Here is a 71,648-nt window from a genome sequence, read left to right as displayed (position 1 = left end):
CTAGCACCACCAGGGAAACATCCCCTCACCCCCAAGGGCAGTAACTATTATGATAACGATCTACCTCAGACCCAGTGAGGCAAGGAAGGCAGTAGACAGGACAAAGAGTGTTTGGTCCAGGGAGCGGGGAAGCAGGGAGAGAAGTGAAAGTTCTTTCTCACTACGACTCAAAGCCTCCTGCGATGTCCCAATCTGTCTCCACTTCCTCCTCTTCAAAGCAGACCTGATGGTGAGGTGGGGATGTGGTGGGGAGGGGGTGGGAAGGAATCGAAGGGGGAGGAGGTGCTATTTCAACAGAAGGACAGTCCGGACGTTCACATCTCTGCCTGCGGTGATCAGTGCGGGGCATGTGGACACGGTCCTCCCGGGTATAGAAACACCCTCCAGCCTCTCTCCCAGAGGGCCCACGGCACGCCCATGTCCCCAACCCCGCTCAGGAGTGACCTGGGTCGCCTCTGCACCTACTTGGAGGAACTGGAGGCCACAGAGCTGAAGAAGTTCAAGTTATACCTGGGGACTGCGACAGAAATGGGGGAGGGCAAGATCCCCTGGGGGCGGATGGAACCGGCGGGTCCCCTGGAAATGGCTCAGCTGCTGGCGGCTCATTTCGGGCCGCGGGAGGCCTGGCTGCTGACCCTCGGCGTCTTTCATCGGATCAACAGGAAGGACCTGTGGGAAAGAGGCCAGAGAGAGGACCTAGGGAGGGGTAAGGATGATGGCCTGGGCTGAGGCTGCCACCCACCAATTCCCTTCTTTTGTGTTTTTGTTTTGCTGTGCTTTTTTCAAGATTTTTCTGCTGCTTCCTGTTTTAAAATTAATTAATTGATTTGGCTGCACCTGGTCTTAATTGTGGCATGTGGGGTCCTTCTTGTAGCATGTCAGTTTCTCACTCTAGTTGCCTGGAGGCCTGTGAAATCTTAGTTCCCCCACCGGGGGTTGAACCTGTGCCCCTTGCATTGGAAGGCAGATTCTTAATCACTGGACCACTGGGGAAGATCCCCCCTTCTCCTTCCTGATGATCGCTGGGCTCCCAAGAACCACCTCTAGCCCATCCCCCTGGCCTTTGTTCGCGCTGCCTGCAGTACCTCCCTCTATCTTCTGCTCCTGGGAAACTCCTATTCGTCCGTCAGAACCCTGAAGGCACTATCTTTTCTGTGATTCCTCTACTCATTTTTTCCCTCCCCCTGCTCGTCATCCTCAATCACCCTGGCTGGCTTGGAAACCCCACTTTTCATACTAAGTGCTTAACACATATATATTTTGGAGTCCATGAAAGAATAGATGTTCAATAAATAAGTATTGAATCAAAAAATATGCTAGATATGCATGTATATAAGACATTTCAAAGAATGCTAGTTTGTGGTCTGGAGCTGAAGGGGAGGAGGAATCCAAGCTGACTCAGAACTCCCTGGCTGAGGGGTTAATCAGATGGATGGAGGTGCCAATCACTCTGATCGATACCCACGTGGGCAGTGAGTTATTATCATGTAGACAGTTTGATGTAATGGAAGTTAATGTCGTGGAGGGCTAGTCAGATACATGCCAGCTGATCTGGTGAAATTTCTCTTCCAGACGCTCCACCTGGCGGCCCACCCTCACTGGGCAGCGAGTCAGCATGTTCTCTGGAAGTCTTACCTGCCGCTCCAAGAAAAGGTGAGCCCCGAGCCATGTAAGCTGGTGCAGCCACTATGGAAAACAGCAAGGGGGGTCCTCAGAAAACTAGAATTACCGTACGATCCAGCAATCCCACTGTGGGGCATATACCCAAACAAAACTCTAATTCAAAAAGATACATGCACTCCTTTGCCCACAGCAGCACTATTCACAATAGCCAAGACATGGGAATGAGCTAAATGTCCATCGACAGTTGAATGGATAAAGATATATATATATATATATCACGTCTTCTTTATCCATTCCAGCCTGAAGGAGCTGGAATGCCATTCAGCCATGAGAAAAAATGAAATCATGCCATTTGCAACAACATAATGCAACTAGAGATTATCGTACTAGGTGAAGTCAGAAAGACAAATACCATGTAATATCACTTACGTGTAGAATCTAAAATATGGCGCAAGTGAACCTATCCACAAAGCAGACTCATAGACCTAGAGAACAGACTCCTAATTTCCAACGGGGAGGAGGGAGGGGGGAGGGAAGGACTAGTTTTGGATTAGCTGATACAGACTATTCTATATAGGATGGATAAACAACAAGGTCTTACTGTACCACAGTGAAGTATATTCAATATCCTGTGATAAATCATAATGGAAAAGAATATTTAGAAAAAGAATGTCTATATGTGCATAAGTGAGTCTTGTCACTGCACAGCAGAGATTGGTACCACATTGTAAAATAAATCAACTATCCGTGCAGGTGTGCCCAGTCATGTCTGACTCTTTCCAGACCCCATGGCCTGCAGCCCCCCAGTGTCCTCTGCCCCTTATCCTATTTCCCAGGCAAGAATACTGGAGTGGGTTACCATTTCCTTCTCCAGGGAATCTTCCCAAGCCAGAGAGTGAACCCGCATCTCCTGCACTGGCAGGCAGATTCTTTACCGCTGGGCCACCTATTAACAGTGAAGTGTGAAAGTCGCTCAGGTGTGTCTGACTCTTTGTGACCCTATGAACTGTACCCCACCAGGCTCCTCTGTCCATGGAATTCTCCAGGCCAGAATACTGGAGTGGATAGCTGTCCCCTTCTCCAGGGGATCTCCCCAACCCAAGGATCAAACCCAGGTCTCCCGAATTTCAGGCGGATTCTTTACCATCTGAGCCACCTGGGAAGTTTAAAAAAAAAAAAAAAAAAGTTCCCATGTTGATGCTTCTGCTTCCCACAACAAGGAGGCAAGATCTGTGTTGTTGTACCAAAGTACCAAAGTTCCCAGGCTCCATCTAGAAAAGACTTCCAAGGTCATCTCAAAGCAGATAGTTCACTAGACCACGGTTTGCATTGATGCATGCATTCATTAAAGGCTGCTGACCAATCTATCTTTCACGGTCCTTCATTCCTCTCGGTTAGATCCCCAGGAAACCTACCGGGACTACGTCCGCAGGAAATTCCGGCTCATGGAAGATCGCAACGCGCGCCTGGGGGAGTGCGTCAACCTCAGCCACCGGTACACGCGGCTCCTCCTGGCGAAGGAACACTCCAGCCCCAGGGGGGCCCAGCAGAAGCTCTTAGACACGGGCCGGGGACATGCGGGGACTGCCAGCCAGCCGGCCAGCCTCATCCAGATCGAGGCCCTCTTCGAGCCGGATGAAGAGCGCCCAGAGCCCCCGCGCACCGTGGTTCTGCAGGGCGCGGCGGGCATGGGCAAATCCATGCTGGCCCACAAAGTGATGCTGGACTGGGCCGACGGGAAGCTCTTCCAAGACAGATTCGACTACGTCTGCTACATCAACTGCCGGGAGATGAACCTGGGCACCGCGGAGCGCAGCGCGCGAGACCTCCTGGCCGGCTGCTGGCCCGAGCCCTGCGCGCCTCTCCATGAGCTCGTCCGCCTTCCCGAGCGTCTCCTCGTCATCATGGACGGCTTTGACGAGCTCAGACCCTCCTTCCACTACCCGCAGGGCACCTGGTGCCTCTGCTGGGAGAAGAAAGTGCCCGCGGAGGTCCTCCTGGGCAGCCTGATTCGTAAGAAGCTCCTGCCCGAGCTGTCTCTGCTCATCACCACGCGGCCCACCACTCTGGCCAAGCTCCAGCGTTCGCTCGAGCATCCCAGGCATGTGGCGATCCTGGGCTTCTCCGAGGCCGAGCGCAAGGAGTACTTCCACAGGTATTTCCACGACGGGGAGCAGGCCGGCCAGGTCTTCAGCTTCGTGAGAGACAACGAGCCCCTCTTCACTCTATGCTTTGTCCCCATGGTGTGCTGGGTGGTCTGCACCTGCCTCAAGCAGCAGCTGGAGGGCGGGGGGCTCTTAAGACGGAGGTCGAGGACCACGACGGCCGTGTACCTGCTCTACCTCCTGAGTCTGATGCAACCCAAGCCGGGGACCCCCACCCTGCCGTCCCCGCCCAACCGGAGGGGGCTGTGTGCCCTGGCGGCCCACGGCCTCTGGGAACAGAAGATCCTTTTTGCGGAGCGCGACCTCCGGGAGCACGGCCTGGACGCGGCCGACGTCTCTTCCTTCCTCAATATGAACATCTTCCAGAAGGACATCAACTGTGAGACACTCTACAGTTTCATCCACCTGAGTTTCCAGGAGTTCTTCGCGGCCATGCACTACGTCTTGGATGATGGAGCGAGCGGGTCCGGCCCCGAGCGGGACCTCAGCAGGTTGCTGACCGAGTACGCCTTCTCCGAGAGGAGCTTCTTAGCCCTCACGGTCCGTTTCCTGTTTGGACTCCTGAACGAGGAGACCAGGAGCTACCTGGAGAAGACGCTGGGCTGGAAGGTCTCGCCTGGCGTCAAGACCGAGCTGCTCGAGTGGATCCGCCGCAAGGCTCTGAGCGAGGGGTCCACCCTGAAGCGGGGCGCCCTGGAGGTCTTCGGCTGCCTGTACGAGCTTCAGGAGGAGGAATTCATCCAACAAGCCCTCAGCCCCTTCCAGGTGGTCGTGGTCAACAACATCACCACCAAGATGGAGCACATGGTGTCCTCCTTTTGTGTGAAGAGCTGCAGGAACGCCGAGGTGCTGCAGCTCTTCGGGGCTGCCTACCAAGCCGATGGAGAGGACGGGGTGAGGTGGCCCCTGGCAACGTCGTAAGTATTTGCTGGGGTTCACTCCCAGAGTTCATGCCCTTAGCCACGTTCATGTTCTCAAAGCTGGTGACTTTTTCCTCCATCCTAGGAGATACTTGGCAAAATGCAGAGAAGGATTTCGCTGTCACAGTTAGGGGAGATCGGACAGATGCTAGGGTCTAGTGGGTGGAGGTCAGGGATGCTGCAAAAATATCCTACAATGCACAGGACAGCCTCCATCACTAAGAATGATTTGGCTCCAAAGTGTCAACAGTGCCCAGGTCGTTTTCTTGTTCTTAAACAACAAGAACAAAAACACTAATGGTTGCTCAGTTGTGTCCAACTCTTTGCAACCCCATGGATTGTAGCCTGCCAGGCTCCTTGGTCCATGGGATTCTCCAGGCAAGAATACTGGAGTGGGTTGCCATGCCCTTCTCCAGGGGATCTTCCTGACCCATGGACAGAAGCCAGGTCTCATGCATTGGCAGGTGGATTCTTTACCACTGAGCCACCAGGGAAGCCCTAAGCAATACTTATCGGAACTAAATAGCGGCCCATGTCAAGGAGAATGTATCCACTCAACATATATTATCCAGGGCCTTATATCTGTGGACTGCACACTCCCTTTTTTTCCAGGTTTTTTTTTTTTTTCCTTGTCCTTGCCCTGACAGGCTTAGGAGATCTTAGTTCCCTGACCAGGGATGGAACCTGGGCCCCTGGCAGTGATGGCACACAGTCCTAAGCACTAGACCTCCAGAGAATTCCCAGTGATTTTCTAAACTTACTATATGGTCTTTTTTTTCTTAAAATTTTTTTCACATTGAGGTGTAGCTGATTGACAATGCTATGTTAGTTTCAGATGTACAGCAAAGTGACTCAGTCCCTCAGTATATTCATACAATGTATGAAACATACATATAAATGTATATTCTTTTTCAGACTCTTTTCCATTATAAGTTATTACAAGATATTGAGTATAGTTCCCTGTGCTATACAGTAAGTAGGTCCTTGTTGCTGGGCATTTTTTTTTTATATATATATAGATTGAAGACAGTATGAATAAGCCAGCCAGTGCCCCTAATAGAGCAAACATCCAATGGAGAAGGAAAATAGACAAAGAATAGTAAATAAAGAAATAGACAAATGAAATGAAATTGATGATTAAGTAGTTGCAAACAGAGTTAACTATTATGAGGAAAGTAAAACCAGGTAATATTATATAACAGTGACTTGGAGGGGGAAAGGCAACATGAAAGGAAGTGGTCAGTGAAGGAAACTCCGAGCAAGTGCCATTCTTTGTGTGTTTGGCTAAGACTTTGTTTTGATTTGGGTTCCCTGAAGAGTCACCTTAGAAGCAAGGATTTCAACGTAAGTGGAGTGGAAAGGAAACATTCTTTTTCCTTCTTCTCTCTTAGGTTGTGAAACTGGGGGCTTATAAATTAGACTTACAAAAGACAGATTCACAAGCTAAAAAAAAAGAAGTTTACTGGCAGGTTCGTTCCCACTTCCATGTGGATGGACCCAGAAGTAACTAACCCAAAGGGCTCCTTAGAATTTGGGCTTATGCATATATATATATGGAATCTAGAGAGATGGGATTGATGAACCTATTTGCAGAGCAGCAATGGAGACACAGGCAGGCAAAGAGAACTTGCCATATGTAAATTATACCTTGCCATATGTAAATTACCTTGCCATATGTAAATTAGACAGCCGGTGGGAGTTTGTGCTTGACTCAGGGAGCTCAGCCTGGTGCTCTGTGACCACCTAGAGGGGTGGGTGGGGGGAGACGGGAGAGAGGCTCCAGGGGGAGGGGACACACCTATACCTATGGCTGATTCATGTTGGTGTGCGGCAGAAAGTAACGCAATGTTGCAAGCAATTATCCTCCAATTAAAAGTAAATTTTAAGCAAAATGAATTTGGATTTATGTACTGTCTTAACAAAAGAACAATAGGTCTTTAGGGCTGTGACAAGACAAAAGAAAAGGGTTTTGACTGTCCGGGGTGGCAAGCTGTGGAAAGTAAAATATGTGGGAAAACTGATGAAATAATAGTTTGTGCAGTCTCACAATGATTTCATCAGGTTTGGAACTGCAGGGGAAGAATTGTCTTCCTTCTTAGGGTCTCTGGCTGGGCCTAAGAATTAAATCGACATAAGAGCCTCCAACTAATAAAAATAAATGGAAAAAAAAAAAAAAGAAGAATGCCAAAAAAAAAAAAAAGACAGCGTAGCAGGGGAAACACCCGAACTTTACTGAAAGACAATGAAGACCGGAAGAGCAAGTGATGCTGCTGGCCTGGGGACCACACTTGAGAACCACAAGTAGATGAAAGGCTTTAAAGAGCTCCCTGGGGCTTCCCCTGGTGGTCCAGTGGTTAAGACTCCCTGCTTCTGCTGCAGGGGGCGCAGTTTCAGTCCTTGGTTGGAACTTAGATCTCCCATGCTGCATGGCACAGCCAAAATAAATAAACCAATAAATTTAAAGAGCTCCGTGATAGTAACTCAATCAACAAGGAGCAGAGCTGTATGGTTTTCTGCCCTCTCTGAGTTGCTTGCTAATGCTTTTCAAAAAAAAAAAAGTTATAATGGAATATTTCAAATATACACAGTATATATAGGTAGATGAATATATATACATGACCAGTTAGCAACATTTTGCCAAATGTGCTTCATCTATTGTTACCTGTCTTGCTTTTTTTTTCCCCTCAAAAAATTTTATAGGGGGATTGTTCCTGCTAGGCTTGTGGGATCCTATTTCCCCAACCAGGGATTGAACCTGTGCCCCCTTCCCTCACCATGGCATCATCATTCGTAACAAAATTAATAATTCCTGGGAATTTCCTGGTGGTCCAGTGGTTAGGGGACTTCCCTAGGGGCTCAGGCAGTAAAGTGTCTGCCTACAATGCGGGAGACCCAGGTTCAATCCCTGGGTCGGGAAGATCCCCTGGAGAAGGAAATGGCAACCCACTCCAGTACTCTTGCCTGGAAAATCCCATGGACGGAGGAACCTGGTGGGCTACAGTCCATGGAGTCGCAAAGAGTCAGATATGAATGAGCGACTTCACATTCACTTTCACTTTCCAGTGGTTAGGGCTTCTCGCTGTCACTGCGAAGGGCCTGGGTTCAATACAGGAATCAATCAGCATAGCAAAAAACAACAACCAAAAAACACAATTCCTTAATATCTTCTAATACTCAGTCCATATTCAAATATAGAGCTTCCCTGGTGCGTGCGTATGTCCTAGGTCACTTCAGTCGTGTCCGACTCTTTGCGTGCCCTCCTCCAGGGGATCTTCCCGACCCAGGGATCGAACCCACGTCTCCTGTGTCTCCTGTATTGGCAAGTGGGTGCCTTACCACTAGCACCACCTGGGAAGCCCTCGGGCTCAGTGGTAAAGAATCCACCTGCCAATGCAGGAGACACAGGAGACGTGGGTTCGAGCCTTGGGCTGGGAAAATGCCCGGGAGAAGGAAATGCTAACCCACTCCAGTCTTCTCACTGGGAAATTCCATGGACAGAGGAACTTGGCTGGCAAAGAGTGGGAGATGACTGAGGGATGAGCACACATGCAAAGGCCAAACATCTCCGTAAATCGATGGTCCCGTCTGTCCTTCCTGCAGCCCCGAGAGGCACGTTTTACCCGACATCTACAGCGAGCAGCTGGCTGCTGCCCTCAGCACCAACCCCAGCCTGGTGGAGCTGGCTTTGCACAGCAACGCCCTGGGAAGCCGGGGGGTGAAGCTGCTATGTCAAGGTCTCAGACACCCCAGCTGCAGACTGCAGAACCTGAGGTGAGTCCAGGCTGGTCTGTGAGCTTCTGGGGACCCTATCGTTCCATCTCAAGGGGCTCCGTCAGAAAGAGCATAGGGTGGGACTTCCCTGGTGGTCCAGTGGTTAAGACTTCCAGCTTCTACTGCTGGGGGCACGGGTTTAATCCCTGGTTGGGGAGCTAAAATCCTGCAAGCCACGAGGTGTGGCCAAAAAAACCCAAAAAATCATAGGATGATGTTTGCTTGGGCTCCCGTAACAAAGCCCCACAGGCTAGATGACTGAAATGATGGACTTTGATTTTCTCAAAGTTGTGGAGGCTGGAAGTTCCGGATCAACATGTCAGCAGGCTTGGTTTCCTCTGAGGCCTCTCTCCTTGCCTTGCAGATGGCCACCTTCTCCCTGTGTCCTCACATGGTCTTTCCTCTGTGTCTCTGTTCTAATCTCCTTTCCATATAAGGACACCAGTCATATTGGACTAGGGTCCACCTTAACGACCTCACTTTAACTTAATTACCTTCTTGTAGTGATGGAGAAAAGAAGAAAGAATGGGGAGAGGAGGAATAAATTAGAGGGTTGAGATTAAAATATACACACTTTGTTGTTGTCATTTAGTCGCTGAGTCGGGTCCCACTCTCTGCGATCCCATGGACTGAAGTCTTGGCAAGAATACTGGAGTGGGTGGCCATTGCCTTCTCCAGGGGATCTTCCCAACGCAGGGATTGAACCCGCATCTCCTGCATTGGCAGGTGGGTTCTTTACCTCTGAGCTACCAGGAAAGCTCATATATAAAATAGATAACCAACAAGGATCTATGGTAGAGAACAAGGAACTCTACTCAATATTTTGTAATAACCTATAAAGGAAAAGAATCTGAAATATATATATATGTATACATAGATGTATTCATATATATTTTATATATGTATATATTCAGTATAGCTGAATCACCTTGCCTTGATGTATACCTGAAACTAACACAACATTGTAAATCAACTGTGCGTGCTTAATCGCTCAGTTGTGTCTGACTCTTTGTGACCCCGCGGACTACAGCCCACCAGGCTCCTCTGCCCGTGGGATTCTCCAGGCAGGAATACTGGAGTGGGTTGCCATGCCCTCCTCCGGGGGATCTTCCCGACCCAGGGATCGAATCTGCATCTCTTACGTCTCCTACGTTGGCAGGCGGGTTCTTTACCACTAGTGCCACTTGAGAAGCCCCTTTACAAAACAACCCCAAATGAAATCACCAGACTCTTTTCTTCTTTCCATCCCAGGTTGAAGAGATGCCGAGTTTCCAGCTCCATCTGTGGGGACCTGACGACCGCGCTGATCGCCAACAAGCACTTACTGAGGATGGACCTCAGTGGCAATGACCTGGGGCTGCCGGGCGTGCAGCTGCTTTGCCAGGGGCTCCGACACCCCAAATGCAGGCTGCAGGTGGTGCAGTGAGTGTCCCCCCCGGGAACATGTCCTTCAGCTGTGTGACCTCCTGGGACAAGCTGGTCGTGTCCTGGAGCTTGAAGCATCTCCCCAAATGCTGACCCCCAAACCCCTACCTCACATCACGGCTGCCCTTAGACCCGTGAGCTGAGATGCCACCCCTCCCCAGACTTTGCACTTTGTGCAAGTGTGCTGAGTCACTTCAGTCGTGTCTGACTCTTTGCCACCCCGTGGACTGTAGCCCGCCAGGCTCCTCTCTTTGTGGAATTCTCCTGACAAGAATACTGGAGTGGGCTGCCATTTCCTCCTCCAGGGGGTCTTCCCCACCCAGGGTTCAAACCCGCATCTCCCGCTTGGCAGGCACATTCTTTACCACTGAGCTCAAATTAGAACTGCCCTTAGACCTTTGACCTGAGACGTCCCGCCCTGGACTTTTTGCATTTTGGAGAACCTGTTTCTGGCCTCTTCTGACCCCACTCACTTCCACATGGTGAGGAGTCCCTGGGGCCACCTGCCCACCCAGAACCCACACCCTATTTATTGACCACATCCTGAGTAGTCAGAACCCTATGGGTCTCTGCGCAAAGATCCTTTTCTTGTGCAACTTCCTTTTTCTGCAGTTCCACTGTTTTTAAAAAATCACCCTGCCTTCCCCCTCTATGTCTTCATTACTACTCATAAGAACACTCCGTTTTTTTCCCCATATTTTAAAAACTTTCTTTTTTTTTTTTTAATGTGGACCATTTCTAAACTCTTTATTGAATTAGTTACAATATTGCTTTTACTTTGTATTTTTGGTTTTTTGGCCACAAGGCCTGTGGGATCTTAGTTCCCCGACCAGGGATCAAACCCAAACCCCGCTAGTTGGAAGGTAAACTCTTAACCATTGGACCTTCAGGGAAGTCCCCCAACACTCTACTTCTGACACTTTTATGTGTGGAGTTATCCCCACACCAAGGCATGTGACGCCAACTGGGTGTCCTGGAGTTTAACTTGGTTCTAGCACTTTCTACCTGGAGATGGCATCAGAGTAAGGCTTCATTGCCTGGAACCTGTGTCTCCTGCACTGCAAGGCAGATCCTTAACCACTGGACCACCAGGGAAGTCCCATGTGTTTGTTTTTGTTATATCACTTAGGAAATTAGAGATTTAGGAACTCTGTGCCAGGAGCCAGTGCAGAGATCTGTGTGTGTGTGTGTGTGTGTGTGTATTTTTTACTATTATCTCACTGCCCCTCATCTTACTCCTCCAAATCAACTTCTACTTACCCTTCGAGAACCAGCTCAAATCCTCCCAGAGAGCCTTCCCTCACTGCACACCATTTGCCAATGCTGGCTGAGGAGGTCCCTCCACCAGGATGCTCAACAAACAGTAACTCACACTGACGGAGCACTGACCATGTGTCAGGCTAGTTCTACACCCACTGCTTTTAATAAATTATGTAATCCTCACAACAACCCTCTGAGGCCAGCACAGTTATTATCCTTATTTTAGTCAGTGACTTGAGACATGGTGGCACATGTAACAGAAAGCTGAGACCTGATGAAAACGCGCTAGAGGGAATTCCCTGGTGGTTCAGTGGTTAGGACTCCGTCCTCTCGCTGCCAAGGGTCAGGGTTCAATCCCTGGTGTGAGAACTAAGGTCCCACAAGCCACAATGAGGTGCAGCTAAACAAACAAACAAACAAGCAAAAAACCCAAAAATCAAAACAAAAAAACTCCCTTGAGGTCAAAGTATGGGGGGTGGGGAACAGATTGTTGAACCCTAGAGACCCTGCTCTGAGCTATTACTCTGTGTACACTGCCCCCATGAGACCTCCTATGTGTGTGTGTGTGTGTTAGTTTCTTAGGCGTGTCCGACTCTCTGAAACCCCATAGACCACCAGGCCCCTCTGTCCATGGGATTCTCCAGGCAAGAACAGTGGAGTGGGTTGCCATTTCCTTCTCCAAGAAGAACTATAGAAAGAAAGAAAGTGAAGTCGCTCAGTCGTGTCCAACTCTTTGCGACCCCATGGACTGTAGCCTACCAGGCTCCCCCATCCATGGAATTTTCCAGGCAAGAGTACCCGAGTGGGTTGCCACTTCCTTCTCCAGAGACCACCTATACTGGATCATACTTTCTCATTTGTCTTAATAGACAGGATTCTCCTTTCTGGAAATGACAAAATCCTGTTTGTCTCTGTAACTTTAGCGACAATTGTAGGTTTGTGTCCAGCTCTTTTGAAACCCCATGGACTGTAGCCCGTCAGGTTCCTCTGTCATGGGGTTTCCTAGGACCCAAGAAAGAATACTGGAGTGGGTCACCATTTCCTCCTCCAGGGGTTCTTCCTGACCCAGGGATCAAACCCACGTCCCTTGCATTGGCAGGCAGGTTCTTTTCCATTGAGCCGCCAGGGAAGCATGTCGGCTGATTCAATGGGCCAGGGCAGGAACCGTCAGGATACAGAAAAGCAAGATGGCGCCCTTTTCAACTCTTCTCTTTCCTCCCAAGGTTGAGGAAGTGTCAGCTGGAGGCCGGGGCCTGCCGGGAGCTGGCCTCTGTGCTCAGCATCAGTCGCCATCTGCTGGAGCTGGACCTGACAGGAAATGCACTGGAAGACGCGGGCCTGAGGCTCCTGTGTCAAGGTTTGAGGCACCCAGTCTGTAGGCTGTGGATTTTGTGGTGAGTTCTCCCGGTGTCTCTGTGAATCTGACTCCTCTAGGGACCTCATATGGGCTTCCCTGTGGCTCAGAGGGTAAAGAATCTGCCTGCAATGCAGGAGACCCAGGTTCATACCCCGGGTGGGAAATATCCCCAGAAGAAGGGAATGGCAACCTATTCCAGTATTCTTGTCTGAGAAATCCCATGCACAGAGGACAGAGGAGCTTGGCAGGCTACAGTTCATGGGTTTGCAAAGAGTCAATCACAACTGAACACACACACACACAGTTATTTTTAATTTTTTGAGGAACCACCATACTATTTTCCGTAGCCACTGCACCATTTTACATTTCCACCAACAGTTCAGAGAGGTTCCAATTTCTCCACGTCCTCACTAACACCTGTTGTTTTCTGTTTTTTGGATAATGTCTATCCAAACAGGTATGAGGTGATATCTCACTGTGCTTTTGACTTGCATTTTCCTAATGATTAATAATGTTGAACTTTTTTTTTTTCACGTGATTTGTGTCCATTTATATGTATTCTTTGGAGAAATGTCTATTTAGGCCTTTGGCCGTATTTCGAACAAGTTGTTTATTTGAAAACATTAGTTTTAAGATTGGGGGCAGGAATTTGCAGCAATATGGATGGACCTAGAGATTATCATACTAAGCAAAGTCAGTCAGAAAGAGAAAGACAAATGGTATCACTTACACGTGGACTGTAAAATACGACCCAAGTGAACTTATCTATGAAACAGAAACATTCACTGTTACAGAGAACAGACTTGTGGTTGCTAATGGGAAGGCATGGTGGAGGAGGGAAAGGCTGGGAGTTTGGGGTTAGCAGATGCTAACTATTATAAATGGAATGGATAAAAAATAAGGTCCTACTGTACAGCTCAGGGAACTATACCCAATATCCTGTGATAAACCCTAATGGAAAAGAATATGAAGATGAATCATTTTGCTACACAGCAGGAATTAACAGAACATTGTAAATCAAGTCTCCTGTAATAGAATTTTTTAAAAAGACTGGGGGCAGGGAGTATAGCATCAGCATTGTACAGGAAACCCTCCCGAGCACATGCTGAACTGGATTTTCTGCAGGTTGAAGATCTGCCTCCTCACCGGTGCTGCATGTGAAGACCTGGCGTCCACCCTCCACGTGAACCAGAGCCTGGTGGAGCTGGACCTAAGCCTGAATGACCTGGGGGACCCCGGGGTGCTGCTGCTCTGTGAGGGCCTCAGGCACCCCCAGTGCAAACTCCAGACCCTCCGGTGAGTCCCCGCTTTCCTCACTGTCCTAGGAGTCCAAAGTCACGATTCCCGCCCTCCTGCCTAGGCTCAGTGGGGCCGTCTCCCTCCCCTCCTCTCTAACCTCTAGTTCTATCAGCCTCCTGTCAAAGGCTTTTCTGCCACAGGGCCTTTGCACAAGCGGTTCCTTCTTCCTGGAATGCACTCCTTTTTTTTCTTTTAATATTTATTTTATTTATTATTTATTTATTTAGCTGCCCCCAGGGTCTTACTTGCAGCATGCAGGATTTTTAGTTGTGGCATGCAAACTCTTAGCTGTAGCATGTGGAATCTAGTTTCCTGACTAGGGATAAAACCCAGGCCCCCTGCTTTGGTAGCCTGGAGTCTTAGCCACTGGACCACCAGGGAAGTCCCCCTGAGATGCACTTCTGCTCTGATTTCTCCTTTTTTCCACCCTGATAATACCTGTTTCATCTGTTAGGATCCAAAGCAAATGCTGCTTCTTCATGCACACCTTCTCCAACCCCTAGATAAGATTACTTTTAGGGTCCTATTTGACCTTATTTTTCTCCTCAGTGTCACTTATCAAAATTTGTGTGTGTGTGTTGTATTCCAGAAGTGCATGAACAACACATTGTGGCAACGTGTTCCAATGACTAACATAAGATCTGGCTCAGAGATTATATTTTGAAGTGATGGAACAGATGAAAAAGCAAATTAAAAAAATAAATAAAATGGGGAATTCCCTGGCAGTCCAGTGGTTAGGACTTTGCACTTTCACTGCTGGGGGCTGGGGTTCAATCCTTGGTTGGGGAACTAAGATCCCAGAAGCTGCTGGGTGGGGTGGAAAAAAAAAAAAAGCAGCAGGACCGTCAATTCCATCTCGCCCCTCCCCCATCCCCTCTCCCCACCTGTAAACACTAGTTTGTTCCTGTATCTGTGAGTCTGCTTCTTTTGCATAATATTCATTAGTTAATACAGTAACATTTTAAACCCCATTAAACTGAAGATATCTGGGAATTCCGTGGTGGTCCAGTGGTTAGGACTCCCTGCTTTCACTGCCAAGGACCAGGGTTCAATCCCTGGTAGAGGAACTAAGATCCAAGCCCTCTCTTTCCCCAAAAAAATTTCAGAAGGAATGAGCCAGCTGTCTCCTGTGCTTAATGTCTTCCCAGGCTCGGCATTTGCCGGCTCAGCTCTGCGGCCTGTGAGGGTCTCTCTGCTGTGCTGGGGCTCAGCCCCCACCTTCGGGAGCTGGACCTGAGCTTTAATGACCTGGGGGACCGCGGCATGTCCTTGCTGTGTGAGGGGCTACGACACCCCTCCTGCAGACTCCAGAAACTCTGGTGAGTGGCTGGGAGGCAGGGCTGCTGGGTGTGATGCTGGTCCCTGGCAGGGGCGGGGTGGGGGGCACCGAGTGTTTTCCTGTCCTTGTCTTTTTTCTATTGGATCGTTATCCTTCCATCCTTCCATCTCTCTGGAAGATACGAGATGCTCAGAGGTGGAAAGAAAAGCTGTGTAAACGAGTCGCAGAGTAATCCACTCCTCTGGAATACAAACAGAAGAGGCTAAATTTTTCCATCCAGTCATTGCTTCTAAACACATTCTGTAAAACTCCCCTTTTCTCTAGGCATTTACTTGGGCAGATTTATAGCTTTCTGGTAACCTTTATGTAGTAAAAATTCAATCTGGGGCTTCCCAGGTGGTCCAGTGTCTAAGGCTCCTCACTCCCAATGCAGGGGGCCTGAGTTCAATGCCCTGTCAGGGAACTAGATCCCACATGCCTCAACTAAGACCGGATGCAGTCAAATAAATAATAAATAAATAATTTTTTAAAAATTCAGTCTGGTCCAGAATAAACTTCAGTCAAGTGTTAATAAATGTTTCTTCCTTCCTCTTTCTCCCAACACCAGCCCATCCCTTCCTCCCAAAAGACTTAGAATGAGAGGAGGCTGTGTCTATTTTTTTAATTAATTATATTAATTAACTTATTTTTGGCTGTGATGGGTCTTCAGTGCTTTTCTCTGGTTGCAGCGAGCGGAGGCTACTCTTTGTTGCGGGGCAAGGGCTTCTCACTGCCTTGGCTTCTCTTCTTGTGAGTCTATGCTGGTGGCTCAGATGGTCAAGAATCTCTTAGAGGCTCTAGGCAGGCAGGCTTCAGTAGCTGTGACTCACCAGCTCTAGAGTGCTGACTCAGTAATTGTGGTTGCTCCCTGGTATGTGTGATCTTCCTGGACCAGGGATCGAACCTGTGCTCCCTCCATGGGCAAGCAGATTCTTAACCACTGGAACACACCAGGGAAGTCCAGGGCTTATCTATTTTTAATTTTTTTCCCTTCATGACTCTCTTGCTTATCTGGGGCCCTGGGTAACTGGAAACGAAGATGAGGGCTTAGGGACAGCATGTCTTCCTTTTATTTATTTATTTTTGGCCACACTGGGTCTTGGTTGCTGCGAGAGGGCTTTCTCTAGTTGAAGTGCACGGGCTTCTCATTGCGGTAGCTTCTTTTTTTTGCAGAGCACAGGCTCTACAGCATGGACTCAGTAGTTGTGGCTCATGGGCTTACTTGCTCCTCAGCATGTGGGGTCTTCCCGGACCAGGAGTCTAACCCATGTGTCTTGAATTGGCAGGTGGATTCTTAACCACTGGACCACCAAGGAAGCCCCATCTCTCCCTTCATTGGTGCGGCTAGGTTCCCTCTGGGATGTCAGTACCACGCCCTCCCAGTCTGGCAGGTGTCCAAATGATACCTCTCTCGTGGGGATTGTATGTATGTTCTCATGGGGACCCCAGAGGAGGTGCTCCTGACATGGAATGATCTGGGTCAAGCTCTTTCCACAATCCCCTCCCCATATGTCCTACTCATGACCCTTCTGTGGCTGTGAGGTGGACAATTATACATCACCCACCTGGGTCTTTCTCTTCCATTTCAAGTCCTGAACTGTTGCCTTATACCTTGTTTGGAGGCACATATTGCCTCACAGCCTCAGTCAAAGATGAAAACATTTCCATCTAACATCCCAACTACAGCAACACTTCAATAATGCTACCTATTTTTACTGTAACAGCATGGAATACAGGAAAGAAACACAATTGGACAGAATAGAAACCAGAGAAAATCAGATGGCATGGTGTTGGGTGGGACAGGAAGCAGCCCAAATCATGCTGGCTTCTTAAAAAAAAAAAAAAAATGGTGGGGGAGAGCATTGATCAAGTTGTGTAACTGGAAGTGTAGATTTCAAGTATGGCTTGATCTAGGCATTCAGATATTTGATCTCCATTATCTTCTCTACTTATTGCTGTATTGACTCCATTCTGCGTTAAGGTTAACCTTGATCCAATACATGGTGGCAAAATGCCTGCAGCTCTATAGATGACTTCTTTTCAGGTGTAAGTTCTGAACAAAAAATCTCTAGGGAAAGTGTGATTCTGATTCACTCAGTTTGGATGGATCCTGTGCCCAGAAGGGACCACTCATGGTGGCTGGGGACAAGGAAACCAACCAGCTTAGGCCTGGACCCTATATCTACTGCTAGAGCTTGTAGACATTAATCCCTGAGATGGGGGTGTCAATGAGAAATTGGGATAGAATGACTAGAAGGAGATATTCTTGGCTGCAGAATCAGGATATCCATTACAGATGGAGCTGTGAATTGAGAAGTCTTTTTTTTTTTTTTTTCCTTTCTTCTTTTGTTTTAAAAAATTAATTTGGGGGCTTCCGTGGTGGCTCAGTGGTAAAGAGTCTGCCTGCCAGTGCAGGAGACACGGGTTCGATTCCCGGTCCAGGAAGTCCTCACATGTCAGGGACCAACTAAGCCCGAGTGCCACAGCTACTGAGCCCATGAGCTGAACCTGCTGAAGCCCAAGCTCTGCAACAAGAGAAGCCACCACAATGAGAAGCCCGAGCACCACAACTAGGGAATAGCCCCCACTCACCACAACCAAGGCCCACACAGCAACGAAGACACAGCACAACCAAAAATTAAAAATAAATAAGATTAAAACCTTAAATTTTTAGCAGAGTATAGTTGCTTTACAACATCGTGTTAGTTCCTACTGTACAGCAAAGGGAAGTGTCTTTAAATGCCTTGATGAAATGCTTTCCCTCACCACATCGGCCTTAACCTGGACTGCTTTGGTTCTAGTCTACTTTTCTCTTAAACTGATCCCTAAAAACATCACCCTGATTCCCTGCGAAGCTGACACTTTCCAACAGGAACTGCCCACATTGCTTCAACCACTTCTCGTCTTCCACAGGCTCGACAGCTGCAGCCTCACAGGCAAAGCGTGTGAGGACATTTCCTCCGCCCTGGGCGTCAACCAGACCCTCACAGACCTTTATCTGACCAACAACGCCCTGGGGAACACAGGTGTCAGGCTGCTATGCGAGAGGCTGAGCCACCCAGGCTGCAAGCTCCGAGTCCTCTGGTGAGAGATGGTCCCTGCCTCTGGAGGAGACGGGACCCGGGGCTTGGGGTCGGGAGAGTCAGTGTGCTCAGTCGTGTCTGACTCAGTGACCTCATGGACTGTAGCCCGCCAGGCTCCTCTGTCCATGGGATTCTCCAGGCAAGAATACTGGAGTGGATTGCCATTTCCTCCTCCAGGGGTCTTCCCCACCCGGGGATCGAACACGGGTCTCCCGCACTGTGGGCATATTCTTTACTGTTTGAGCCACCAGAAGCCCTCTTGTAAGATGATTACAAATTTGTTAACACAGGCTAGGCTCTTAAAAATGGGGTGTAACTTAGAGCAAGCTTATCTCCCAATAGGATTTGATTTACAATGAAGAACTACTTAATGGAATTAACATATTTTAACCAAGCAGGATGAGACTGAATGCCACCAGAGTGGCCTGGAATATTTCCCATCTTGTGTCCTCAGGCTGTTTGGCATGGACCTGAATAAAATGACCCACCGAAGTCTGGCGGCACTTCGAGTGACAAAACCTTACTTGGACATTGGCTGCTGAGTGGCTGAAGCTGCTGGTTCTTCACTTAAAGTCAGGACAGAAGAGGACCATCCAGGACCCATGAATCAACGATGATCTCTGTCTCTTTACTTCCTCAAGAGACAAGATCCTCTGCAGGATAATCTTTGCTGCTTGGGGTCTGTGCGATCCCTGTGCAAGAGGGTGGAATTTTAGTTTGGAGAGTTGGTGCTATGGAGAGAATCCAGGGCAGGGTCCCAGATGATTCTAGAACAGAAGCTCTCAACTGAGGGTGATTTTTGCCAGCCCCCCCCCCAACCTCCCCCTTCCCAGGACACCCAGCATTGTCACAGGCCACTGGACTGGGGAGATTTGTTGGCATCTTGTGAAGTCCTGCTATAAACATCGTAGAAAATAAAAATACACTGACAGTTCCCACGACAAAGTGTTAGGGAACTATTGACCATAATCACCCACCTCCGCCAGGTCTGCTTGCCTGACTTCTCACAACAGGAGGTCCCGATAAGGAGCTTGATGCTGCTTGTTGATTATCCATCTTAAATAAAGCAGTATATTATCCATCCCAAACTACCCCTTCCCCCCATCCTTCCCCTCTGGCAACCCTAAACTCATGAGCAGACTTTTTAAGGCTGACTGAACTAGGGGTAACCTGACCCACTTAGAGCAATCCCTAGGCTGTCATAAGGGCCAGGTGGGGCCAGTAGTAAAGAACCCGCCTGCCAATGGAGGAGAGGGTTTGATCCCTGGGTCAGGAAGATCCCCTGGAGGAGGGCATGGCAACAGTATTCTTGCCCGGAGAATCCCAGGGACAGAGGAGCTTGGATGGGGTCACAAAGAGTGAGATATGACTGAAGGGACTCAGCACTCGCACAGGCTGTCATAAAGCTGAAGGCTAATGGAATCTGTGGGCTTAAAAGCTGAGACTACACCTTAAGGTAAAGGCATGAGTTTTCTGTAGTCCGAACTGCACCTCCAGCATTGCAGGTGGATTCTTTACTGATGAGCCACTGGGTAAGCCTTAGTTTAAAACTAGCAACACAGGACTCCCAGGATTTACTGGACACTCAAGGTTCAGTGGCTGAAGTGGCTTGGGGAGGGCTACAGAGCACAACTTCTCAAAGATGGGATGTCCCGATTATAATGGCCAGGATTTCCCGCTAAAAATTGTGAAATCACCATTACTACACACCAGTAATCATATCAACTCTATTTTAGATTTCAGAATTACCCAATTACCAAGAAAACTTACATGAAGCTTTATCTCCAAATCCAATTCTAAGCAGAGCCCTGGGAAGTAACCTTTCACATTCACCTATAGGTTAAGGATCTTGGCAGACTGCTAGCCCATTGATTCTAAGGTCATAGTTCAGCCACGTGAACTTCTGAAAAAAACTCTAAACTTATATTTAACTCTTAACATTGAGTGTTAAACACCCAGACTTTTTCATTTATTTTTATTAGTTGGAGGTTAGTTAGTTTATGTCTTTGCCATAGACATGGATCAGCCGTGGATTTACATGTGTTCCCCATCCCAATTGCCCCTCCCCACCCCTCACAAATGCTCAGGGCTGGTGCACTTGGAAAGCCCAGCCTGCGTAACTGCTAAGTTGTGTCTGGCTCTTTTGGAACCCCAAAAGACGCCTGTCCGTTTTCCAGGGGAGATTACTGTGAGTAGGTTACCATCTCCTTCTCCAAGGGACCTTCCCAACCTCTAGGGACTAAACCCACATCTCCTGAATTAGCAGTCGGGTCACCAGATAACTGCTACTGTAGGCAGATTCTTCTACCCCTCTGAGCCACCAGGTAAGCCCTAAATTAACACCATTTGTGCACTTGTAACACTGCCAGTCTGTGTGGATCTTGTCAGAAAGCTACAAATTCCCTTTTCAGCCTTCAATGGTATTTTATACCCCAAGTGCTACTAGCCAAAACTTGAAAATGAGACCATGGCAGCCACCCCTAAAGATGCTCCACCCTGGCTAGAGGGATGGTCACACAGGGTGTGAGAGGCAAAGCTTCATCTGTGGCTCCCCATTTGACTCACATGAACCATGCCGCCACTCCCATGGTAAACTGTCTCCCACGTAACTAGTTCCTGGTTCCCAAACTAGTTTCTGGACATTTGTGGTTAGTCCCCAACCCAGGGAATGAGATTGCTAAAGCCCTAGAAACTACCTCCATGGCTTCATTAATCCTGAGCAGCATGCAGGATCTAGGATCTTCATTTTTCCTCACTAGGGATTAAACCTGCACCCCTTACATTTTAAAGACGGCCTTACCCAGTTCACACAAAGGCCCCATTATGCTAATGTAAATGCCACCAAGATAGACCCACTTTCCGGCAACCCCCCCAGAAACCTCCCATAGTGCCCCAAGGACCAACTTCTGGAAATAAAGTGACTAACAGCACATAAAATAGATACTGTTTTATTAACATTTAAAACCAATGTTATGATTAGTGAAATTATAATAGGCAGAGCTTTTAATGACTTGAAATATTACAATAGGCAGAGCTTTTAATGGAGCAACGTATTGAACACTGCAGATTAGACAAGTCCTGAAATTGGAAGTAAAACCCATCGTTGAACAGAAGGCGTTGGTTGCTGACAGAATCTCGACTTAAGGCAAACCTAAGGGAGTCGGTAATTAAGTCGGTAAACGCGAGCAGATATCGCAGATGCCAACCATTAGATGGTTTTCCCACGCAGGGACGCTCGAAATGGGAGCACTTTCCAGTCACGAATCGGCAAGAACCCCCATTTTGAGCATCCCGGTCTGGGTTACTGGAAGTTTGGTGATCTCTGTAAAAGTCATTGGTGCCGAGATAAGGAGCACTATAGACAACCTCCCCATTCATTACCAGGCCGCCAGTTAATACTTATGTTAACGTGTATTCACAGGAGACAGCTCGACCAGACTCATACTAGAGTTTTAAAAAGGAATGGCAAGGAGCAGACACGATTTCACCAAGTGGAAGTTTCTCTCTCAACCGGTAACACTCAAAACATGGCGGCACTTCCCCTCGTAAAACGGAAGTGCCCCCACAGTTTGAGTACCACAGGCTGAGAAGTTGTGGGACGAATCACCCAATGATGGATTTAGGAGACAGAACGAAAGGGTTAGCACTAACCCCACCTTAATCCCAAACCACGAAAAGGTCAAGAGGCAAAAGTAATCAAATTATGAAGCTCGTGTTCACCCCCCCTCCGCAATCCCCATACGAGTAAAAATCCAGTTAAGGAGAGTTAAGTGCCATGCAGGTTGGTGAGAAGTCGCTGCATGCCGAGGTTATAATTGACTTTTCCTTGGACTTCCTAACAGTCCTTTACACTGGAAGCACGGAGGCAGTGAAGGTTCAATCCCTGGTTGGGAACTAAGGCCCCTCATGCCACGTCGTGCGGGTAGAAGTGAAAAGGTTGCCTCAATTTGCGCAAAAAATGCGCAGAAAATGCGCAAAGTGACATTCTCCCAAATGTCACTGGCCAAACAATTAGTAACTGGGGACACAAAAAGTTCTGCGACCTGAGAAGACACTGGTCTGGGCGGGCCGGGAGTGGGATTCTCGTTGATTATGCCTTTTGTACTTTCAATGCAGGAGACGTGGGTTCGATCAACTTGGGAATATCCTCCATGCCTCCTGGCGGAGAAAAAAAAAAATGAAAAATCCTATTAGAATACACAAGGGCGGTTTAAATGAAAAAAGGTAGCTTCGGAAAGAGGTAGCAACCCAGTGCAATTTCATAATACTGAAAACAGGAAAACATTGAAAATAGAAGAGCACCTGGAAAGAGAAACGGGAGAACAACTTAAGGAAAAGAATGTCCAGGTGATACTCACATGATGCAGAATCTCATTGCTTCTTTCGCCAGGGAGTCAGGTCTCAGACCCGCCGACCTCTTATATAAGCCAAAGACCCAGCCTTTGAGGGGAAGACCACTCCCCTCCACAGGTCTCCACCCAGATCCACCCTGCCCCATTCTGAGTCAGACCCACCCTCCAATATTTTTTTTTTTTTTAAACCGTTGACTCCTTCATTGTTTAGACCACCGGAACAAACAAATCATAAACAAACTAGGAAAATGCATAGAAGTACCCCCAAGAACATAACTGTACCTTCTGGGGACTCGGTTATTCATTCAACTATTTACTATTTAGCAATTATTTGTTGAGCACATAAGACACCCCAAGGCATGCTTGCTAGTGTCTGGGGTGTTTGGGGTGAATAAAACCATGGATTTTATAGTCCAGGGCAGTGGTTTTTGACTGAGGGTGTTTTTTTCCTCCCCAGGGGACATCTGGCAAAGTTTGGAGACACATTTGATTGTCACAACTGGGGAAGGCAATGGAGTACCTTCAACCTTTTGTGGAGAACGCCAGGGGTCTTGGTAAACATTCTAAACTATGTACAGCGCTTTACAAGGTGAATAGTGTCGAAGCTGAGAGACTGAGACCTAGAGAAAGGGTGATGGACAGAAAAAACAAGCAAGAACACATCGAATTCTGTTCATATTATCTCCTCTGAATCTCTGCATATTCATATAAAGCATTGATGTAGGGATCACTTCTGAGTTCTTTAAATCCAACACCCTATTAAAAGGTATTTTAAACGTTTTTTTTTAACAACTATGAATATTACAATTTCTCAAAATATTTTCAGTATCTTTTTAAAATGTGCAGTTTTACTAAATTTATGTGTATTATTGAGGTCTGAGTATTCTCCCTATAAGAAATCCTGGACAAGGAGTAACAAGTCCATGGGGCTTGCTTAAGATGGTTGGATGAAGTTCAGAAAATATATAAATAAAATGGTAAAAAAAAATAAATACATGTGCCTTAATGCTTAATGGCAGTACAGAGTATATCTTTAGCCTAATTTCATTAATCCCCTAATATTAGACATTTTCAATTTTTACAAATTTAGGATAATTTATTAATAGTGCTATAATGAGCATTTTTAATTAAATTTTTTATTTTATTGGCAAATAATTGGTTTGCAATGTTATGTTAGAATAAGCATTTTAAAATATTTCCTGTTTTTTCTTTAAAGAAAAATTTTTTTCTTTTACAATGAGCTTTTTCTTTTTTTTTTGGCCACCCTGACAGGCTTGTGGAATCTTAGTTTCCCAACCAGGTATCAAACCTGGGCCTGTGGCAGTGAAAGCATTGAGTCCTAGCCACTGGAACATCAAGGAATTTCCTAAAATGTGGATTTTTGAGAGCAACTTTGGTAAAAATGGACACATTGGTTTCCACCCAGATCTAACCTCGCCACTCCTCTCCACCTGGACTCTCTGCTATGTCCCCAAACCCAGCAAGGTCCTTTTCATCACCTTATTTTCTCTGCCACTGACAGCTTTTTCTTCCTGCCCTTCACCCTCATGGAGCACATTAAGGGCCGACCCTTCTGTGTCTCTCACATTTCAAGGGCTTAGCATTTTTCTTTGTCTAATCACTAGCCACTTGTCACAGTTGTCCTTTGAGCTCAGCTCCCAGGGAACAGTGGTTTGTCTTATTCACCTATATCCCCCCACCCCCAAATCAGCCCTGAGGCCCGCACTTAGTAAAAATGCAGGAAGCTTTTGTTCTTAAGGGTGAAAAATTCTATTAATGCAATTGACTTTAAGAAACGTGAAACAAAGACTTCCATTCAAAGTTGATTTTAAATAAATCCTGTGGAGAAGGAAATGGCAACCCACTCTGGTATTCTAGCCTGGAAAATGCCATGGACGGAGGAACCCGTTGCAAGAATCAGACATGACTTAGCAACTAAACCACCACCAACATGCCCATTAAAACCTCAAGTTAATATGTTTATTAGCTACCTTTTCCCAATTTTCCCCCAGCTTTATTGACGTACAATTGATTTGTTAACTATTAAAGTTTTATTGATGTATACTTGATTTTATTAACTATTAATGAACCTTAAGTCTCAAGTTAATATCTTTCCTCTTTGAAGGTATTAGTCACTCAGTCCAGTCCGACGCTGCAATCCCACGGAATGTAGCCTGCCAGACTTTGCTGTCCATGGGAATTCTCCAGGCAAGAATACTGTGGTGGATTGCCATTTCCTTCTCCAGGGGATCTTCCCAAACCAGGGGCTGAACCTGGGTCTCCTACATTGCAGGAACATTCTTTACCTTTCCTCTTTGCTGAACCACTTTTTTTTTTTTTTTGATTCAAAAATTCCAAAGATTTGATAGCCTGGGGTGGCTGGGGGAGACTAATGGAAAAAATGTTTGCTAAGTCAAACATTCTTCCTGCAGAATTGAAAGCTCTTCATTTGCAAATCACTAGACCTTGTTGTCATTACAATCACCTGGTCTCTCCACCCTCCCCGCCCAATTCGTACCTTTATCTGGCTGGTCTGCATACCAGTAAGAATAGCTTTTTAAAAAAAAAAAAAAAAAAGATCCTCAACAGTTTTTGAAATCTTTTTATGTACAGAGTTCTTTACTCAACAATGAGGTACAGCCTGGAGGTGAATGGGTGATAATTGTGTTTATTAAAAGGATTCCTACAATTTAATGTAAAGTTACTGCTTTGTGCTGAAGTTGAGGAGAAAAAGTGGGGGGAAGGGAGGACTATTTCCAGACTAGTTGAAACACTTTAGAAGACCTTACCTGTGTGTTCGACAGCTGAGACTTATTAGACATCATTTAATATATCTGGGCTTCCCTGGTGGTTCAATGGTAAAGAATCTGCCTGCCAATGCAGGAGACCTGGCTTTGATGCCTGAGTTGGGAAGATCCTCTAGAGAAGGAAAAGGCAACCCACTCTAGGATTCTGGTCTGGAGAATCCCATGGACAGAGAAGCCTGGTGGGCTACACTGTGTCCAAAGGATCACATAGAGAGTTGGACACCGCTGAGTATAGGCGATACTCAGTATGGCCTTCAAAACCAACCAAGTAAGCAGTTATGCTAGAACATCACATGCGTGCTAAGTCCTCCCTTCAGTTGTGTCCAACTCTGCAACACTTGGGACACAGGTAGCCCACCAGGCTTCTCTGTCCATGTGATTCTCGATACAAGAATGCTGGAGTGGGATGCCATGCCCGCCTCCAGGGGCTCTTCCTGACCCAGGGATCGAACCTGTGTCTTCTGTGACTCCCATGTTGCAGGCAGCTTCTTTATTGTTGGGCCATCAGAGAAGCCCTAGAACATCGCAGGCTATGGGAAAGAAATAGAGCAAAGTTTTGAGAGTTGTAATGATACAGACACAATACACAGTAGGTCTACTTGTCCAGAATTTTCCAGTTCTTTTAATTGCTTTCTTTCCTGATTTCACTGAATCATGCATCCTCAAGGACACTTCCTCCATCCAGCTTTCTAAAATAGCAATTCCATGGAACTTCCCTGATGGTCCAGTGTTTAAGACTCCACACTTCCAATGCAGGGGGCATGGGTTTAATCATTGGTCAGGAAACCAAGATTCCACATGCCATGTGACGAGGCCAAAAGAAATACAGGAAATAAATAAAATGGTACAGTTATGACTGATTCACTTTGTTGTATGGCAGAAACTGATATAACGTTGTAAAACAATTTTCGTCCAATCAAAAAAAAAAATAAATGAGCATGAACACATGAATATATTTCAGAAAGTGTCAAAGTTTGTGCATATTTGAAAAAAAATTATAATTTTTGACTTTCACATCCATGCTGTGTCTGGAGTACATGGTATGTATGCATAATTAGCCGATATTATAAGCTCCTTTGCTTATTTCTTTATCATGTTTCCAAAATGACAATGCAACCTTGATGAGGGAAGGACATTTTCTATTTTGTTCAGAGCTGTGTCCCCAGTGCTAGGATGATCACAGACTTTTGAAAATATTCCCTGAATAAATGAATCTGCCAACTGGAAAAAAAAATGAGTCTGGGAGAACACTTTAGAAACTGCAAGAATCCCTGTGAATGTGAATCTGTGTAATGATAATTTTATATTTGAAAAACAAAAAGCAAACCTCTACTTTTAGTAACACCCACTGAGAAACAAGAGGAAAGCTTAGGGAGGCATTTCAAATGTTGATCACAGTCACTTAGGATGGGGTGCGCTTCGAGTCACAGAGCCCTCATTGAGAATATTTGTCAGGCGTCTTAAGTGTTCTGTCCTGGTTTTCACCTTGATTATTTTGCATTTCTTTCAGGGTTCTTTACATCGTGTGGATAAGAAATTCATTTAAAGAGTATATGTGTTTATGACTTTTTTTTTGCCTAGTCTACCATCTATATTCAAGCTTTGTGAGGATGAAAGTTTTAGTCTTTCAGTTGTGTCTGTCTCTTTGCAACCTCGTGGCCTGTAGCCCACCAGGCTCCTGTCCTTCAGATTCTCCAGGCAAGAATACTGGAGTGGGTTGCCATGCCCTTCTCCAGGGGATCTTCCCAACCTGGGGATTGAACCCAGGTCTGACTCATTGCAGGCAGATTCTTTACCATCTTGAGCCACCAGGGAAGCCCGTGAGGATGGCCATTCTAAATACTGGTGATGGAATGAATGTAATTGATAAGAGGGAGGAAGGTATGAGAGTCATGAGCTTCCAAGTGTCAGAGGTGTTCCAATGTGTTTGATACTGTTGCTAATTAACACTGAGAAGACATGGGTTTGCCTCAGCTTTAGATGGAAGCAAAGTCAGAAGTTTTTTTTTCTTTTTGGGCCACCCACATGGCATGCAGGATCTTAGTTCCTAACCAGGGATGGAACCCATGCCCAGAGCAGTGGAAGTATGGAGTCTTAAACACTGGACCACCGCCAGGAAGTCCCAGGAGTTTTAATTCGGGGGACTCTGAAGGCAAATCTTGTAAGGTCTTGCAAACCACTTCACTAATCAATTTATCTAGTAGAAACACAGCTGCATAGTTTGGGGTGGCCTGTTGTGGACTCTTTCAGGGTGAAAACTTTCTCAATGAGGGAGATGGATTGAGAGAATCTCTCATTACATGTTCAGTTTCTAAGTTGTGTCTTTGTGACCCCCGGGACTGCAGCACACCAGTCTTCCCTGTCCTTCACTATCTTCTGGAGTTTGCTCAAATTTATGTCCATTAACTTGGTGATGCTTTCTAACCATCTCATCCTTAGCCATCCCTTTCTCCTTTGGCCTTCAATCTTTCCCAGCATCAGGGTCTTTTCCAAGGAGAAATGGGGATTTGCAGCCAGAGTGTTGAGTAAGGGGGTCAGTGGATGCAAAATCCTTGAGAAGAGATATCAAAGTGAGGAGGGGTCTTACTAAGTGAGTCTAATAGGATTCTCATTAAGGCAAGTCAAGGACTCAGAGGTTAAATGGGGGGAGAGGAACTTGATCTGGTATGAGAGGTGATTAGCTCTCAAGGGTGTGTGTGGGGGGGTGGGGGGAGATTTAGCAGGATTCTTTGCTAAGACCTGGAAGGCAGGCTCAGGGCCAAGGTCGAGCTCATTATTCCCTCAATTGCAAATTCTACCTGTGGGGCAGATGGACAGATTTCTTGGGGCCAGGCTGCAGAAATTGATTTAAAAGCTAATGGCAATGGATAGGGGTGGGAATATGAAAAGAAAAAGGGGACTTGAGGGCAAAAATTCCTTTCTTCTCCTCAGGAAAGATGTTCAGACCCTCATTCAGCACAAAGAATGAGATTCGATAGCTGTTTCAGAGAGTATTTTGAATATCACCAGCACACAAAGAGTAGGCAAACATCTGTTTAATAATGGCAAATTTACTATGAAAGCCCTGGGGGTGGGGGCTTGGCTGGGTGGGGCTTACTCTCATTCTTTGGATTTCTAAGAAATGACTGAGCCAGAACAGTTTTTTAATTTACAGCTTTTTTTTTTTCTTTTTTTAAAAAGAAACTTAAAAAAAATAAAATAATGAAACTTTTCCTTTTGGAACAAGTTTAGATTTACAGAGAAATTGCAATGTGTATAGTTTCCACTATGCCTGCTCCCAGTTTCCCCTCTACATAAATCCATTATTACTCCAACAAGGACTGAGAAACCCTCGCAGCCAAGTGGAGAAGTGGAGCCCAAGAAAACATGACAACTATGTAATGCGATGTTCTGAGTGGGACGCTGGAACAGAAAATGACATTAGGTTAAGGTGTAAAAAAAAAAAAAAAAAAAACTAGGAAAAGCTGAATTAACCACAGACTGCAGCTAATAATAATAATGTTGACTTTTTAAATGTAACAAACAGAGCACAGAGAACTGGGTATTCTATAATAACCTAGATGGTAAAAGAATTTGAAAATAATTCATACCTACAAAGATAAATTTAAAATACATCATTAGTACATTGGTAGAACACATTTATTACAATGAATAAACCAATATCATTATTGTTATTAGCTGAAGTCCATAGTTAATTTGTATTTCCTTAGTTTTGCTATTAGAACATTAGTACAACAAACTTGTTACATTTAATAAGCCAATATTATTATTAGCTGTGATCCATGGTTAATTTGAATTTCCTTAGGTTTTTTTTTTTCTTTGGAGTTCCACTTGGCTGTGAGGGTTTCTCGGGCTTTTCTTATTTGGGGACAGTTTTGAGGCCTTCTGGTATAGAATGTGCTTCAACTGGGATTATGTGGTCAGTTAGACACCTGCTTCCTCTGTTGGGATTGGTCTCCTGTTTTTCTCATGATTAGATTAGGAGCCTGATGGGCTGCGGTCCATGGGGTCGCAAGAGTCGGACACAAGTGAACTGCCTTAAGAGTTTAGATAGAGAGCCTGGGGACTTCCCTGGTAGGCCACTGGTTAAGTGGAGAAGGAAATGGCAAGTCACTCCAGTATTCTCGCCTGGAGAATTCCAGGGACGGAGGAGCCTGGTGGGCTGCCGTCTATGGGGTCCCACAGAGTGAAGCAACTTAGCAGCAGCAGCAGCCAGTGGTTAAGGCTCTGAGCTTCCCATGCAGGGGGCACAGATTCGATTCACATCCCACAAGGTGCTGCCAAAAATTAAGAAATTTACACATGAAAAGAAAAGAGAGAACCTGTTCCCAGAATAAAGCTACCACCAGCGACGTCTACAAAGACTATGTGGCAAGTGTGTGTGTATCAAGATGGGGACGAACCTGGAGGCCTGGAGATCAGACTCCCCTCTGTGTTCCATTGTCCCAGCCCAGCCCAAGCAAATGTTTGATTTGCTTTCCATCTCCATGTGAATTGACCTTCTCTCAAGTCCCATTCCACCAGCCTCAGCATCTTCTTTTGTCTTTAGCTGAAGGTGGCTTGTAAAGGCAAAGGTTTTGGCCATTCTGGCTAGTTACTCCATTTCCCTGAGGCTCCTCATGTATTGCTGTCCAGTCGCTCAGTCGTGTCCCAGTCTTCCCCCTGTAGTGGTAGCACCGGGTCCCAGTTACTGGTTCACCAGGGAATTCTTGGTCTCATGTCAATTTAGAACAAGAGAACCTAGAAGAGTAGAGGCACATTTCTTCCTTCTGGACAATACTGACCTATACTCTGACTTAAGCCTGATTGAGTCAGGCTCCCCTCCAGCCTCTTAACTACACCTTGACCTTGACCTGCCCGTGGCCCTCCCGTCCAATCTTCGCAAATAAAAAAAAAAAATCTGCCTGTCTCCACCCCACCCTTGATAGCTGATAACTTCTGATCTCTGATCAAGTTCCTCATCCTACACCCCTGATGTCTAAGGCCTTGGCTTGCTTTCAGCAGGAATCCTGTTAAGCAAGTTAGTAAGCATCCCCGCACCATGAGGTCTCCTGCTGGTAATTTTCCATCCACTCACTCACCTTCACTCTGCTGTTGACTCTTACTCCCTGAATTTGAGCCCAGTCTCAATCCCCATGGGCTTCCCTGGTGGCTCAGATGGTAAAGAATCTGCCTGCAATACAGGAGACCCAGGTTCAATTCCTGGGTTGGGAAGAACCCCTCGGAGGAGGAAATGCCAACTCACTCCGGGTTTCTTGCCTGGAAAATCCCACTGGACAGAGGAGCTTGGGGGGCTCTGAGTTGAGTCAGACTCAACTGGGCATAGCACACATTCTTTTTCAAATTCCTTTCCAATTTAGGTTATCATAGAATTTTGAGTAGAGGTCCTGTGCCATACAGCAGGTCCTTGTTGGTTACCTGTTTTCAAATAGCAGTGTGTCCGTGTCCATCCTAAACTCCCAGTCTGTCTTTCCCCCTCCTCCCCACCCCGGTAATCATAAATTCCTTCTCTAAATCTGTTAGTCTGTTTCTGTTAAGCCTTGTTGACTTAAGAAAGAAAGAAGGAAAGGAAGCACTATATGAGTTGCGAGTTAAGTTTTATTTGGGACAAAATGATGACTGCAGTCTAGAGACAGAACGTCAGATAGCTCTGAGAAATGGCTCCAGAGAGGCAGGGGGAAGGTCAGTATGTATGTGATTTTGGGGAAGAGAAGTTATGCAATCAAGCACTTCTTTTTTTTTTTTTTTTTCTGCAGAAGGTTTCTGCTAATCACGAGGAGCAGACATCACCAAGAAGGATTTTAGTGCTTTCCTAGATATGAGGAGATACAAGAATTGGGCTCATAAAATCAGTTCCTGAAAATATTTAAATTTCTGAAGACCTGTCCTGCCAGTTTTTCCACTGAGCACAGCGTGCCTCCTTTCTGAGAGCTCCTTTCAAGCCGTGTTGAAGGGCAACAGCTGCAGCAGCTCATGATTTAACCCTTGTAGAGTCAAGCACCAATTTGCAGTTGACTAATCTGTATCCCCCCCCCCCCTTTTTTTTTTGGCTGCACTGTGCCACTTGTGGGATCTTAGTTCCCTGACCAGGAATTGAACCTGGGCCCTGGGCAAAAAGTGTTACCAAAAGCGTGTGTGGGGTCTGGCTGCCTGCCACTCAACAGCAGATAATCAGGCCAGGCTTTATTTCAGATGCTGGCAACTAGGTTGGGGGAGGGTGGTGGACTTCACCCCCCCCCCAACAAGAAGGGGGTGAGAGTTTTTATAGATGGGGGGTGGTGCTACATGCAGAAACAGCACAGTCATCTCCAACAGTCAGCTTCAAATTGGTCATCAGTGGTCTGAGCAGAATCAGCTTGATTGTGTTAGTTGCAGTTAATCTTCAGTTTCAGGGTCCGTTTGTTCCCACTTCTTTCCAGCCAATTCTCTGAATTGTGGCAGCTCATGTCCGGGGTGCAGTCAGGTCGCCCTGTAGTTAACTTCTCCACCTGCTGCTTTGGTGTCTATAGGACAGCTCACAGGATATGGCTCAGAATATTGTCTATAGCTCTTGAGGGTGAACTAAAGGTCCTTGACTATGTCTAATGACTACATTATTATTTAGTCCTCTTTGATTGTTTTCCTTTGTTTCAGCATTTCTCCCTTCTCTGATCAAACTTATTCTTTGACTACAGTGTTCCACAGGCAAAAGGCAGGCAGAGAACATGGTGTGGGGGGCAAGGACCAAAGCATGAAGTCCTAATCACTGGACCACCTGGGAATTCCCAAGTCTTCACCAACTTTTAACAAGTGTCCAGTGGATTTTTTTTTTCTTTGTTACTTGTTCCAGAACCTGCACTGTTAAACACTCAGAGCCATACCATTTATTCTAGGATTCCACACTCAGATGGGTTTTTACTGATGATGTACTTTAAGAAAAAAAAAGAGAAAGAACATGCTGAAGTGATGAAGGTTTGGAGATAAGGGAGGGAAGGGATGGGCCAGGAAGGACCTCTCTGCTCAGCCCTGGGAACCATCTCAATAACTAGGTCCTGTTATCTGCCCTCTGGACTCATTTTTACCATCAACTCTGTGTTTCCAACACAATAACCATTAGCCATGCTTAGCTCTTTAAAATTTAATTAATTAAGAATTAAGGTAAGCTCCCAGGATCGCATCTGGAGAATGGCTTGTATTCTGCCGGCTTCGGAGTCAGGAGGGAAAGCCTGGCAGAGGTACCCATTCCATTCCCAGTTTGCTCAGTATCTGGTCATTGGAAGACACTCTGCAACAAGAGAAGAAAAAGAAAAAAAAAGAATTAAGGTCGTACTGAATAACACAGGGAATTGTATTCAGTATCCTGAGATAAACCATAATGGAAAAGAATATTTTTAAAATATTTATATATATGTATAGCTTTGTCACTTTGTTATACAGCAGAAATTAACACAACATTGTAAATCAACTTTATTTCAATTAAAAAAAAAAAAAAAACAGGTGGGAAAAAAAAATTCACCTCCTTAGTCTGAAGTTACCAGGCAAAATACAGGATGATCAGTTAAATCTGAAGCTCAGGAAATTCCCCAGTGGTCCAATGGTTATGACCACATTTCCACTGTAAGGGGCATGGGTTTGATTCCTGGTGGGGTGACTAAGATCCTGAGAGTCTTGCAGCAAGGCAAACAAAACAAAACAAAGAGAATTCCTTCAAGATCTTGTAAGGAGTCACAGGACCCACCAAGATTAGTCTTGTGTGTGTATGAGTTGCTTCTGTTCATATTTAAACTCTTTAAGTATTTAAAGAGTTCCTGTCCAACTCTTTGCCAGGCTCCTCTGTCCTTGGGATTTCCCAGGCAAGAATACTGGAGTGGGTTGCCATTTCCTTCTCCAGGGGATCTTCCTGACCCAGGGATCAAAGTTGGGTCTCCTGCATTGCAGAGGAATTCTTTATTTTCTGAGCCCTGCTGATCCTCAGATTCAGCTGGAATAAAGTCTTCCATTTTTTTCTTAGATCGACTGACTTTCCATTGACAGGGAAGAGGTCTAGAAAATATTCAAAGGCATTACAGCTTCTGAAAAAGAGGTTTCAGATGTCCAACTCACTTCAAAGAACTGAGTCTCATAAGCTAGGTACAAAAAGATATTTTTAACACATAGAACAAAGAGCATTTAACAGGGAATTCCTCTTGGATGACTAGAATCCTGAAGAGGTTTGGGGTGGGGCTTAATCTCATTTTCTTTTTTATCTGTTTAGGATTTACAAGGGCAGTTTTTTTAGTTTCCAAAATCCAATTTCACTGATTATTCCTGAAGACTTCTTGTGAGCAATTTATTTATTCATTAGGTATTAGCTGAAATCTATTTTCTGGGTCCTAACTCACTGGTAAGAAAGGGAGATATAATCCCTTAGTACTTGGGGTCCGTGCTCAAGGACTCAGAACCTGAGAAAGCCAAGAGCTGTATATGGCCACTGGGTGGTGGGGATGGTACAGGTGACTCCCCTGATTTGAGATCCTCTGAAAGATATTCTAAAGAAAGCTTTGGGAGGGAAAACTTTTTCCTCTTTCAAAGAGGTCTAGTAGTTGAAGGCCAGAAAACTAACAGCGAAATTAACAGGAGAAAAGAAGCTTATTAACAAGTGCATGAGGGACCTCCCGCTATTGAGAAACTAGAGGAACTTTTACATAAAGCTTCCCTGGTGGCTCAGATGGTGTAGAATCCGCCTGCAATGCAGGAGACCTGGGTTTGACCCCTGGGTTGGGAAATCCCCTGGAGAAGGAAATGGCAACCCACTCCAGTACCCTTGCCTAGAGAAGCCCATGGACAGAGGAGCCTGGCGGGCCACAGTCCACCATGTCTCAAAGAGTCGGACACGACTGGGCAATTAACACTTGAACTGAAGGAGGCTGTATAGGGGCTTCAGTCGGAGGGTACAGAAAGTTCTGTGGGGCCTTCTGATGCTCGGGCTATGGCCTTCTGCCTTGGCAACTGATTTACAGGAAACTTCCCTTGCAGGAGGTGGTTGAGGGCAGCTGTTTTCTGGGGAGGAAGATGAAGCTTATCTAAGATTTCTTTCTGCATCTTCAGCAGCTGAATTGTTTTTATTTGGGGATAGATATAATTTGGGGACAAAAGGAACTTCCCTGGTGGTCCAGTGTTAAAGACTGCTTCCACTGCAGGGGGTGCGGGTTGAAATCTCTAGTTGGGGAACTCAGGTTTGCATTTGCCTCACAGCACAGTCCAAAAAAACAAACAACACACACACAAATAAGGATAATTTGGGAATTAAAGATTATTTTACCTGAACTCTGGGATTCCATGTGGGCCCCCATTTCAAAGGGAAGTAAGACAGGCAAGCATAGTAGGGTGGGGGTATGTAAAGGTGTTGTTAAAACTCACATTAGCAGGATAAAAAGTTTAATCTGAAAAGCTTTGTTTTGGGGGCTAAGGCCTGTGGCTTCTAGCACCTTGGGCAGTGAAAGCATGTAGCAGATACACATTTCACAGATGGGTACCCTGAGACACCGGCAAAGTGTGGTCCCAGCTGACAAATCAGCTAACTGGACAGGAAAGCAAATTTGGGGGTGAATGTGGAGAAAGAAGAGGGGCTAAGTAGACTAGAAACAAATTTTGAGAAAGAGGTGTAAGCCCCCAGGAAGACACATGTCTGCAGTTACCCCCAGGACTTTATTTTGGAGTGAAAACTTCTTTTTAGTGAGTGAAATCTGTGACTCAACATGCGTCAGCTACAGATTGGCACTTGCCATCTACCTCTGCAAGGATTAAATCCGATGCTGCTGCAGCTGCTGACCTTCAACACCTCCTGAAAGGAGCTCAGGGTGGAGAGCAGAACCTGTTGCAGAGAGGAGGCCAATTCTGACTCCAGGTTGGAAACTCTTTCTTTGACTTGCCTTTATTATTATAATCATACTTAATGGCTTGCCTGGAGGACCCTGCCCCTCTGCTTGTCTGCAAACTAAAGTGCCTTTGTTCAGCTCACGGAGAGATAATTTGTTCCTCCCCACCTGTGAACAGGACAGATTAACACACCCCTTCGGAAGGCTGGACATCCCCTTGGAGATGTTTTGCAAGACTGAAGACCCTTCCATTGTACTTCCTCACTTCCTCTCCCTTTCTATTGTGCCTTTTGACTTTAGTTCCTCATTGCTTCTTTCTCTCACATCTGTAAAAGAACCTGGCATCTAGACCCCAATAAGACGGTGATTTTGAGGTGCTAGCCTGCCCTCTTCTCCGTCTGCTGGATTCGGATTATTAAATCTCTTCCTTGCCTCAACACCTCCTCTCTCAGATTCATTGGCCTATTGTGTGGCGAGCAGAGTAACAAAAGGAGGCAGTCTGTACTCCAGGAAAAACTGGCAGGACAGGTCTTCAGAAAGATATTTCCAGGAGTTGATTTTATGAGCCCAGTTCTTGTATCTAGGATATCCCCATATCTAGGAAAGCACTAAAATCCTACATGGTGATGTCTGCTCCTCGTGACTAGTAGAAACTTGCAAAAAAAAAAAAAAAAGTGCTTGATTGCATACACTTCCCCGAAATCACATACATAGCTGACCTTCCCCCTGCCTCTTTGGAGCAGTTTCTCAGAGCTGCCTGAGGTGCTGTCTCTCCAGCTGCGGTCCTCATTTTGCCCCCAAATAAACTTACTTGGGGGCTTCCCTGGTGGCTCAGTGGGTAAAGAATCTGCCTGCAATGCGGGAAACCTGGGTTTGATCCCTGAATGGGGAAGATCCCCTGGAGGAGGGCATGGCAATCTACTCCAGTATTCTTGCCTGGAGAATCCCCATGGACAGAGGAGCCTGGCGGGCTGCAGTCCATGGGGTCGCACAGAGTCGGACACGGCTGTGCGACAATCACAAGCGCGCACACTTCCTTGGCTCCCAACTCTCGCTTCGTGCGTTCTTTTTTAAATCAACACAAGCAATCTGTTGTTTGTGCCACCTGGGCTGTGACTGTCTTCTCCATCAAAGTGGGAACACCTTAAAGCCGACACCAAGGCAGACACATCTCTGGTATCATTCAGCGTGGGTGCTGGTCTGCAGAAAGCTGGCTGAGTGGGTGAAATGGACTCACAGTGATTTCACTGAGCCCTGGTTCAGTCTGAGCAAGTAGCTCAGATTATGGCTTTATTTAGCAAATCCTCATTCCCAGTGCGTAAAGATCATGTACTTTCATTTATTTATCCTGGACATGGCTAATGCAGTTCTCATAGTGACTTAAGGACTCAGAGATGTCAAGCCCCTTGCTTAAAAATCATGGAGCTCCTACAAGCCAGGATTTACACTCGGAGACCTCCAGATCTAATTTGTGTTGTTATCCCCACCTACTGGAGGCTTCTGGTATTTTTTTGTTTTTGTTGGGTTGTTTTTTTTTTTTTGGCCTCAGGTTTGTTATTGTCGTTCAGTCACTTAAGTCTCGTCTGACTCTTTGAGACCCTATGGACTGCAGCATGCCAAGCTTCTCTGTCCTTCACGATCTCTCTGAGTTTGCTCAGACTCATGTCCATTGAGTCCGTGATGCTATCCAACCATCGCATCCTCTGTCGCCTTCTTCTCTTTTGCCTTCAATCTTTCCCAGCATCAGGGTCTTTTCCAAAGAATCCACTCTTTACATCAGGTGGCCAAAGTATTGCCTACCAATTAATGAGATAAGATTAATATGATAAGGTTTTCACAAGTAAGCCATGATGTCAGTCACTTTACATAGTTTTCCCACTATGCCCAATCTCATTTTTTTCCAATGAGGATATTGAAAACTGCATTTTCTTTGTAGGAGATATAAATTAGGATTTAGGATTAACATATGCACACTACTGTATATAAAATAATCAACAAGGACCTACTGTATAGCACAGGAAATTTTATTCAATACTCTGTAATGACCTATATGGGGAAAAAATCTGAAAAAGAATTGAATCAGTTTGTTGGGACCTGAAACTAACACAACATTGTAGATCAACTATACTCCAATAAAAAATCATTTTTTAAAAAATGGGGGTGACCAGGAAAGGAATGAAATTCTCTGGTGGTCCCGTGGCTAAGACTCTGCTTTCACTATCAAGGCAGGGTTAAATCCCTGGTTGGAGACCTCAGATCCAGCATTCCACACAGCACAATGAAAAAAAAAAAAAATTCCAATTTTATGGTGTTATAGTCAGGGTGAGTGAGGGTGGCATAAAATAAGGGGATGCTAGAATCATTCAGATCAGCCTCTTGTGAACAGAGGGGACTGGGGTACATCCCCAAACAAATGATCAAATATCTTTGGAAATATGTGTCCCCAAGTAGGCAAAAGATATGAACAAATAGTCCGTGGAAGTGAAACTCGTTCTGCTGGAAAAAAAACAGTGAGAAACCAAACTGCTGAGACATTGAGGTTGTACTTCAAAGTGAAAAATACTATGGTGACAGTTAAATCCAAAAAGCATTTGCTGGTTCCCCTGGTGGTTCTGAACTGTGGTGCTGATGGAGACTCTTGAGAGCCCCTTGAATTGCAAGTAGATTGAGCCAGTCCATCCTAAAGGAAAGCAACCCTGAAGATTCACTGGAAGGACTGATGCTGAAGCTGAGGCTCCAATACTTTTGCCACCTGATGCGCAATGCTGACTCACTGGAAAAGACCCTGATGCTGGGAAAGATGGAGTGCAGGAGGAGAAGGGGATGACAGAGGATGAGATGGTTGGATGGCATCACCGACTCAGTGGACATGAATTTGAGCAAACTCCAGGAGATGGTGAGGGAAGTCCGGCATGCTGCAGTCCATGGGGTCACAAAGAGTCGGACACAAATTGGCGACTGAGCACCCACACAGAGACGTGTGCAGGTCACTTCGGTCAAACTTGGCTTGTTGATCTGCATCCGTAACCTGTTGTATACACTCGCGTTCCTTTCATACACACTCCCATTCTTCAGACTTAAAGGCCTTGATTGCAGCTGCTAAAGGATCCACCCTGCAAACAAGCCGCTTCCTCCTGCTGCATCTCACTGGGTGGCAGCTTCTCACCTGGAGGAGGATGCTCTGTGAGCATCCCTTTCTGCACTTGCCCTACATCCACTCTGGCCTCTCCGGGATTTGCTCTGGAGCTAGACCACAATGTTCTTTTCAAAACGCGCATAATTATCCTGACCTAAACCCAGCTCAAAAAAAAAAAAAAAAACACATTAATGGAACCAAAGTCCTTGTAAAGGCAAATTCTTACCAGCCCTTACAGGGACTTAAATAACTGTATCCCTGTAAGCTCTGCATCATCATTACCCTTCTGTCTTGTTAGATGTCAGCCCACTCACTGTCCATTATTTCTTTTCTGAAGAGGGCTCTCAGCCTGATCCACTCTGCCTGGAATGCTTTTAGCTAGCTAATCACCACCCTGTGTATCCTTTTAAAGGTAAATGCCATTTCCTCAGAAAATATGTTCCTGACAAGACCAAAGTACCCTCTCTTTTTCTTTGCAAAACAGACCACATTTTTTTTTTTTTTCCAGGGTGGGGAGGGTCATACTCAGAAGCTTCTATTGTAATGATTTTTTTTTTTTTTGAAGATGGGAACTTTAAAAAAAAAAAATGAAATAAAATGTTACAAAATGAACAGGAAGCATACTAGGTATAACCATCTGAACCAATTCCAGACCTTACTGTCAACTGGCAGGAAATAAAGACCAAGGACCATTGGACCAGGAAGATTTGGCCAGAAAAATCCAGGCCGTGGGACACCCTTATAGGTCAAATCGCTCAAGTTCTACAATATAGACTAGAACAAAGGGAATATAGTATTATGGGGAAGGGTCTGGGTGATGGAGAAGCAGAAAAGGGAAGATTGTTCATCGGTCTCTATTTTATTTCATGATGTGATTTTCTCTGCTCTGCTAGGGCCGTAAGTTCCTTGAGAACACATGTCATTCTTGAGTTCACCCATCCCAACAGTAGTAGTGTTTGATATAGCTTCTTGCCCCCACACATGTTTCTCAATCAGAAATGATATCTTCCCATGTGGGACTTAGAGCCATCTGGCCACATCAACAAAGGTGAAGAGATGGTTCTGCCAGGCAAGTGCACTCACAGACCTCTGGGTGGCAGAAGAGGTGACCGAATAAAATACAGGATGTTAAAAAAAAAATTCAGGATGCTCAGTAACATTTGGATTTCGAGTAAACAATGAATCGTCTGCTATTCAAAGAAGCATTTTCATATATTACAGGCTTAAATAACAAGTCATTTCCTCACTTCAATAGCAACTCATTTTTTTTTTTTCCTAAAGAATGTCCCAAATGAGGGTTTCCCTGGTGGCTCAGATAGTAAAGAATTCACTTGCAATGCAGAAGACCCAGGTTCAATCCCTGGGTCAGAAAGATGCCCTGGAGAAGGGAATGGCAACCCACTCCAGTACTCTTGCCTGGGAAATCTCATGGACAGAGGAGCCTGGCTGGCAGGCTACAGTCCATAGGGTTGAAAAGAATTGGACACAACGGAGCTAACACTTTCAAACTTTTGCACATGCCCCAAATATTCAATATATGAGACATTTGTATTAAAACATCATCCATTGTTTATCTGAATTTCAAATTGTACTGCATATCTTATAGTTCACTTGTTCAATCCGGCATGCCATTGGGGAATTCAGCGAGGCATCTCTCCAGAAGGTTTGTACTTTCAGCAAGAACTTGGAATGTGGAAATCTCATCGAAGGGATTGGATCATCATGGCTCTTCATCACTTTCAGAAACTCTGCCAGATCCATGAATTCTCCACAAGGTCTAAACTATGGGCAGGAAGGATGGTTGGACTGGAGGAACTGGCCGGGGCTGGGCGGGTAGTCTGTCCAGAGTGTGCATCCTGCCGGGCTTTTGACCTCCTGTACCAAACTTCTTCATCCACCTCCCCTCACCCCACCCGATATCAATCTCTTTCATTCCCCACCCCCAGCCTCCTTACCATCCTTGTTACTGTTCAGTCGCTCAGTTGCGTCCGACTCTTAGCGACCCCATGGACTGCAGCAGGCCAGGCTTCCCTCTCCATCGCCAACTCCTGGAGTTTACTCAAACTCGTGTCCATGGAGTCAAGTGATGCCATCCAACCATCTCATCCTCTGCTGCCCCCCTTCTCTTCCTGCTCTCAATCTTTCCCAGTATCAGGGGCTTTTCCAATGCATTGGCTCTTAGCATCAGGTGGCCAAAGTATTGGAGCTTCAGCTTTGACATCAGTCCTTCCAGTGAATCTTCAGGTATTTCCCTACCATGGTTACATGCTTTACTTCATCAAGGGCTCAGCTCCAACACTGAGGGGACTTCCGGACTAACCCAGCCAGGACAGCTGCTCCCACACCCATCCCAGTTTACTCTGCCTAGGTGAATTTTCATGGTCCTCATCACCAGACAAACCATCTATACTTGACTACATGCTAATGGGAGCTACCCAGGTGGTACTGGTGATGAAGAACCTGCCTGCCAATGCAGGAGATATAAGAGACTTGGGTTCGACCCCTGGATCAGGAAGGTCTCCTGGAGGAGGCAATGGAAACCCACTCCAGTACTCTTGCCTGGAGAATCCCATGGACAGAGGAGCCTGGCAGGCTACAGTCCATGGGGTCACAAAGAGTCAGACATGACTGAGCAGGCACACACATGCTAATGAGCTGCACCAGAACTGAGAGTTCTTTCATACAATGCTGTAAATGAGTAAAACAAAAATGAACCCGACTTCTTTAGGGTTGGTGATTCATACCATAGGGGTTTGAAAAGACTTGATTATGGCCGTGCTGCAGAAGCAGCATATCTGTTTTAAGATATGGTCTAGAACACAGGCTAAAAGGAAAAGGGAATCAATGAATCTTCAAGTGGAACACAATTTTACTAACACGGTGTTAGCGTAAGTAAAAATTTCCGGGGAATAAGTATGACACCTATAGAGGTGTTTAAAAAAATTATTTGCTTTATTTGGCTGTGCCAGGTCCTAGCTGTGGCATGCAGGACCTGTACTTGTGACATGTGGCATCTCGTTCCCCAGCCAGAGACTGAACCCAGGCCCTCAACATTGGGAACATGGAGTCTTAGCCACTGGACCACCAGGGAAATCCCTAAAGGGAATATTTTACCTCCCTTGGTTCCCAGGATGAGCAGTTCTTAGACTGTAACTCCAGATTCCAATAATGTTGTTAGCTGAAGGGCAATTCTGCTTTTTTTTTTTTTTGGCTCAGAAAAAAATGCAATGTGTTAGACATGCATGGTTTGTACCCAACAATTCGGCTGGACTTAACAATCTCTATGGAGATAGACACAGAGGTAAGTGATTATTCAGCTTCAGTGTCTCATTTGTAGTCCAGGTGAGATCATCCATAATGGAAACTGAGATGTTTCAGGGGCTTCGCTGGTGGCTCATTGATAAAGAATCTGCCTGCAATGCAAGAGGCCTGGGTCTGACCCTTGGTTGGGAAGACCCCTGGGAGAAGGGAATGGCTACCCACTCCAGTATTCTTGCCTGGAGATTCCCATGGACAGAGGAGCCTGGTGGGTTACAGTCCATGGGGTCGCATGCTGCAGGATGTGGCCAGAAAAAGAAAAAAAGAAGAAGAATTAAGTAGTTTAAGAATGCTTGACTCTCTGCCCCTAGCTTCCTCTTGGTAAATTTGCAAGTGGACCACAAGGGCAAGAGAACCTCCAGTTGCGGGTCAGTCACTTGAGCAAGACAATGTTCCAGGGAAGACAGAGGGAAGTCAGCTGGCTTGCAGCAACGGAAGAATGACAGAGAATCTGACCTCCCGCCTTAATGATTAACTGAGACTGTTTCCCTTTAAAGATTGTTTTGGCTGAGGAGATGGCTACAAGTCCACCTTCTCCCCAGATCGCTAGCTTTTCTGAATAAAGCATCTTTCTTCTCTACGGAAGCCTGTCCCTTGATTTATTGTCTGTTGAGTGGCAAGTGGCCAAACCTGCCATCAGCTACAGATCTAACTGCTGGGCTGGGATAGCCAATGGGTCAAAGCTGGTCACCTGCCTCTGAGTTAATATACCCCAGGTGAGGCCTCTATCTTCATGCATGAAGATTAAACTTGGTAATTTATAGTTAGGATGGCTTACTGCTGGAGCCTGGGCTAATGCAGATGTTAAAGCATTGATAGCCTTTTTATTAATTCAGTTGGGTCTGGTTGGGTAGAGTTTAGTAATGCATAGAGAGCGTGGGCAACGCAGGGACATCTAGGCACCTAATCCTCCCAATGTCTGGCTAGACGTAGAAATCCCCCGAGTGATCGGGAGCTCAGAAAGCCAGGGTTCCCTTAATTCTTTCAGAATCAATCAACATTCTTCCTTAGATATGAAACGGCCTAAATATTTCACAACTCGTGAGCAGAACTGCAGTTTGTCTGTGGAGGTATTACGCCACTTAGAGGTTAATTCCTGTAACAGAGGGATAGTATCTAAACTCTCCACAACAGCTTAAAGTGAAAGTGATAAAACTCAGGGCGCCCACATTGTAGGCCGACTGTTCACTTTCTGAGTCACCAGGGAATCCCCCACTTTGTGTGGTTGCCTTAAAAAAAAAAATTTACAATATTGCAAGTCAACTATACTTCAATTTAAAAAAAAAGTTAATGTAAGACTCAACTACTACATTTAAGTTCTGTTTTGATGGCCTGTGTCCTGGGTCTTATCTTATGGGTCACATGATGGATTTCAGAATCTAGTCAACCCTTCACCAGGACCCCCAGCCTCTTCACTGCTCCACCTCCTCTTGCCAGATTCTCCTTCCTGAAGACTAGAGCTCCTTATCTCATATCTCCCATTTTCCTTCTCTGCCTGTGCGCTCAGCTTTCCCAGCAAACAGAGCTCCTTGAAGAAGAGGACCACCAAGTCACGTCCCCTTCCAGCCCTTTGTGCAAGGCTGGATGCAGGCACGAGGCTCGTTAAATGCTTTTGTTGCTTGAATTCACCTCAGAGATCTTAAGCTCCCCTTCTCCTGGTTGGGGCCCAGCTGGCCTTGGGGTCCCCCCACACTGGAGTGTCTCAGGGAGGTACAGACTGTGGGGAGCTGAGTGTGTAAGAGGGCTGGGAGGGAGCAGAGTCTGAGTGGGGCCCCCTGTTTTACATCCCTTCTTAGGGCCCTTGAGATCCATGAATTCAAGTGTCCAGAGGAATAATCAACCAACCATGTATAATGGGAATATGAAAGGGTTTTGTTTGAACCAAACTGAGGACTGTCCTCTGGGAGACAGATGCTCAGATAGTTCTGAGGAACCGCTTCACTGAAGCAAGAGTTTTCAGCTCAGTCTTATACTTTATCCAAACAAAGAACAGACATCAAACATGCCAGAGTGTATTCCTTCAAGGCTCCAAAAAAGACAGACTTAGTACATAGTGAGACAGCGGGACCCTGGTGACAGAGAAGGGCACTTTCTCTTCCAGGGAGCATTAACACGGATGCCGTGAGAACAGAGTTGTTCACCCTCATCTTCAGAACAGATTTCCTTTACCTCAGCGGTTAAAGCAGATGTGCTGTGAGGGTTGGGCAGGCTGTCCTAGTTCACACACAGTTCAGGCTGAATCGTGTATAAGACAGATTGACTTCTCCATTCCTCAATACGTGAACATCTTCTCCATCACAAGCAGCTAAAAATCTTAGAACCATATGATCCAGCAATCCTACCTCTGAGGATATACCCAGAAGAGTTGAAGCCACACTCAGGAAGAGACATGTGTCCACTCGTGTTCACAGCACCATTATTCACAGTAACTAAGACATGAAAGCAACCCCAGTGCCCATTGACCAAAGGATGGTGAAGCCATTGTTGTAGGTACCAATAACAGAGTATATTCAGCATTTAAAGAGAAAGGAGTATAACATGCTACAACATGGATGGACCTAGTGGATATCACACTCAGTAAAATAAACCTGATAGTAAAGGACAAATTTTGGATGATTCCACTGAAATGAAGAACCTGGAGTAGTCAGATTCATCGAGACAGAGAATAGAAAGGTGATTGCCAAGAACTGGGAAAGGATAAAGGGGGATTTGTTGTTGTTGTTGTTGAATGTGTAGTTTCTGTTTGCCAGAGGAAAAATGTACTGGCGTTTGGTTGCACAAAATGTGAATGTACTTAACATGGAAATGGGGTAGGACCCTAGGGTCCTTGACCCCCATGTCCTCTGCCTGCCTTCTGTCTGTGGGATAAGCTTAGCCAAAGAATCAGTTTAATCCAAGAAGTGAGAGCATGCAGAAACAAAGAACAACAGTCAAAAGAGAACAGATAATAATAATGTGGTGACGAGGCATAGTCACAGACCTTTAGTTCCTCCTCAAGGGCTACAGACAGTATGCTGAGAGTGTGTGGAGATGGACATTTCCACCAGCTGCAAGAGAGTAACTAGCTGATGACTGGACTGTAGCCATGAGAACAGCTGCCCCAGTTCTGAGAAACGGCCTCAAGGAAACGGGAACAAACTGACCTTGTGACTGAGAGTAACTATACCTAAAACAATCAAGATGCTGCTGGTCCAACCATCGATGACCAAGTTCAAGATGACTGTCAGAGCGGACCGTGCTGTTCTCCACGTAGCCTCCTCCCTCTGTCCATAAACCTCTTACCCGCTGCCTGTTGGGCTGGGAGGGGAGTCTACCTCGGGCAGGAGTGTAACCCTCCCCTCCCACTGCCGGCATCCAAAATAAAGCAAACTTTCCTTCCACCAACCTGGCCTCCTGAATGGCTTTTGAGCAGCCGGCAGCCAGACTTTGCTTTCAGTTACAAAATGACTGAACTGAATACTTAAGGACGGTTAAAATTTCCTGTTATGTGTGTGTTACCCCAGTTAAAAACATCTTAGAAAATCTCACAAGGGTAACCACAGAAGTGTTCAGTGCTGACAGGAACTTTGCACAAGCTTCCAGTCCCTTCAGCCCCATCCCCACCCCAGTTACCCATTGTAACTGGGTTAAGCATTGTCTTCTGTGCTCAGGGGCTCCCCTCTTTGGATTTTGGACAAACATCAGCTCCAGCCCTTAACCTCACCTCAGTAGCACCTTAACCTCAGGCTTCCTGACTGCCCCAGTGCTCCAGGCTCTGCTCCAAGGATCCAGTAAGTCTCGGGTCACCCTCTTCTGTGGGAGACTGGGCGCTGAGTTCACATCCTCCCAAAGAGGCCTCTGCAACCCCAGAGTGCGGGGGCGGGGGCGGTGAGCCCGGCCTCTGACTGAGGGTGGAGAGCCCCGTTTTCCAGATGAACGTAGAAGGAGCTGGGAGCTGTTGTGTTTGTGTGAGAAGAGAAGGGGCTGGGAGAGATTGGATCTGAGTCCAGAGGCTCTTGGACTGGTTTTAGACTGGTGCTCACTCAACACTCAGGTGACCCTCACATAGAGTTTGTGATACGGGTACCACTGCCTTCAGTCTCCTGTCTCCTGTCTGCCCTCCGTGTCTGCTGATGCCTCCTCTAGGAGCTGAGCGTTCCGCTGAGGACGACTCAGTGGTGTTTTGTGTTAAGTTACCTTGGAGTTTTGTACACTCAGCAGCTCTGTGAAGCTGGCTCTCCAGTTTATCCTCGGCATAAAATTTTAAAAACTGATGAAATACAAATAAATTGGCCATCTTCACCATTTTTAAATGAACCTTCAGCAATACTGGGTAAATTTACGGCAACTGTGGAACCAGTTCGCAGAACTCTTTTTGTCTTGTAAACTGAAACCGTGTCCGCATTTAACGATGCCTCCCCATTTTCCCCCTCACCCAGCACCTAGCAAACCAGCATTCTACTTTCTGTCTTTGTAAATTTGACTGTATTAGCTACTTCATAGAAGTATTTGTCTTTTGGTGACTGGCTTATATCACTTAGCACATTGTCCTCAAGTTTCCTCTATGTTATAGCATGGGTCAGAATTTCCCATATTTTTAAGGCTGAATAATATTCCACTGTAGATATAGAGCACATTGTATTTATCCATTTAAAAAAAAAATTCCCATTTATTTTTATTAGTTGGAGGCTAATTACTTTACAATATTGTAGTGGTTTTTGCCATACACTGACATGAATCAGCCATGGATTTACATGTGTTCCCCATCCCGATCCCCCCTCCCACCTCCCTCTCCATTCCATCCCTCTGGGTCTTCCCAGTGCACCAGCCCTGAGCACTTGTCTCATGCATCCAACCTGGGCAGGTGATCTGTTTCATCCTTGAAACAGATCTGTTTCATACTTGTTTCAATGCTATTCTCTCAGAACATCCCACCCTCACCTTCTCCCACAGAGTCTGTTCTCTACATCTGTGTCTCTTTTTCTGTTTTGCATATAGAGTTATCATTACCATCTTTATTTATCCATTTTTCGTGGATGGCCATTTGGGTTGCTTTCATCTCTCAGCTAATCTGAATAATACCACCAAGAACACTGGTGTGCAAATGTCTCCTATGACCTCACTTTCAGTTCTTTTGGGTGTACACTCAGAAGTGGGATTGCTCAACCATGATGGTAATTTCAGTTTTGTTTTTTTGGAGGAACCACCATACTTTATCCACAGCAACGGCACCATTTTATGTTCCTAACGACAGGGCTCAAAGGTTCATCAGCAGCATTTGACCAAGAAGGAAACGCAGGTCCAGAGAAGTGTATGACTTGTTCAAGGTCAGAGAGGTGGGGCCAAGATCCTAATCATAGCTTCCCGACTCTTCGAATGTTTACCCTCAACCATAATGCTCAACTCGGACCTTAGAGTAACATGGACAGAAGCCCCCTGCCCTTAACTCATGTTCACTGAGTCAGCCTGGCCCTGCAGAGCAAGTGTGAGGGGGAGACATTCTATGTCCCAAAGGATAGAAACTAAAGTCTGTTATTTCTGATTCAGAATGAAGATTAGTCCTTCATTAGTCCTAATGAAGATTAGGCACATGGGAGGTCAGTCTGGTTTTTCTTTTTTTTCGATAGTCAATAATAATTAACTAGAATTTTTTTTTTTTTTTGCTTTTTCATTGGAGGATAATTGCTTTACAATGATGTGTTGATTTCTGCTGTACAATAAAGTGAATCAGTCCTAATTATAAATATACTTTCTTCCTGTTGAGCCTCCCTCCCCCTTCTGATCCCATGTGTCTACATCCCCACAGAGAACCAGGCTGAGCTCCCTGAATTGTGCAGAGGCTTCCCACTAACTCCGCTTTACACATGGAGTGTGTATGTGTCAGTGATACCCTGTCAATTCATCCACCCGCTCCTTCCCCGCTGTGTCCACAAGTCCAATCTCTACGACTCCATCTCAATTCTGGCCCTGCAGATAGGTTCGTCTGTACCATTTTTATAGATTGCATATATATATATGCACATTGATATACAATATTTGCTTTTCTCTTTCTGACTTACTTCACTCTTTATATCAGGTTCTAGGTTCATCCACCTCACTACAATTGACTCAAATTCTTTCCTTTTTATGGCTGAGTAATGCGTGCTGCAATTCATGGGGTCGCATAGAGTTGGACACGACTGAGCGACTGAACTGAACTGAACTGAATACTTCATTGCATATATGAACCACATCCTCTCTATCCATGCATCTGTCTAAGGACTTCTAGGTTGCTTCCATGTCCTGCCTATTGTAAATAGGGCTGCAATGAACATCAGGGTACATGTGTCTTTTGAATTATAGTTTTCTCAGGGTTTATGTCCAGCAGTGGGATTGCTGGGTCATATGGTAGTTTTATTCCTAGTTTGTTAAGGAATGTCCATCCTGTTCTCCATTGTGACTTTGTTAATTTACAATCCCACCAACAGTGCGGTAGAGTTCCCTTCTCTCCACATCCTCTCCAACATTTATTATTTGCAGATTTTCCGATGGTGACTATTCTGACTGCTGTGAGGTGATAGCTCACTGACATGTGGACCCAGTGGGGGAAGGGGAGGGTTGAACAAATTGGGGGATTAGGATTGACATATATACACTACACGGGCAAAACAGATAGCTAATAGCAACCTGCATAGAACACAGGAACCTCAGGTTTTTGCTCTATGATGCCCTAGAAGGTTGGGATAGGGGCTGGGTGGGAGGGAGGCCCAGCAGGGAGGGGATGTATGTATACATATAGCTATTCACTGGGCTTCCTTCCCTTGTGGATCAGTGGTAAAGAATTTGCCTGCCAATGCAGGAGACACAGGTTTAAGCCCTGGATCAGGAAGATCCCCACGATTAGGAAATGGCAACCCACTCCAGTATTCTTGCCTGGCGAATCCCATGGACAGAGGAGCTGGCAGGCTACAGCCCATGGAGTGGCACAGAGTCAGACACGACTGAGGGGCTAAACAACAACAAAGCTGATTCACTTCTTTGTGTCACAGAAACTAGCACAACATTGTAAAGCAATTATACGCCAATAAAAAATGAAAAAAGAGAACACTCATATAAGTAAAATCAGAAATGAAAGAGGAGATATTACAAATAGAACCTCAAATATACACAGTCTTATACACATTCCTTATACTATGAAAAAGTATATGCCAACAAATTGGATAAACTGGAAGGAAAAATAAACAATCTGAATAAACCAATAACAAGAAAGGAAGTTGAATCAGTGATAAGAAACCTCTCAACACAGAAAAGATAGTTTCACTGGTGAATTCTACAAAACATTTGATTTAAAAAATTTTTTAAACAATTTTGGCTCCACTAGGTTTTTGTTGCCGCGGGAGGACTTTTTCTCTAGTTGCAGTGATCCGGGGCTACTCTTCATTTTGGTATTCGTACTTCTCCTTGCAGTTGCTGCAGTTTTTGTTTAGTCCCTCAGTCTTGTCTGGCTCTTTGCAACCCCATGGACTGCAGCACGCCAGATTTCCCTGTCCTTCACTGTATCCCGGAGTTTGCTCAAAGTCATGTCCATTGAATCAGTGATGCCATCCAACCATCTCATCCTTTGTCTCCCCCTTCTCCTCCTGCCCTCATTCTTTCCCAGCATCAGGGTCTTTTCCAATGAGTCAGGTCTTCACATCATGTGGCCAAAGAATTGGAGCTTCAGCATCAGCATCAGCATGTAGATTCTCATCCACTTACACCACCAGGGAAGTCCAAAAAACTAAGAATTTTAAAAGACTACATGTATTTCTAGACCGCTTCCTTTTATAAGATAATGGAGAAAACCTGTGTTGTCACTGTGTACACTTTCAAGGGTCCCCTCATAATGGAAGAATCTTTGATGATATCATGCTTGGGAATTTTTTCATTCTCTTCTCATGTCGTGTGGTTTTCTTTCAACTCCCCTCTGACTTAGTTTCCGTTCTGTCAGGGCTAGCCTGGCTTAGGGATTTGGACGATTTCCAAATGCAACCAAGGCAGGAAATCTACTGGTCCAAGGCACAGTGATGAATTCATGTCAAAAACAGGATGTATGGAGGGAGGGGGCAGAAGGCAAGAGAGAGAGAGTGAGATGAAGAAATATTTTCATCTGTGGTAGAAAAGAGGCAGGAAGTGAAGTGAAATGAAGTGAAGTTGCTCGGGTCATGTCCGACTCTTTGTGACCCTGTGGACTGTAGCCAACCAGGCTCCTCCGTCCATGGGATTTTCCAAGCAAGAGTACTGGAGTGGGTCGCCATTTCCTTCTCCAGGGGAATTTTCCGACCCAGGGATCGAACCCAGGTCTCCCGGATTGTAGGCAGACGCTTTACCATCTGAGCCACTGGGGAAGTCCAAAAGAGGCAGGAGGAGGAGGCAAAGACAGAAGGATTTAAGATACTAAAGACTGGCAGTTAGGGGGTGGGAGCAGATTATCAATAGTGAATTACAGGTTACCATGAATGCAACATCAATTTAAAATATTCATATATAATGTATATGCAAAGCACCCAAACTCAGCCATGGTTATAGAATTGAGCAGTAATTTCAGATACTTCAAGAAGTACATGAAAAAGAAAAGGTGTTAATATTTGAGAGGTAGAGGTCAGAAGGCTGGGAAATTTAGGGGAGGGGTGATGATCAGGACACTCACCTTGAAATACAGGGTGGCTGTTCAATGGAAAGGAAAAAGAAAAGGAATGTGAGCATATCTGTGATATCTCAGTCACCGTGAGATGAATTAAAAACATGGGAAATTATACTGAAAAGATGAGAGGGTGGGGAGAAAGCAGCAGAGGTGGACCTGAGTGACTCTCATGAATCATAACAGGAAGGGAGTGCCTGACAACCAAGGTTGTCTACTGGGCTGGGCTTCCCTGGTGGCTTGGTGGTGAGAAGCCAGTGCAGGAGAAGGTGGTAAGCCAATGCAGGCGGTAAGAAGCCAGTTGGTCTCCTGCCAATGCAGGAGACATGGGCTTGATCCCTGGGTTAGAAAGATCCCCTAAAGCAGAAAGTGGCAACCCACTCTAGTATTCTTGGCTGGGAAATCCCATGGACAGAGGAGCCTGGCAGGCAACAGTCCATGAGGTCACAATGATTCAGACACGACTGGGTGACTAAACAACAATGAAAGCAACAAAACTCTGTACGATGTGATACCAAACATGCCATTCTCAAGGCTTAGGTGTCTGTCCTTACATTATGTTAAACTCTGTATGTTTCCCCTATTATAATTGTGTGAAAGTCAGACTCTTAAAAAAACGATGTGGAAGTTTTTTCAACATATGTATGTGGACTTGATTCCAAATGTCCTTCTGTTGTTAAAGAGGGGAGTGCTCCTTACTTCTAAATCCCCAATGCCTATTTTACATGTCTTGTACTTTTTTTTAAAATTTTTACTCTCACTTGTTTGGCTCCCTCAACTTGAATTATATATATTTTTAATTTATTGAAGTATAGTTGATTTACAGTGTTCTGTTAATTTCTTCTGTAGAGCAAAGTGACCCAGTTATACATATGTATTGATATCTTCCTCTTCATTTTCTTTTTCATGACTGTTTATCACAAGATATTGATTATAGTTCCCTGTGTTATACAGTAGGACCTTGTTTATCTATTCTATATAGAATAGTTTCCGCGTGCTAATCCCAAACTCCCAATCCTTCCTTTCCCCTCTTCCTTGGCCATCATAAGTCTAGTCTCTATATCTGTGAGTCTGTTTCTGTCTCATAGATAGGTTCATTTCGGTCGTATTTTAGACTCCACATGTAAGTGATATCATACAGCATTTGTCTTTCTCTTTTTGATTTATTTCACTAAGTGTGATAATCTCTAGGTCTCATACTGCTGCAAGTGGCATTGTTTCATTTTTCATGGCTGAGTAGTGTTCCATTGTTTGTCTATCTGTCTGTATGTCTGAATATATATATTTGTCGTTGTTTAGTTGCTAAGTTCTGTCCAGCTCTTTTGTGACCCCATGGACTGTAGTTAGCCAGGTTCCTCTATCCATGGAATTTCCCAGGCAAGAATACTGGAGTGGGTTGTCATTTCCTTCTCCAGGAGATCTTCTTGACCAAGGAATCAAACCTGTACCTCCTGCATCAGCAGGCAGATTCTTCACCACTGAGCCACTAAATATTCACACACACACACACACACACATCTTGTTTATCCATTCATCTATTTGTTGCAGGAAGGGGGACCCCTTCCAGGGCCCGAAACTGGGCTCTTGTCTAACACTCAGAAATGAATTGTCTGAGGAGACATATCCAATGACAAAGCAAGAGATTTTGTTGGGAAAGGGTGCCCAGGCAGAGAGCAGGAGAGTCAGGGAACCCAGGAGAACAGCTCTGTCACATGGCTTGCAGTCTTGGGTTTTATGGCGATGGGATTAATTTCCGGGTTGTCTTTAGCCAATCATTCTGACTCAGAGTCCTTCCTGGTGGTGCATGCCTTGTTCAGCTAAGATGCCAGAGAGAAGGATTCTGGGAGGTTTTATGGCGTTTTATGGGTTTTTATGGGTTTTATGGGTTTTATGGGTTTTTATGGGTTTTATGGCGATGGGATTAGTTTCCGGGTTGTCTTTAGCCAATCATTCTGACTCAGAGCCCTTCCTGGTGGTGCATGCCTTGTTCAGCTAAGATGGATGCCAGAGAGAAGGATTCTGGGAGGTGGGCGGACAGGTGGTGTCTCCCTTTGACCTTTCCCTAACTCTTCTGGTTGGTGGAGGCTTATTAGTTCCCTGTTCCTTACCAGGACCTCCTGTCGTAGAACAGCTCATGCAAATGCTCACTATGGTGTCTGACCAGGGTGGGCGGTTTCAATCAGTGTGCTTCCCCTAACATATTGATGAGTTTTAGGTTGTTTCCATGCCTTGGCTATTGTAAATAGTGTTGCTATGAACATAGGAATGCATGTATCTTTTTGAATTATAGTTTTGTCTGGGTATACAGTCAGAAGTGGGATTACTGGATCCTATATCAACTCAATTTTTAATTTTTTGAGGACCCTTTATACTGTTTTCCATAATGACTGCACCACTTTACATTCCCATCAACAGTGTAAGAGGGTTCCCTTTTCTCTACACCCTCTCCAACATTTATTATTTGTAAACTCTTTAATCATGGCCATTCTGAACAGCATGAGGTGGTACCTCATCGTCGTTTTGATTTGCATTTCTCCAATAATTATGAATGATGGCCATCTTTTCCTGTGCAAGTTGGCCATGTTTTAGATATCTCTTTTAGTGCATATTTTAGGGTGCCTTTTGGCAATATTAGGTGGATGAATTCTGTACACTGCTTCTTTTCCTTGGCCACATATTTTATTAGCGAAAGAAAAGTGAAAGTGTTAGTTGTTCAGTTGTGTCCAATGCTTTGTAACCCCATGGACTATAGCCCGCCAAGATCCTCTGTCCATGGGCTTCTCCAGGCAAGAACACTGGAGCAGGTTGCTGTTCCCTCCTGCAGGGGATCTTCCCTACCCAGGGATCGAATCCACATTTCTTATGTCTCCTGCATGGCAGGCAGATTCTGTACTGTCTCAGTCACCAGGGAAGCTCACATCATCTTGTTGAAGCATTTAAACTTTACTGCTGCTGGGGCCGAATATCTTGTCCTCTATCCTCTTAGGTTCTTTGTCTGGAGTCTGCAAAGTAGACACACAAAGGGTAGATGAGCAGGAGAAAGAACTACATTTACAACTAGCCTTCTGTTTACATTTCCTAAGAAAGGAGGCCAGAGGGCTCTAGGCTAGATATTTACAATGAGCCTTCTGTTCCCGCTTGGAGACGGAAATGACAGAACAATGTATGACAAAAACCACTGCAATATTGTAAAGTAATTAGCCTCCAACTAATAAAAGTAAATGGGGGAAAAAAAAGGAAATGACAGAACAGAGTAAAGAGCTGAACTTTGCCTGCTGTGGAAACGGTAATTTAACAGTCATGGCAGGGACAGAAAGGGACTAAACCCTGTGTGTGTAAAAGATCAAGAGGCCACATATTTTCTATCTTGAAGGCACCACACATGCACAGCAATTCTCCTTGGGGGGCAAAAAGACGGGGGCACCATCCCATAATCGGTGATGTCCAGGCCCCCACAGGCCTGTGTGCTGGAATCCATCTAGGAAAAAAGCTGAGCACACTTGTCGGGGAGGGTCCTAGGGCAGGGCAGGTAATTAGCCAAAGGCAAACAAACACAGAAGGACTACCCTGTACAGATGATTTAACATTCTCCTTAAGGGGCTCCTCCTCTTTCGGGAGGACGCCCACAGTCTTTCTCTTGGGTGTGAGTGCTGCCTGGCTTCTGTCTTAACCAAACAAACCTCTGTGTGCTCCCCGACGAGTGTGCTGTGTCTTCAGTAATGCACTTTTACCTTATTTTTAGTTTTTGCCTCCTGGAGAAATGCATTTTTCACTAGGGGCAAGAACTGGGAGAATCTTGTTTCTAATTTCTAGTCCCTGGTGGACTAGTGGCTAGGATTCCTGGTTTTTCACCCAAGCCACTGGGCAGAGAACTAAGCCACTCCTCATGGTTTTCTCTCTCCGAGATCATTGATGCTGAAGCCCGGGATTTCAAGGTAAACTGCAGGTCTCCCCAAACTGCTGGCTGGAGACTTCTGCCTTTCTCTCTCCCTCAAGAACTTGCTTACTCTTACTCTCTGCTCTGTTCTCTTTTCAAGACCCACAGGGCTGAATCTAGGTCCATTCAGTGAAGGAGCCCTACTTGTGTTTCTCTCTCTCCTCTCCTCTGTCTCTTGTTCTGCCTGAACTACAACTCCCAGCATGTCCCTCGCTCAAGCAGTGCTTCCTCATCAGCTTCCGAGAAACACGCCGGGAATCAGAGCTGGGCGCCTGCCGCCCCCAGCAGCAAATTGCTCCCTGCTATGCTGTTCAGTTGCTCAGTCGTGTCTGAGTCTTGCGACACGACTATAGCCAGCCAAGCTCCAAGTTCTCTTGCTCCTTCAGATTCTTCTGCAATTTTAAGATACTGTATTTGTAAAAAGAAAAAAGATTAACAATCATTTGCCATCACATGGTTGCCACAAACCTTCAATTTATAAGAAAAAGCAGTATCTTTGAGGCACAATAAATCAGTGCATGATAGTGCTTGTACAAGTATCTGTACAGATTTAAAATATAAGTATAATTAATGCACAACTGTATTTATATAAAGTATAATTAATGCAGAAATGTATTTATATAAAATGCACAAATATGCATTTATATAAAAGATGTGTATTGAAATATATATTTGAATGTTCCCTCTTTGTCTGAAATTCACTATATCTAGGTGTTTTGTATTTTTGTTTATTAAATCTCTCACTCTGCATTCTATTCACTTCTTAGAAGGGTGTTAGTCATTTGGGGTTGGGAGCCACCCTAAAAGCACAGGTATAGGAGTAAGAAGGTAGTCAGTTAGCACCATGCGGTCAGGGTTGTTGTCATCTTGAGGTGCTGGAAGCAAAATTGCAGGGTTCAGATGATTATATCAAGCCAAAGTGACACTGGGTGAAGGGAGTTACCACGCCTCCTAAGAGGCCAGTTAACTCAGAACAGTGTCGAGTATGGCAGAATTTAAGAGATTCAATTGGGTGAGCAGCAGAAATAGGCAGAGACCACAATTACAAGTTCTTCAGGCAGCAGGACACCAGTGTCTGGGAAAGGAACCTTGTTTTTTCATGGACACCATGAGAAGGGAGTTGTTCATCCTTATTTTCAAAAAAGAAGTTCTTTATCTCAATGGTTAAGACAGATGAGCTGTGAGAGTCAGCCAGGCTATCTTAGTTCACACAAAATTCAAGTTGAACCACAGAAAAAATGACTTCCCCATTTCTCAATATGTGAACATTTTCTCCATCACAAGCAGATAAAAATCTTAAGACCATATGGTCCAGCAATTCTACTTCTGAGTATATACCCAGAAGAGTTGGAAAGCAGCACACTCTGGAAGACATATCTGTACACCCATATTCATAATAGCATTATTCACAATAACTAAAGCATGAAAGAAATCCAAGTGCCCACTGACCAAGAGATGGATAAGCCAAGTACGGTATGTACTCATAATACTGTAGAGTATTATTCAGCATTAAAAAGCAAGGGAATACTAACACATGCTACAACATGGATGAATTCTGTTGACATTATACTAAGTAAAGCCTGACAACAAAAGAGAAATAGTGTATGAACCCACATGAATGAAGTACCTAGAGTGGTCCCAAAGAGTTGGACATGACTGAAGCAACTTAGCACTAGCTCTAGAGTGGTCAGGCTCACAGAGACAGAGGGTATAATGGTGATTGCCAAGACTGGTGGAGAAGAAAGGAAGAATTTTGTTGTATGGGTACAGAGTTTCAGTTTTACAAGATGAAGAAAGTTCTACAGTTTGGTTATCCAAAATGTAAATATACTTAATTAAACTACACACTTAAAAAAGGTTATAATGGTCAATTTTATGTTATGGACATTATACCACAATTAAAAAACAAAACAAAAACCTCTCAGAAGCATCCCCTGAGGTAACCATGGAAGAGTCAGGGCTGATAGCAACACTGTAGATGCTTCCTGCCCACCCAGCCCCAACCTCGTCCCAACAACCCAGTGGGTAAGTGCTGTCTTCTGTGCTCAGGACTCCCTGCTTTGGTTCTTGGAGATGTCTCAGCTCCAGCCCCGCATGGCTTAACCTCAGCCTCCCTGACTGACCCAGGGCTCCAGGCTCTGCTCCAAGGATCCAGTAAGTCTTGGGTCACCCTCTTCTGTAGGAGACTGGGTGCTGAGTTCACATCCTCCCAAGGAGACCTCTGCAACCCCAGAGTGCAGGGGGTCAACCCGGCTCCTGACTGAGGGTGGAGAGACCAGTTTCTAGATGAAAGCAGGAGGAGCTGAGAACTGTTGTGTTTGTGAGAGAAAGGGTGGGGTGGAGGTTGGATCAAGTCTGAAAGTTGGGAGACTCTTTTCAGACTGATTTCAAATGATTTGAAAGAATACCTTTAAGATGAGGGGAAGGGATAGTTAGGGATTTGGGATGGACATGCACACACTGCTATACTTAAAATGGAAAACCAACAAGGATCCACTGTATAGCACAGGGAACTCTGCTCAGTGTTATGGGGCAGCCAGGATGGGAGGGAAGTTTGGGAGAAAATGGCTGCATGTATATGTATGGCTGAGTCCCTTTGCTGTCTACCTGAAACTATCACAACATCGGCTATACTTCAATACAAAATAAAAAGTCTAGAACTGATTCAAATGAATTCTTTTTAATGGCTGAGTAATATTCCATGGTGTATATGTACTATAGCTTCCTTATCCATTCGTCTGCTGATGGGCATCTAGGTTGATTCCATGTCCTGGCTATTATAAATAGTGCTGTGATGAACAGAAACCACTACAATATTGTAAAGTAATTAGCCTCCAACTAATAAAAATAAATGAAAAAAAAAAAGTCTAAATTACTCTTAAAAAAAGATTACTTTTATATAGGATTTCCATTATGTGAACCTGATCTCAGTCTCCTGTATACTGTTGGCCCTCCAAATCTATGGGTTCTTCCTCTGCAGATACTGGGGCAACTGTATTGACATGAAAAACTGGATTTTGGTAAGTGTGGAGGACAACTACATGTTAATTTATATTAAGTCACGTTTGGGTTTGCTACACCTGGGAACTCTGTGAAGCTGTCTGTTATTTATCATTGGCAGCAATTTCTTTAATGATACACATAACATAAATTAACCATCTTAATGATGTTAAGTGTACAATGGGAGAGGAAGAGAGGGGGGCAAGTTGAGAAAGTAGCACAGACATATATACACTATCATGGGTTTCCCTGGTGGCTCAGACAGTAAAGCATCTGCCTGCAATGCAGGAGACCCAGGTTCAATCCCTGGGTGGGGAAGATCCCCTGGAGAAGGAAATGGCAACCCACTCCAGTACTCTTGCCTGGAAAATCCCATGGACGGAGGAGCCTGGTGGGCTGCAGTCCTTGGGGTCACAAAGAGTCAGACATGACTGAGCGACTTCACTTTCTTTTCCTTTTATGTGTAAAATAGATAGCTAGTGGGAAACCACTGTATAACACAGGAGCCCAGTCTGGTGCTCGGTGATGACTTAGCGGGGTGGGATGGGGGTGGGGATGGAAGGGAAGGTCAAGAGGGAGAGGAATACATATACAGTTACAGCTGATTCATGCTATTATATGGCAGAAACTGACACAACACTGTAAAGCAATTACCTTCCAATTAAAAAAATTTTTAAGTACACAGCTCACTAATGTTAAGTATGTTTACATTGTTGTGCAGTCAATCTCTAGACCATTTTTCATCTTGTAAAACTAAAACTTTGTCCCTATTTTTGTGATAACTCTCCACTTCCACCTTCATCCCAGCCCCTGAAAAACCACCTTTCTGTCCCTATAATTGGATAACTCAGAGGTTCAAAGAAGTAGAATCATGCAGTATTTGTCTTTTTGTTACTGTCTTCAACAGGTTACTTAGCATAATATCCTCAAGTTTCCTCCACATTGTAGTACACATCAGAATTTCCTGTCTTTTTAAGGCTGCATAATATTTCACTGTATGTACAGACCACATTGTGTTTATCCATTCTTTTGTGGAAGGACATTTAGGTTGCTTCCAACTTTCAGCTACTGTGATAATTCTTTTTTGAATCAGTTCAGTTCAGTCACTCAGTCACATCTGACTCTTTGTGACCCCATGAACCGCAGCACGCCAGGCCTCCCTGTCCATCACCAACTCCTGGAATTTACCCAAACTCATGTCCATTGAGTCAGTGATGCCATCTAACCATCTCATCCTCTGTCATCCCCTTCTCCTCCCTCCTCCAATCTTTCCCAACATCAGGGTATTTTCCAATGAGTCAGCTCATCGCATCAGGTGGCCAAAATATTGGAGTTTCAGCTTCAACATCATTCCTTCCAATAAACACCCAAGACTGATTTCCTTTAGGATGGACTGGCTGGATCTCCTTGCAGCCCAAGGGACTCTCAAGTATCTTCTCCAACACTACAGTTCAAAAGCATCAATTCTTCAGCAGTCAGCTTTCTTTATAGTCCAACTCTCACATCCATACATGACTACTGGAAAAACCATAGCCTTGGCTAGACGGACATTTTGAATATGTGTGTACAAATATTTCTTTGAGAATCTATTTTCTGTTATTTTGGGTATATACCCATAGGGTGAATGGATCATATATTAAATCAATCCACTTTTAGTTTTTGGAGAAATTATCATACTTTGTCCACAGCAGATGCACCATTTAATATGCACAAGGATTCATCTGCAGAACATAAACAAGAGGAAAATGGAGGTCCAGAGAAGTAAATGACTTCTTCAAAGCCACAGGGGTGGTGAGGAAGCCAATATTCTAATAATATTCTCCTGGCTTCTTAATCCTTGCTCTTAACCAAAATGCTGAACTTGAACTTAAGAGCATGGGAAGAGAGAGCCCCCTTAAGGTAAATCGTGGTCACTGGGTCATCCTAGTCCTGCAGAGCCATGTGGTGAGGAGACATTTCAGGCCTCAAAGGAGCAGGAAACAGAGTCCTGTCATTTCTGATTCAGAATGAAGGTTAGTCCCCCTCCCTCCAGGCAGTTGCGAGACCTCTCTGGTTTGATGCTTTGACTGAGCTGGGCTAGAGTCTGTCCCTCCTACATATTCCATCTTCTTCTGCCCCAAAGCAGAGTTCTTATTTCATGTCACTGTACAAGCAATGAAGCAGAAAGCTGTTAGGTTTCAGGATCCTTACTGAAGAAACGTATGGAGTCTGGGCTTTTTGATCACCATGCTCCTAAGAGTCATTTCACACATATCAAAGAGGGAAGGGAATAGTGATGATAGCAATTTTCCCTGTGTTATACAGGAAAGGAGGGCAAAGATGTTATGTAGTTTGTGAAAACTCAGAATAATTAATATGTTCCAGAGCTGGATTTGAACCAGCAGAGCTGGTTGATTTCAATTAAAAAATTATATTCTTATCCATTCATTCATGCATGTTCAGTCACTCAGTCCTGTCTGACTCTTTGTGACCTCATGGATGGTAGCCCACCAGGCTCCTCTGTCCATGAAACTTTCCAGGAAAAGAATACTGGAGTATGTTGCTATTTCTTCCTCCAGGGCATCTTCCCAATGCAGGGTGAACCTATGTCTCCTGCATCACCTGCATTGGCAGGCAGAGTCCTTACCACTGAGCCACCTGGAAAGCCCCTCTTATCCACTCAACTTATACCAGTTAATTAGCTACTGTGTGTCAACTCTGCATTTGAATCTTTGGCTTCTCAAGAAGCAGGAAACCCTTCTTTCCAGGTTTTTTGGCTGGTCTAATAAAAAAGTTGACATGAGACAAATTTAATTTGTTGTGTATTGAGAGCCCCATAAAAACCTGAGGCTCAAGACAGTCAATCAGTGGAGGCTTATATGGTACCATGAGTTTAACAGAATGAGGTAAGGATCTGGGGCTTCAAAAGGGAGGAGGACACCCATAGGGTGATGAGAAGAGCAAGTGCTTGGTCAAAAAATGTTTGCCACTCCAGGCAGGGAAGTCTTTCTGAGGTTGTAAGTTCTCTCTGGTAATACCTCTCTTCCTGCCGTAGGTCCACTAATCTAATTATTTTGATTAAGGGAGAGACAAATTGGGAAAGGAGTACGTCAAGGCTGTATATTGTCACCCTGCTTATTTAGCTTATATGCAGAGTACATCATGCAAAATAATGGGCTGGATGAAGCATAAACTGGAATCAAGATTTTGGGAAGAAGTATTAATAACTTCAGATATGCAGATGACACCACCTTTATGGCAGAAAGCAAAGAGGAACAAAAGAGCCTCTTGATGAAAGTGAAAGAGGAGAGTGAAAAAAGCTCGCTTAAAACTCAAACATTCATGGCATCTGATGCTATCACTTCATGGCAAATAGATGGGGAAACAGTGGAAACAGTGACACTTTATTTTGGGGGGCTCCAAAATCACTGCAGATGGTGAATGCAGCCATGAAATTAAATGATGCTTGCTCCTTGGAAGAAAAACTGTTACGAACCCAGACAGCATATTAAAAAACAGAGACATTACTTTGCCAACAAAGGCCCATCTAGTCAAATATATGGTTTTTCCAGTAGTCATGTATGGATGTGAGAGTTGGACTATAAAGAAAGCTGAGCACCAAAGAATTGATGCTTTTGAACTGTGGTTGGAGAAGACTCTTGAGAGTCCCTTGGACTGCAAGGAGATCAAACCAGTCCATCCTAAAGGAAATCAGTCCTGAATATTCATTGGAAGGACAGATGCTGAAGCTGAAACTCCAATACTTTGACCATCTGATGCGAAGAGCTGACTCATTGGAAAAGACCCTGATGCTGGGAAAGATTGAAAGCAAGAGGAGAAGGGGATGACAGAGGATGAGATAGTTGGATGACATCACTGACTCAATGGACATGAGTTTGAATAAGCTCCGGGAGTTGGTGGTGGACAGATAAGCCCAGTGTGCTGCAGTCCATGGGGTCGCAAAGAGTCGGAGATGACTGAGCAACTAAACTGAACCGAATGGAACTGAAGGGAGAGACAGGGAACTTCTCCTGAGTCTGCTGGGTCTTAACTGCCTTCAACTCACAGCAGTCTACCCACCAAAGAGGCACATTTGGGCAGAGATAATCCACTCTATCTCACTTTTCTTCAAGCAACCCTTCCAGTAATTTTGAATCATATTAAAATATGTATTTATGTTTAAGAAACAAAAGCTCAGAGACAGAGAACTTGCCCAGTGTGTCCTTTTACCACCTGCTCCGCATCATTCCATTGCACTGTGGAATTGGACTCCCAGGGTCAAGGGCAGATGGGACTTTTTTTTTTTAATTGAAGTAAAATTGTTTACAGTGTTGTATTAATTTCTACTGTACAGCAAAGTGACTCAGTGATACATATATATACATTCTTTTTCATATTCTTTTCCATTATGCTTTTTCACAGGATATCGAAGAGTTTCCTGGGCTACATAGTAGGACCTTGTTGTTTAGGACGGACATTCTTAATGACCTTGTGTCTTGCAGCAGATCTTCTCAGCAGATCGTAGCCTCCTCAACTCCGTCTAGGATGCTGCGTCAGTATGTTCACCAACTTGGTCAAAAACTGGTCCGCAGGTGGCGGCTGGAGCCCAGAGAAGAGTCTGAGAGTCCTGTGGCTCATTTGAACACCCTGCAGATGGTGATCTTGGGTGTGGCCAACACCCTGGGAGCTGGCATATACATCGTGGCTGGTATAGTGGCCAAATACATAACTGGACCAGCGATTGCCATCTCCTTCTTGGTGGTCGCCATGCCTTGTGTGATGTGTGCTCTCTGCTATGCCGAGTTATGGGCCCGAGTACAAAGTTCCGGTTCTGTGTATCTCTACAGCTACATCACCATGGGTCAACTGTGAGCCTTCATCACTGGCTGGAACCTCATCCTGACCTTACTCATTGGTGAGATGATGGCGGGGAGGAAGGCCTGGGACTTAAGATCAGGAAACTAGGAATGAGGGGTCTTCTCTCATTCACAAGCATTTTGCTATCTACCTTGTGGTGGAGGTGGATAATAGTGGCAGGAAAACTCCACAACTTCATTCTACTCAGGTCTATCCTGTTTTCCTTAAATGATGGACCAAGAATTAAAAGGACAGGGAACTGTAGGGAGTGGGTTGCGTGTTGCACAGGCTTATCCCTTCACCATACTGAAGTCTATGTTCAGTTGTTGTCTTCGTGGGATTTTCCTTTACCACTAGATATAAAATTTCAACCCTCATCTCCGAGCCTCCCTGGTCCCACTTTCCTGTTATTTTCTTGCATAACATTGATCTCCTAATTATATCAAATAGTGACCTATTTTGTGAGTTATCTGGGTCTGCTTTTCCCACCCCAAGAAGAGAAGCTCTTTGAGATTAGATACTTTGTCTTTCGTTTTTTTAATACATCCCATGGCACATAGTCAATAATCAATTTGTGCTTGTTAGTGAATATTCTTCTGCCTCTGCAGCCACTGCCAGTTTGTCCAAAGTGTGGAGCATCACCTTTGACAGCCTGATTGGAAACCACATCTCTCAGGCGTTAGAGGAGACTTTCTCTCCGTACATGCCCTCTTTCCTGGCCACGTTCCCAGACTTTGTTGCTCTGGCCCTGTTGCTGGTGATGATTGGTGAGAAGGGGACAGAGACAGGATGAGAAGAGTGGGGTGTGGAGCAGGAGCTGGGGAAGGAAAGGCTTGGGTGCAGAATGAAGGGGGTTAGGACTAGAAGGAAAGGTGGCAGGAGGGGAGGACACACACTGTTGTTTTTTATTCTCGGCGCCATTGACAATTCGGGCTGGATCATTCTTGGTGTGGTGTGAGGACTGTCCTGTCCACTGTAAGGTTTTTAAGAAACTGTTTTCAGGTATTCAGTAGCATCCCTGGCCTTCACTCACTAGACACCAGCAACACTCATCCCCTCAAAAATTTGTGACAATCAGAATGTCTCCAGACAGAGCCAACTGCTTGGGGAACAAAATCACCCCTGCTCAGAATCATTTACTTAGACCAACAAGTTTCTTCCTCTGCACTGAGACCAAAAGTAATTTTTTTTTTCAACTTAAAGGAAATCCTCATAGCATAAAATTAAAAATCTTATTATCCTCTCCCAGCTTTATTTAGATCTATATGACATACAGCACTGTGTAAGTTTAAGGTATACAACCTGATGATTTCATAGACATGTATTGTGAGATAAGAAATTAACCACTTGAAAGTGTACAATTCAGTGGCACTTAGTACATTCACCATGTTGTGCAACCATCACCTCGATCTACTTTCAAACATGTTTATCTCTCCAAAAGGGAAGACTGCTTCCTGTACCCACTAAGCAGTCACTATCCATCCACCACCTTGCCACAGTCTGCCAATTATCCACCTCTAGCAACCATTAGTTTACTTTCTCTATATATAGATTTTTTTTTTGAGTGTTTCATATTCTTTCTTTCCTATAGGAGTAACACTTCTGGGACCTCATACGTCACCCCTGATTATCAAAGTGTTCACAGTCATCAAAATTTCTGTTCCAATCTTCACGATCATCTCTGGCTTCATTAAGGGAGACCTGCACAACTGGCAGCTCACAGAACAGGACTACAGACTGAACACATCCAGATCCAGTGACATCTATAGGTTAGGAGGCTATGACCCTTGGCCAGAGTAATGCTTGTGAAGTGGGGGGAGGGGGCAGTGCAGAGCTGGGAAGACAGTAGAGACTAGAGAGATCTGGGCTGGTGAATCCACATGATCAGATGATGGGGGGCCGGAGTCCAGGACTTGTGGTATGAACGGAGGAATCCAGTAGAGATGGCTGAGCACACCCCACCCATGTTCTTCCTCATTCTTTCTCTCACCATAGCTTGGGCCCTCTCGGTTCTGGAGGGTTTGTGCCCTTTGGCTTTGATGGGATTCTCCGAGGAGCAGCTTTATGTTTCTACCCATGTTTTGCTGTTGAGGCCGTGGTCGCTACAGGTAACATGGTCATTTTGTATCCCATCTGGGGCTTGGGCACAGTTTCAGCTGCCCTTGGGCACAGGGGTTGATAGATGGTCAGCCTGCTTTGGAAGATGCAAGAGGAAAGGGGATTTTTTTTTTTTTTTTCCTTTCACACTGGTGTGTTTTCCTCACCCAAAAGTTCTACCCACTCTGCAGGGAGAGAAGCCCAAAATCCTCAGCGTTCCATCCCCTTGAGCATGGTGATCTCCATCTCTGTCGGCTTTTTAACGTATTTTGGAGTCTCAGCAGCACTCAGCCTCATGGTGCCCTACTACCAGATTCATCATTACAATCCTCTACCGCAGGCCTTTCTCCATATAGGGTGGGCTCCTGCCAGCTATATCATGGCTGTTCTCTTCCTGTGTTCTTTTTTATACAGGTCAGTGTCATGGTTTTCTCCCTGTCTACTGTCTGGTTTTCAGGTATTCTGGCCCTTGAGATTGACAGACAAGAGAGCAAGACATCTTACCCCATGTAGACCAAGGAGGAGATGTCCTAGTCTATCCCTCTTCTCCACATCCCCACACATGTTTCAATGTTCTTTTCCAGCCTTCTGTTTAGCATATTTTTCATGTCTCGGTTCACCTGTGCAATGGCCAAGGATGGGCTCCTTTTCCGGGGCCTTGCCCAGATCCATGCCCGCACAGGCACCCCCGTTGTGGCCATCATGTCTTCTGGAAGCCTTGCAGGTGAATAAACAAAACCCACTCCTTCTCCAATCAATTTCCTTAACTTGGATTTTTCTAGTGGTTTCTCACCCCCTTCTCTACCTTGCTCCTGCCCTTATTCTAGCCATCATGGTGTTACTCTTGGACCTTGGTCATACTGTGGAACTCATGTTAACTGGGATCATGCTTGCTTACACCCTTGCGATTATTTCTGTGCTTGTCCTCAGGTGAGAGTCCCCTATACCTGGGCTGGGGGTCTTGGACCTTGGGGGTGGATGGAGAGGTAATCCTCTTCTTGTTTCATGCTGCCTTCTATATGTCCTGTTCTGCGTAAGGCAGGAAAGAGACAAATAGACTGTCTGATGTTAGATTAATAGGGACTGCTGTTATTATTGCTGTAATACCTCTATTTTTTTTTCTTTTTTTTTATTATTACTTAAATATTTAAACTAAACCCTAAAAATTGCCTGATGTTCAAATTTCAGAAAAAAGACCTCTACATTTTAAAACACACAAACTTACATTGATGATAGTGCATACTATATTGAAGAAACTTTTCTAAGCAGTAAGTATAATCATGATATTTTGCCAATATTGTTCTTTATGCCATATTAATTGTTCTCGCTGTAATTAGTATGTTCAGCAATGAGAAACTCAAATGATGTTAAATAACACTTTAAAGTTTCTACTATCCATATTATAATATCTGAGGAAGTTGTGCTTACCAAAGATAAACATTCAGTGAATAAAAACAACAAATACTGCTTTAAAAATCCTCATTAACAAATAGCATACTACAGTAAGAAACAACTGTATCTGTGCTAAGTAATTCTTAAGACAAATTACCACAAAAGTTCACAGAGTGACTTTATGAAACTTGAGATTTACAGGAACTTTTCTCTTCATTAATGCCTTGCTGTTTCCCTCACTCCTCTTATCTGTAACACCTCCAGTTACACCAAATTACCACACACACACTCACCCATCTTAAACTTCACACATTATTCTTTTTATACGTTAAGAACACCTTCTTTAGAAAAAGCAACAGTAGATGGGTTCTATGTACTAGAAAGTTAGCTTTTACCTGAAATGATTTTACAAATGTAAACTATGCACACAGTTGAGGATCTGAGCTTTTACGTGAAATGATTTTACAAATGTAAACCACGCACACAGTTCAGGATCTGAGTGCTCTTTCTTGATCTGACCTGTGCCTTCAATTACAAATGCCTTGATCTCACCGATAGCCAAACCATGATACTACTCCACACTGCCCCCTAGCTCTACAAGAGAGATCAGTTTAAAAGTAACACGGTTTGAGATGACAACCTCAAGAAAAAGTGTCAGTCACTTATAGCTCTACTTAAGTAATTCTTAAGTAGATACTATATACTACATACTAATAAGTAACAGCTGACAAATCTTTCAACTAACACTGATAAGAACTGATGAGAAAAAAATAATATGAGCTGATGGGCTTGGAATTCAACCACTAAACAATCGAGTTCGAAAGTTCTGTAGAAGCTCTTCCTAACTATGAAATCTGTTTAGTTTTTGGAGTCGTTAAGCAAGGACTTATACAAAAATACACATTAAAAATGTCTTCTTTTCATGTAACTAAAGGGCAAACAGCATGGCATTAAGCCATGTTTCCTTAGAGGAATGCAATCAATTTCTTCGTTTTAAAAAATACTGGGATCAGATTAAGTAATCTCACTACAGTCACATTATTTACATTAAAAACTTAAATTGCTAACTCTAGTAATTTTGTGAGAGGAAAATTTGTGACCTTGGCCCTGATGCTAAAAAAAAAAAAAAAAAAAACAAGAAAAATGGTCGGAATTCGGCTGCCTCAGTCAGGATCAGCAGGGCAAGACGAAAAATGAGGATGACACAATGACATATGCCCCTTCTTTTTGGAAACGGACTTCTTCACAGTAAGCAAAACTTCTAAGAACAACAGCTACAAAAATCACTCAAGTTTTCCGTTCACCTTACACAGCCATTCTGAAAAAGAATCCTGCTATTTCATATCCAAACTCTGGTACCCTCGCACTAACAAGGAGAAACGCTGAACAGGATGAAAAGTGGAAAGGGAAAAAAGAAAAAGAAAAAAAAAAAAAAGGAAAGGATGAAACTCCAGAACAACTACAACGACGCAGAGTACGTCAAAAACACAAGGTTTTATTCTAAAGAATGGTTTTGTTTCTACCGTTTTTCTAAAGTATTTAATTTGCACGTCTTAAAATAGAGACCCTGAGGAGAGCAGCTTGAGGCGGTGAAAGGAAGGGGAGGCGGGTTAGGTAAGAAGAGAGACTTGCGAGAAAATATGTGCGGTGCGTGAGAATGTGCGATGGAGGGCGGCGGGGGGGGGGGGGAGATGCTCGCTTCCCCGTCAGGAAGCAGCCGAGGGCGTTTAGAAGAGACAGGTAGAATCTGACGCGGCTTAAGGAACGCGTATTCACCGCCAGAACGCACCCCTGGTAAAGAAATCACCTAGCATAAGAAAGGCCAACCCCACCAACTGTGCGAATGCCCAGATGACCATTTTAACCGGCTCTATTGTCTGGAGTACTAAGGTGGAAATGCCTCAGGCACGAGATCCAGCGAGCCTGACACTAGGTCAGAGATACTGTCTAGCACCAGGAGCGGAGAGAAGATGGGACCGTGGCGCTCCGGGCATTCCCGGCCCTCGGGGCCCCCTTCCTCGAGCGGCCAGGGAGGGGGCGGCGCGGTTCCCCAGGAGCCTCGCGGAGCCCCGTCCGGGGCGTCGGGGCGCAGGCGGTCCCCTCGGCCGGGCTGGCGACGCCTCTCACCGCGCAGCCCAGGAGCGCGGAGACTTCCCCTCCCACCCCACCCCCAGCTGAAAGCCGGGAAGACGCGGAACTTGGGCTCCGGAGCGGAGGCCCACAGCCCAGGTCACGGCCACGGGTGCGAGGCTCTGGGCGAAATTCCGGGGGGGCCCCAGGGGTGGCCCAGAGAAGGCAAAGCGCCTGGCGGCCCGGCTCTCCAAATCGGACGACACCCGGGTCCGGGCGACGCGGCCCCGGTCCCCGTGGCGCTCGCCGACCCCTGGAGCTCCCCGGGTCCTCACACTCCCAGGCCCTCTCGTCTGAGCCGGTGACCCGGCCTCTCGGAGCTGCCCAGGCCCCCTGCGGCAGCCGCCCCTCTTGGCCAATAGCTCGTCTCCCGAACCCTCGCCTCGGACGCTCCCGCCGAGCCCCGGGCCGCACCTCCGTCCTGGTGATCCGGTGTCGCCCCAGCTTCACCACGGCGAAGTTGCCCTTGCCCAGCGTGCCCTCGATTTCGTAGAACCCCACCCGGACCGGCCCGCGCTGCAAGTGCCTCGGGCCATCCGCCATGACCATGCTGGGCCCCGCTGCGAGGCACGGCGGACTGGAGCGCGGACTGGCCGGCTGGCGGGCGGACTGGCGGGCGGGCGGGCTGCGCGGCTCCGCTCGGGCGACGGCGGCTCCGCTCTCCTATTATTGCTGTAATACCTCTATTCAGGTACCAGCCAGACCTGAATGAGAAAACAGAGGAGGAAGTTGAGATGGAGCCTGAAGTTGAAGAACATCCTGTGGACTCTGTACCAGAAGCAGGAACCTCAAACATCCTAAAGACTCTGTGGTTCCCTACCAGCACCACCCCTACCCAGAAATCTGGTCAGATTGTCTGTGGATGTGCCTTTCTGCTTGGTGAGCAGTGGGATTTCTTTTGGTAGTATTCTGAGACTGACAGGATGGTATCGGAGTGTGTATTTTGTCAGTTGAGGAGTCTTGGAGATATCATAGCCCTTCCTGATGTGGGCAGACTGGGGAGGGGTGTGGCCCAAGGTCCTGACGTCTTTGTCTTCTGGGTCCAGCCTGTTCTCCTCCTTGACCCTTGCAGTTCTCCTGCTGACCATCCTGAGCCTGATCCTGGCCCAGTGGCCCAGCCAGGTGTTCTCTGGAGACCCCGTGCTCACAACAGTGGCTGTGCTGCTGCTGCTGCTCATCACTGGGGTCACGGTCATCATCTGGAGGCAGCCCCAGAACCCCACTGCTCTTCACTTCAAGGTAGGTGACCTTACGTGCTGAAAATATCCACCTGAGTGAATAAAGTCTGCATGCTTTGAGGTCTAAAAGTCCTTCACTGGACAAGGAATTGAGGGGAGTTGCTAAAACCAGTGGACCTGTCCCTGATGCACACTCAGTGTTTAAAAACCCAGTCTCAGTAGGGACTTAACGCACAGGCTGAGGACTAGTCTTCTTGCCTACATGTGATAGGGTCTCCCTTTCAGACGTCTGGGCTGTGTCCAGGGATGAACTAACTCTGTCCACAGGCCCCTGCTCTGCCTGTCCTCCCACTGGTGAGCATCTTTGTGAACGTTTACTTGATGATGCAGATAACGTCTGGAACATGGGCCCAATTGGGAGTCTGGAATGCCATTGGTAAGTTGCTTTCTGGGCTAAAGAGGCATCATGGGTGACTGAACCTCTTCTTTTTACTTCATCCGCAAACTGTGTCAGATGCCATAATAGGAGGCCATTTATGACTTAGTGACTGTGACTAAAAAACAACAACTGGGCATTTGTAAGTGGGAAGAGCGCCTACTTTCCCTTCTCACTGTCTCATTTCTCTACTAGGATCTGTTATATACTTTGGATATGGGATCCGACAGCCTGGAGGAGAACAATGAGCAACAGCCATCAGCCTCCACCTCCCAGACTCTTTACAAAAACATCCCTGGTGCTGAGTCATCTTAACCACAGGAAACAACTGCTGTGTGGAATCCCTCCATGCACTTGAGGCTCTGCTGGTTCATGGGACACTGTGAGCCTTGATAGAGTGTGAGCACAGCATGCCTTTATAGCTGTGTATTCATTGACAGAAGATAAAATGACTTTAAAGTTGTAGAAATTAAAAATTTACATACAGAGAAGTCCATGTTTCATAAGCATACAACAAGATAAAATTTCACAAAACAATGTACAAGGACATAAGCAGGAACTGGAGGAATAAATAAAATATCAATCAGCACATAAAAATCTCTTCCTTGTGCCTATTTCCAGCAAGAAGAGGAAAGAAACTCAATCACTGTATTGTGTCATGAGTTGCACTTTATGGAGGAGGGAATGGCAACCAACTCCAGTATTCTTGCCTGGGAAATCACATGGACAGAGGAGCCTGGTGGGCTACAGTCCATGGGGTCACAACAGAGTTAAACATGACTTAGCAAGTAAACAACGAGTCCACAATAGTGAAAGACAATACCTTGATGCTCCCCTTGGTGGCTCAGTGGTAAAGAGTCCACCTGCCAATTCAGGAGACACGGGTCCAATCCCTGATCCAGGAAGTTCCCACATGCCATGGAGCAACTAAGCTGGTGCACCAACTACTGAGCCTGTGCTCTAAAGCCTGGGAACCACAAGGAAAGACACCACAATGAGAAGCCTACACATTGCAGCTGAAGAGTAGCCCCTGCTCACCACAACTAGAGAGAAGCCTGCACAGCAAACATAACTGCCAAAGCCAAAAATAAATAAAATTTTAAGACATTTTTAAAAGAATTGTACTTTAAATATCAGGACGCAAATGTGTCAGAAGTAAAAGGAAAGGAATGTGTACATCGTGCCAACAGCAATATGAGAAAGCTAGGCTGGCTATATTACTATAAAAATGGACTTTGATGAAATGAGAATAATAATAAAGTAGATCACTTCATAATGCTAAAGAGAAATGATCATTTGTATCTTTTCCTCTAGCTTTATTAAGGTGCAGTGTAACATGGTATAAATGGTCTTTTTTCTTTTTTTTCTGTAGGAGACTCTTAGAGTTAAGCAATACAGTTGATGAGGAAAAGTTCTTAAAAAAAAAAAAAAATCCCTGCATTTCCAATGGTGGAGGAAGCAGGTGGGAAGTAATGGTTAGTTGATAAATAGTTGGGATCAAAAGGTAGCAATTGAGACTGAAAAGACAAGGGTCTTCCCTGGTGGTCCAGTGGTTAAGAATCTGCCTTCCAAAGCAAGGGATACAGGTTTGATCCCTGGTTGGGGAACCAAGATCCTACAAGCCATGCAGTATGCCCCCCACCAAAAAAAGTACATACCTTAATTTTAAAATACTTTATTGCTAAGAAATGCTAACAATTATCTGACAACTAAGGGTTGCCATGAACTTTCAATTTGCAAAAAATGCAGTATCTGTGAAGCATAGTAAAATGATATATGACTGCACCTGTGTATGTATACATATTAAAATAAGTATATGTATAATTAATATGCATAAGGTATGCATGTATAATATATGCATTAAAATATATGTGTTCATTCTTTACCTAAATTCAATGTATCTGGCTGTCTTGTAATATTATTTGCTAAATCTCTCACCCCTTGGTCTCTGTGTATGTTCTCTGCATTCTAATATCCTCTTGGTATAAGAACGTTAGATTTATTTCCTTAGGGCTCACTCTTATGACCTCATTTAACTTTAATTACCTCATTTTAAAATAATTTTCTTCATTTGAAGTGTGAAGTTTAGTCACTCAGTCATGTCCAACTCTTTGCAACTCCATAGACTGTACCCTGCCAAGCTCCTCTGTTCATGGGATTCTCCAGGCAAGAATACTGAAGTGGGTTGCTATTCTCTTCTCCAGCGGATCTTCCAGACCCAGGAATCAAACCCGGGTCTCTCTCATTGCAGGCAGGTTATTTATCTTCTGAGCCACCAGGGAAGCCCTTTCTTCATTCAAGTCTCACATTTATTTATTGGCTATGTCGGTTCTT

General features: G+C 45.3%; 2 protein-coding genes and 1 non-coding gene across 5 annotated transcripts; all 3 read left to right on the top strand.

The window, feature by feature from the left end:
* Positions 1-344: 344 nt before the first annotated feature.
* On the top strand, positions 345-23,516 carry NLRP12 (NLR family pyrin domain containing 12). Of its 3 annotated transcripts, none has more exons than XM_043900075.1 (10): positions 345-706; positions 1,573-1,653; positions 3,022-4,705; positions 8,309-8,479; positions 9,731-9,901; positions 12,388-12,558; positions 13,647-13,817; positions 14,969-15,139; positions 18,052-18,222; positions 23,031-23,516. In XM_043900075.1, the coding sequence occupies exons 1-10, from the start codon at positions 418-420 to the stop codon at positions 23,164-23,166; spliced, it is 3,216 nt and encodes a 1,071-aa protein (XP_043756010.1). In that variant the 5' UTR covers positions 345-417; the 3' UTR covers positions 23,167-23,516. The 3 variants fall into 3 exon arrangements, with proteins under 3 accessions (XP_043756010.1, XP_043756011.1, XP_043756012.1); XM_043900076.1 differs by lacking the exon at positions 23,031-23,516 and adding an exon at positions 18,676-19,310; XM_043900077.1 differs by lacking the exon at positions 8,309-8,479.
* Positions 23,517-32,519: 9,003 nt separating this feature from the next.
* LOC122692975 lies at positions 32,520-32,655 on the top strand. The gene has a single exon (XR_006340782.1). It is a non-coding gene; the product is annotated as a small nucleolar RNA SNORA7 (small nucleolar RNA).
* Positions 32,656-45,899: 13,244 nt separating this feature from the next.
* Positions 45,900-71,141, top strand: LOC122692490 (cationic amino acid transporter 3-like). The gene is given in 13 exon segments (XM_043900084.1): positions 45,900-45,982; positions 61,647-62,139; positions 62,690-62,848; positions 63,673-63,850; positions 64,077-64,189; positions 64,370-64,592; positions 64,763-64,902; positions 65,006-65,108; positions 68,392-68,579; positions 68,773-68,939; positions 69,206-69,314; positions 69,510-69,540; positions 69,542-71,141. Coding segments are annotated over 13 exon segments (2,013 nt in total). The 5' UTR covers positions 45,900-45,961; the 3' UTR covers positions 69,630-71,141.
* Positions 71,142-71,648: the final 507 nt, after the last annotated feature.

Source organism: Cervus elaphus, chromosome 4 (genome assembly GCF_910594005.1).
Source record: "Cervus elaphus chromosome 4, mCerEla1.1, whole genome shotgun sequence".
Lineage (NCBI taxonomy): Eukaryota > Metazoa > Chordata > Mammalia > Artiodactyla > Cervidae > Cervus > Cervus elaphus.
Note: the sequence above shows the minus strand (reverse complement) of the source record. Positions and strands in the feature narration are given on the sequence as shown.

Bases quoted from the DNA above. Each gene is read 5' to 3' on its own strand.
- NLRP12 (XM_043900075.1), top strand. From the start codon at position 418: ATGTCCCCAACCCCGCTCAGGAGTGACCTGGGTCGCCTCTGCACCTAC. The intron at 12,559-13,646 runs GTGAGTTCTCCC...GATTTTCTGCAG, and splicing joins TGTAGGCTGTGGATTTTGTG to GTTGAAGATCTGCCTCCTCA. The intron at 18,223-23,030 runs GTGAGAGATGGT...TTTCCTCCCCAG, and splicing joins TGCAAGCTCCGAGTCCTCTG to GGGACATCTGGCAAAGTTTG.